Here is a 72,089-nt window from a genome sequence, read left to right as displayed (position 1 = left end):
ACACCCCGGTTTGATTCAGGGCAATCCTCCACCTACTGGTGTAGCAACTGCACCATTTCCAACACCAGTTTTCCCCTCTTTCCCTACAGTCACTACGTGCCTCTATTTTCTACTTTTTCTCCTCTCGCTCTTCACAAACTTGATTTGTTTCTATGACTTTAGGAGCGCTGGTGACTCAAATAAAGGAAAATTACTTTGAACCATTATTCTTCCTGAACAGCAGTGGCAGCAACAGTGAAAATGAGCAACTGTTTCTTCAGTAGCAGCATCACACTAAAAGCACTCAAAAGTACTCATATACAGCAGTGCCAGGATGACAAGCTTCCAAAACACAATTCTGACAGTCTATAAAGAGAACTAGCCTTTTCTAATTATTTATTTATTTTAAAGATAAACTAAATTGATTTAGACTATGTTAGTATACCCACTATGCAGGTCAGCTCAGATCATTAAACTGACTTGCAATACTCTACAAAACCAACCTGTCATTACTTACTCCTCCATGTTGTTACATTCCACAACTTTGTTTTTGAGCAGAATATTGACAAAGATGATGAAAAATTGTGGAAAAACTCTCAGTGAATCTTCTAATAACACCAACAACTAATATTGTCCTTATTTATAACATTTTGAGGTTAGTTTTAAAACTAATTTTCTGGGGACGCTGCATGATGCCAGGCTTTCAAAGAAGTGTTGAGAAACATCAATTCAGCCTCTGTACAGAAACAAACGCATGACAGCCCTCGTACAGACTGAGGCTGGAGTAACTCTGAGGAGTCTCAAGACAGTGTGAAGTAGGGCACAGCTCCACAGTATGACCTCTCAGGAGGCAGAGCCTGTGAGATAGAATCCCTCAAGGCGTTTGTCAAACCAGCTCCACTGCTGAACAAAAATCTAATGGTGAACTCCATCCTCACAGACACACACGGGTATCAGAAACCAGTTTTAGCATCAAACATGGAGTGACACACAGAGCTCCAATTCCAGGATGAGTATTCTTTAATCTACGTAGCATATCTAACTCAGACCAGAATGCTCCAATTTGCACAAGAACCTAAACTAAGAACAGTATTTAAAAATGTCAAAGTGAAACAAAATTAAATGGCATCTTTTAAATCTGTAATCTGATTGAAGGTGATTTAACCTTTAAAGGGAAACACGGGCTAGGGCTGAGAGACCGTAACTTTGGAAAACATTACACACCACCCCCGCTTTCCCAGCTGAAATTTAGAAACACAGATACCAACTTGGTTTTTACTCCCATTTCAAAGTGATTTTTTAAATGGCTTATTAAGTTTTCTACTGACCTACTTCCAGTTCTATTAATGTGTATATATTCTACAAAGATACAGTTTTTGTATTTGGTGAACCCTCCATTTCCTAAAGCAAAATTCTCCTGGTTTTACAGCAGTCTAGACTACCAGTTTCAAAAGGAACAAAGCTGAAATCTTATTTCCAGATTTCCCAATTTCCCTTCAGCTACAGTTATGCCTACTTTCATATTCTACATACATTTTCTAAGAAAAAAATATTACTAACAAGTCCCAAAGACCTACTAGACCTTCATTTAGTGACTTCACATGAGCAGAAATAGTACTTCTTGCCACTGATATTTTACTGGTAATAGCAGAGGAAGGAGCTTTTGAGACGGATTAGAATTTTTCAGGAGTAATGACACATGCCAACTACATTTATAAAGGATGACTGAATTAGGCATTTAAATAAACACACATTTTCAAGGAAAAAAGCTTTAAAACTGCCTTGCATTCTTCATTTGCCTTCTAGGTGAATGAGTGTTAATTCTGCAGCAGCTCACTGATGAGAAAGAAACACCTGTTAAAACCCACACATATAAGGCCACTTTTTCCACCTCTCGCAGATCACTGAGTTGCTTTCAACCATCACAAGTACTGAGTTTACCTGCTTTATTTTTACTACTGTAACAGCTTAAACTTCCTTTCACGTACTCCACAATACATTCTGCCATTGTGTAAACAAAGCAGGAAAATTTCTGAATTACTTCTCTTCACAAAGTTTCTACAAGAAAAATTTTTTCTTTTGTAACTGACAAGAATAAGGCCCAGAGAAAAGCCCTGCAGTCAGAGTTAAGTGAGTATCAGGTTTTACTCTCTTACATCACAAGAAAATAATAATTTTTATATTCTGCAGAATTTACTTTCAAGGAATTCCCTACTAAATTATGAATAGTTTGATTAAATTTCAGTAATGAGTTTATTACAGAGAATCATTACTGCATTTGGATAATTAAGTACATGCACATATTTTCAAATGGTACCAGAAAAAAAGCACACTTAAAACACAAAATTATATTAAAATAACAGGACTTACTATACTTTGACTGCCCTATGGACCAAAAGACAGAGTAAAAATTTTAAGGTGAAATATGCAACATTGTTCCTTACACTGAACTTGTAACAGAAGTCAATTAGCTTACTTTTTTTCAAGGAACAACTTATTATAACCAATTTCTTTTCATATCCACATCACTACTGTCATAATTTGTAACATTCATATCGCAAAACTTCTTCATGTTAAGCACTTCCTAAGTTTTAACAATAGTTTCAGTGCACACATTCTCCTTCAGCACTTGTACCATAACCCTGACTCTAAGTAGCCAGAAAAACCCAAAAAAAGGTAATTGCATAAAAAACTACTATACAAAACATCAATTAAAGAACTTACTGTTTGGCTTTTAAGATTTTAAATGACTTCTGAGTGATGTGGGTTTTGCTGGGTTTTTAGATTAGCTTTTTTTTATTGCTGCTTTATCCTTTCAGTGACACCATATTGTATAAGCAATTTTCATCAAGCTGATCACGGAATACAAGTCTCATATTCAGTTGTTAAAAACAATCACTTTTAAGTTTAAAAACTTGTAATACTTTTGAATACCATGAACCACCCGCCACCAGTTTGTGGGCAAAGAGAGTATTAAAAAGTTTTTGTGCTTTATTTTCCTCGTTTATCTCCTGTACTGCAGCTATTTGAAACTGATTTCATCACAGGCAGCAAAATTGCCACTGGCTGGTTTCTAATAGACTTCTTCCCCACCACTCTCCTCTCAGAGAGCTGCTGCATCCCCTTGCCTTGCTCTCATCCTCCTGCATTACCTGCCCACTTTCCTTTGGGTGCCCTGTCCAGAAAGCTGCAGAGGGGTCACCCTAAAACATCTGAAACACCCATGAAATAATTAGTTGAATTTATTCCAGCTAGCACATGGGCTGCTGCCTTTTGAAATGTTTAGCAGTGCTGGTCCATGTTTCCTTGTGTAAACAAAATTTGGATGTCTCTATTCTGTTCAGCAGCAGTTAGACAGGTGTTCCATCTCTGAAACCTCTGTCCAACTGCCAGCAAGTTTTGAACTAATGAAACTTGGGAAGATCAGTAACTAAGAAATTAGACTTATTTCATTAGAAAAGCGAGGTAAAAACATTTTCCCAGGCAAAGCTCTATCACATATACAAAGTAAACTGAGACACACAAATGTTTCCCTCCAGTTTTTGAGAGGCTGATTTTTGGGTACTTAAAACAACAGTAATAAGATTTCCACAATAAGCACAAGTTTAGAGCTGGTCTTTCAATGGGCTTTCATACTAGATGCACAGATAAAAACAGTTTTAAGATCAGTAAGTTACATAGTATTTTAAAAATATTGTAAAACTGCAGATGGTAAGCTATGTTCTCATGGTCAATCAGGCTATTTCCAGAGAGCCATAAGAAAGAAACAATGATTGTAGAGGGAGAGAAATTCTCTAATGACTGCAAGCAAATTCTAATACTGCTAACTACTAATCTAGCTACTTTATTTTTAAGCATGTGCATTTTTCAGGTGCTGTAGACACCAAAGAATAGTGTGTGGGCAAACTCCAGAAATATAAGACTACTCCAAAATCCTTTTTAAAAAATGTTCTTCGTCCTTCTCTTTCATCTTCAATATCTGTTCAAAAATTACTGGTAAATAGAAAACACATGTCTCTTTAATGCTTATGAATGTATTTTGCCAGTACAAAACCTTTTCTCTGTTTCAGTAGTTTGGAAAGTTTTGATAAATCTCATGGAGAGAGATGTCATAATTTCTAGCATTAGAAACTGAAGACACAAGGCCTAAAATGCTAATAACTACCAAACTGTATTCCAGCAAAACGTGACAGGTTGTACTCATGGAAGACAATAGAGGACCATTAAGATCAGGTAATGTAACTGAACAACTAGAAAGAAACAGGAACTCACTTGAGAGTAAGACATTAAAATAGCTGATCAGCCTTCACAGTAAATTTGAAAGCATTTTTCCCCTGCTGCAAAAGTGATCCTAACACTGAAGCTCTGACACCTCCATCAGCTAAGTATGTACCTTCAGTCTCACACAAGTAAAATGTAAGTTTAGAATATCCCCATGCTATCCAGGTACCAGAAAGTTTTCAATCTTCAATCCTGAGCAGCAACTACATTGTGCCAATTTTATCTTTGTTTCTCCTTAGCAGTATTTCGTCATGCTAAGAGATCTTCACAACGGCCAAATTCTGAAGTCAGCACAGCAGCAGGAATACAGTTCATTCATTTACTGCAGCTGCCAAGCCAGCAAAACACCCATTGCTTTGAGTTACACCAATAATAAGCACGTGTTTTAGATTTCTAGGTAACAATGGTGATTTACAAGATATGGGAGTCTGGGAAAAAAACCCTCAGATATAAACAATGTTTAACATAGACTGGGAACTACAGAAAAGTTTGGTTTCTTTAACTACCAAAATGGCTAAATGGCTACAGTATATTCTGTGAACCAAAGATCTGCTGATTATTGTGTCTGTTGTTTTTCTTTATCATAGCAGAAGATGCACATTGACATTAAGCAGACAAAATAGTATGAACTGATTCAAGTAGACAAGGTAGACAAGTAACCACATATGTATGTCTGATTTCCCTTTTTATCAATCATCTCTATATTAATGTCTGCAAGCCCAGGGCTAGTTTTTCTTTCACTTCATATCACTGGTAAGAGAGTAACACTTCCTTTATGAGTCTTTGACCACAGCTGAAGCTCCTGCTCTTCTGCAAACTTAGGCATGCAAACTTAGGCATACAAACTCCTCATACGAATGCAGTCTGTCACAGATTTTTTTTTATCCAAACTTTATTTAAAATATTTCAATTCACAAAAAGTCTCCCACATTGTACCATAAAAATACATACTGACTTGCATATCCACCTAAAGTGATTTATATGACTAAATCATGTCACTTACACTGAAGACAACATCAGTAGAGCTCTGGTCTGCCACAGGCTTCCAGTATGCCCCTAAGTAATATTTAGCATTCAATATTTCTTTTAATTTTAGAAGAAGGGGACAAACTCAGAAATTTGTAATTTATTATTATCACAACTCTCTTTTCCAAGGTAAATAATCCTGTACTTCTCAAACTTCTAGTCAGTCTTTGTAACACTAATGTTTAATATAGTACTTGTTAAGTGATTACACACACACAAAAGGAAAACACCACAATCAAAATCCTGAAGCCATAACTTGGTTCCACTCACATTAAAAAACTTGTTCTGGAGTTAATCAAGGTTATTTGGTAGAGAAATATTGCTCAAAGACCACCTTTCTTATTTATAAAACATGAATACTGTAAGTGAAGGGAAATACTTGAAGAAAATGAGTATTCTATACCACATTTCAAAATGGTAAAGTCTGAAGATTTACATGCCAGCCTCCCACCTATTACAAAGTTTCTATATAATGCCTGTAAAACAGCCTGTAACACAGCTTTCACAGAAAACATTAGTCATTTTCTGGGTTTTTTAGGAGAGATGATAAGGCCTGATTTACAGAAGCCCTGGGCACTCAGAAATGTAGCTGAAATCAAAAAAAACTTTCAGTCTGAACATATGAAGTGCAACAGAATGCACTTCACTTCAGAAGTCACAATTTAGAAATACCAAATCAGACATAAGAAGCCAGCTTGTCTTTCTGGTATTAGGGTTTGGTTTTTTCCTTTTCAGTAACTCTTCAGTTTATTTAACTGTGATTAACATCATGCCTCACAAACCTCAAGCATTAGCATAAGATTAAAAATTCTTTGAAGTTTATAGTAGAATAAATAAGAGCACAAAGACTTCTGAACTAGTCTGTCCATTTCAGCGGTCAGACATCAGAAATTATCATTTCTAATTCAGCTACCTTTGGGGTTCCCCCCCTTCAAATGGGGGCTTTTTTCCCTTTCACATTTATCTTAATGTTGCTGGGAAACCATTAGAATAATATTGTACATGTGAAATTGCCATTAATTACTGATGCACTTGTAACAAAACAAAATTATCAAACACAAAAATAAAAGGTGTCATCATCAATCAGTTTGAAATTCAGTAACATCTGGGTGAACTTGGTAAGCCCACGTGGTCTGTTCCTCTAAGGATTGGCAAAACTGGGACATTTACAAAGCAATTGGTTAATATGCCATTTGGAAAAAAAATCAGAACACAATTTCTTCTTCTCTGACTAGTGGCCTGTCCTAGTTAATGAAAAACTTGATTGTTACAAGACTCAAACTAATTAAAAAGATTAAACTACAAGCAAAATCAAATTAAAAATTTGGCTTTAGGCTTATGTGGCTAGCAATAGCTCAAGAACATTGCAACTGCAGTTTGCAGTTAAATACAATTAATGAAAGTTTAAAATTATTAGAATAATTAACTGTGGATCATTTCTGTAACCTGGCCGTATGACCTCCACAAAATTACTCATAATTCTTAAATACAAGCATGTAAATACATGCAAGTCACCCATGTCATCCAAGACTTGCCAGCAAAGAACATTTATTAGTTAATATACTACCCAACCCACTTACTATGTATATATACCTTTTTCTCTCAAACATACAAAATTCTTGTGGGTGACACAACAAATTTTCTTCTACCAGATGTTTTAATTTGTATTTTTTAGTATAGTTTAATAGAACTATCTAGGTAAAATCCAGGTCAGATCAAAGGTCCATCTAACTACAAAACCTCGGAGAGCAGCCATTAACTTATGCAGAAATACCAGGTTTAGTTGAGAGTAACTTTTTTCCTCTCACTACAGCCTTTTCCAAAACATCTAAGTAGCATCAAGCAACCTTTCACAATTTTAACATGATGTAACAGATGCCTAAAACTACCTGTGCACGATATAATAAATTGTTAGCATTACCTATTTCTAGCGGTACTGAAACACAAGAGGCCAAAGGGGCCAACACCTGATAACCAGAGGAACACGCAGAAAGACAACGGAAAGGAGGAGAGGGAGGGTGCTTGTCTCATTCTCCCACAAACACATACAATAACTAAGAAATGCCAAGGGACAAGATAGGCAACACTTCAAGGCACACCTGGAGTGCTAACTTCCCCAGATGATCACAAGCTAGGCCTTGCGGTGGGCATGCCAGGAGGAGAACTGGAGAGAAGCTGAAAGGGTGTGGGGGGCATTGAAATCAAATGCAATTCTCACAGCAATGCCTTGCCTTAACTGTCACCATGGAAAAAAGAACAAGACTATTGGACTGATTGAAAAACAAAAGGACACTCATTCCCCCAAAAAATCCAAACCCCCACAAAACAAAAACCAGAATCCAACCCAGCCATGATAAAGAACTATATCTCCCTCACCACAGTCTAACCTATAAAATTGAATTTCACAGAAACATATTTAAACGCTGCCTTTAACCTGTGATTAAAATATCCACGCTGAAATAACTTTATCGCTTCTTTTCCTTCGAAAAGTTTCAGAAACTTTTTTTTTACTTGTGTATATTTAGTGCCTGATTAAATGTGCATTTTACAAATTTCATGAATTTGTTGTTTACACTGATACCTCAAGGTAAAAGAAAATGCTGCACTGTAAGTATTTTCTTTTTGTCTACAGACTTGTCTTACTCTTTACCAGACAGTTTTTAGTACAAAGCTTTATCTGAACTCACCATCATGCATTCTTTCTTTTACATTAAAAACTCTAGCAGGCATGATGGTTTTCCAGAAACAATGCAAATGTCCCTCATCCCTATCTCAAAAGAAAACATTTGCTAATTTTCACATTCAAATAAACTCTGAGGCTCCTTCAATACTCTAAGGTAGGACTGCCAAAAAAAGAAGTTGGCTCTGCCCTGTGCCAGCCCAAGTATTTGTGAGTTTTCCTGATAAATTACACAAGAAAAGGGTTCAGGTTAAAATTAACTTAGTTGGAGAGGGGTGGGTGTTGTTGGTTGGCTGAAGTTTTTTTGCCCTGCTAAGTTTTAACCCGGTCAACCCTTCCATTTTGGCGTGCAGCAAAACAAAAAGCTTGTAAAGAAGGTACAGAACAGAGGTTGGGACAAGCACTCGAGAGCCCCACATATTTTGGTGGCAGTTCTGGCTTTGCCTACATGAGCTGTTTATGTCAGTCACTGAGAAAATCAGTCTCTATGCATTTTGGATTGATGGGGCTATTTGTAATGTATCTGACAATTAAGTACACTACTTAATCTTAATCATAAAGACTAAAAATGCTTTATATCAATGACGTTTTATTATTCTCTTGTGATCAAAGTTGTATCTGAGATTTAACAGTTTACTGACAACAATATACAAGTCTACAGTTTAACACAGCAGTAAAATACAGTCAATTTTGAAAAAAAATTAAATAGTCATAAAGAAGCTCTGCAGCAAAGCAGATGCCAAGATTCTAAAACTTCTTTCAACCCCCAACTATCTTATGGAAAGAAATATAATATTGCTAACACAATTGCTCTCAAGTTTTATTTAGGTTCTGGTTTGATCTTGGAACTGAAGGAGGGCTTCTTGGGTGCCTTAAAATTGTTGGCTTTCCCCTTCTATCACTTGGTTATGTCAAAGTTACCATCCCTCTTCATAAGCCCTACGCAAATTGTCAAGCATCTGACTGGCAGCTCTAAAATCAATCCCTATATAACTTGAACATCTGCCCTGTAAAGAGAAAGACTGACCTAAAAGAAAATTGTTTTGTAGTCAAAAGTACAGTAAACCTCAACACTCTGCTACGTGCTAGCTGCCTAGTTTGACTAAACTTAATTACATCTATTGAATGGACACTTTACCCCAGGCACAGCACACCCGTTAAAATCACTTCCTCAACAGCTGAAACTATACATCACATACTAAGAAGGCACCAAACCATCAACGCCATCTAACACTCCAGAAACTACCTTTGACTCCATTAAGCACCTGAACTTGTGTTTCATTTGCCAAAACTATACATCACATACTAAGAAGGCACCAAACCATCAATGCAATCTAACACTCCACACTCCAGAAACTACCTTTGACTCCACCTGAACTTGTGTTTCATTTGCCCTACATATGCAATCCTGAGGCATTCCTTTCTACATCCCTCAAAAGACGCATGTTCATTTTAAAATTCTCAATGTTTTCATTTTCAGGACAACGATAATGTTATCATACAGACATGTCAAAACACTTTGAAAGTATCTGGCCTACATTTGATTACCCACGACCCCAAGCAGAAGGAGGGAATGGATATAAAAACATTCTTTTTAAAGTCCTTGGCACAAAAGCTGCTGCTCAGGCACTCTGGGACAGGTGCCCAGAACGTCTCAAGTTCCAATAATAAGAAAAGCTTTCATCAGAAGAGGTCTGGACACAAAAATACAGATGCAATACCAGAAAACTTGCTAGAAAGGACACAAATTTGTAAGCAGTTAAGTTGACCATGACTTCCAACAAGCTAAAAGAACAAAAATTTGCAGGAACTGATTCACATCCTGGTGGCCAAAACACTAAGCTGCACATTTTCTGTAAGAAACACCTTCTGTAAGAGCATCTTTGGCTCATGCATGGCCAAGAAGACAATCTAGTTTCAAGAACTGATTCATGCCTGAGCTGGTACATTCTGTTGAAGCTGGCTTTTATCATTAAGTCACATTTAAAGTTCTGGAAAGTTATCTTTTGAAGAAAACTTGAAGAAATTTAACAAAACTTTTACAAGCATTTCTATCCCAAGCACAGCATCATCATAATAGTCCACATACCAAAATTAATTTGCTTTTGTAAACTGATATAAAGAAGCTCAGACTTCATAAAGAACATACACATTACACAAATGCATAAAGAAAAACATACGTGTTGGTTTAGTTCTAGAATATACAGTACTTCCCATTTTCTTGATGCTTCAGTAAAGCCCATACCTAACAAAAAAAATTCTTCTGACTCAGATTAAACAGTGCCAATACAGTAAGAAAATTCTTTGTCTGCCATTTCAGACAGAAAAATAATGTTAGTAGGTGCAGTAGCAAAGTTTATTTCTATTTGAAGTTACTCTCAAATTTTTTGGCTGTCTGAATTCTGTAACAATAATTTGTTAAAACACAAGAGGAAAAAAGTCTGCCCTTAGCCTGGAGATTATGTGTAATACACACACATGTGAATGCAGTAAAAGATGTATACATGATTTTCAAGTTCCATTATTCCTATTATATAGGAACGACATAGTTCCCCATAGCAGGTCCACCAACTGGGACAAAATAAAATACCTGTTTCAAGGATCAGCTCAAAACTGCATTCCTCTGCATTCCACAGACTGTAATCTGAGGTATCTGTCTCAACAGCCACAACTCTAGTATCTTCTCCTGGAACTGGCAATATTCCACTGCAGTTTTGAACATACTAGGCCAAACCTGCCCATTCAATAATTTTCAAAACTGTAAATGCACAACAAGACTCATTTTCAAAAAAAAAACACTGACAGGTGCCTTGCTGCTTGAAAAACAAAGCACAAAGCCATGTTCTCCTCACATTTATAGCCAAGAAACCTTTTCAATGTACCTACTGACCAGCCCAGACAATGATTTCTATTTTTCAGTCTTTGTGGAGTCACTGCTGTCGTAGGAAACAGATCCGTCAGATTTCGAATATTTCCCATCTCTAAAAATTATTACTCCACCCTGGGCACAGGACCAAATCCTAGGTTACAAAAACCTTTGGTCCAAAGACCATGGTGTTAACAAACGAGCTGTGTCAATATTTGATCAATGCTGAACCTAATTCTCTATTTTCAGAAAGGATTTAAGAAATAATCCTACTGTATCACAGTACCATTTAATTTTTTTTTCCAGTGGAAGAAGGGATTAATAAAATAAAAAAGAGGCAAGACTAGCACTCCCCCAGGATGCTGTCAAATAAGCAGAGAAGATGCTTTACTAACAATCCCTTTTCCTAAAGAAAATGTAACAATTTTGTCAATTATACTAAATAGGAAAAAACCAGTATGTATTACACTAAGTTAAAAAATCTGAGGGAGGTTTTACATCTGAAACTACTTCAAAATTCCATCCATAAAAACCAAATATTAAGCTTTGTTTTTTGCAAACACTGATCTTTTCAATCAAAAATACTCTTATGTAGGCTTGTTTCCTCCACTCAGCCATACTTTCTTCAAATGCTGGAACCCAAAACACACCTAGCTTGCCAAAAAATTTTGCTAGTATATCCTGTAATTATTACTTATGATTCCACTTCAGATCTCTCCTCTAAACTGTGGATATGTTTCATGTACAAATTAGCAGTTGATGTACCAACTCCAGCATTGAGAGAACTCACAAGAGAACTGTAATGAATTACAAAAAATGGGAAAAATGGATCCTCCACTTTCAAGGAAAAACAATGAAGTCATATTCCCTTAAAGGTCTGCAGGCAGGAAGGACAACAAAACTCTGGCAGTTCTCCATTCCAGGGATAAAATGTTTACCTTAGCAAGTAAAAGTTGCAGGGAGGGGGTGGTGGTCGGAAGTGCTCACCTTTAACCGTTTAACCACCTCATCGTTGGTAATTTTGTCCGTAATCTCCTTCACTCCAGGAGGATAGTAGATGATTTTACCGTCGGCAGCAGGTTTTGGTTGGGTAGCAGGGAAGTCCATCCTGGCGCTGCTGGTTATAAACTTTCCTTCTCCACAGTCCTCTACCGGCCTCTATCGGTCAGAAAACAAAAGTTCAGCAGAATAGAAACGACTTTCTAACCCTCTTTTTCCATTCCTCACCCTCAATTCGCTGAAGGCCCCGGCTATCGCCCCGCCGGCCGCGCCCCCCAGCGCTGCCCCCGCCGCATCCCGGCGGGAGCGAGGCCCGGCCCGCCGCCGCTCCCCGCGACTCGGGCCTCTCCGCTCCCCTCCGGCGCCTCCTTTCATTGCGGGGCTGCTCCAGCCCAACACTGTTAGTTCGCAGCCGACGGTTTTACAATGAAATTTGGGGCCCAATCGAGGGATACCCCGCGGCCGAGGGCCCCTTACGGCCCGAGGGGTGGGCCGGGGACGCCGTTCCGGCCCCAGGGGGTGGTTCAGAGCCGGCACACCGGCCCCGGAGCCGGGAGACGAGGCCTAAACAGTTAGGCCTCAAAACTATCGGGAGGCAGAGAAGCCAACAGGAGAGGGGGAGGGAGGGAGGAAGGGAGGGAGGCGGCGGCGAGCGCAAACAAAACCCCCCCGCGACCCCCCCATTCCCTCAGAGCCCTCCAGCCGCCCTCCCGCGCCTCCAGGAGCCCCCTCGGGGAGGGGGCCCGGCCACTCGCCACTTTCCATTTGTTCCCGCAACTTCATGTCCCATGGCTCCGCCCCGCCGCCCCGCATTCGGCCGGGCCCACAAAGAGCCCCCCGCAGCCCCGGCTCCGCGCACACACCCCCGCGGCCGTGGGGAGCGGGGAGCGAGCACGGGGGGAAGCGGGACCCGGAGCCGCCTTTACCTCATGCAGCTCCGGAAGGTGCAGCATTGAGCAGCCTCCGTGCCGGGTGGTGCTCGCCGCTCCGCCGCCACCCCGCCGGCCGCTGCCCTGGGCGCTCCCGCCGCCTCCTGCTCCGCGGCGCGGCAGCTCCTGCTCGGGAGCGCTGGCTGGGGGAGGGGGAGCGGCTCGGTGGCGGCAGCAGCGGCGGCGGCGGCGGCCGGGAGAGGAGGAGGCTCGGGCGGAGCGTGCGCCGCGGGGACCCAGCGCCGCTCTCCGCCCGCCCAGGGAAGCGCAGCCCGGGAGGAGCCTCCTCGCCGCCCCCGCCCCTTCCCCTTCCCCTGCCCGCCCGCGGCCGGCGGCGACGCCCCGCCAGGAGCCCCCAGCCCCCGCCCCGGGCAGAGGGCGAGGCCGCCCAGTAAGTCTGGCACCGCGCGGAGCCCGGCGCAGGGTGGGCAGTGCCCGGCGGCGGCGCAGCGCTGCCTCAGCTTGGCGCCTAAACCCTCTGAGCGGCCGGGCCGGGCAGGCTCCTCCGGGGCGGCGCGGGCACGGCTGGCGCCGAGCGGCGATGCCCGGCTGCCGGCAGTGTCAGCGAGCGAGCCAGCGGGTTCCTGGCTGCAGGGCGGGAAGGCGAGAGTTACTTTGCTGCTTCCTTAGAGAGCCCGGGCCGCTCGTGGCTGCGCGGGCTCGTCTGGCCGGTCCCTCAGGCATCTGGGGCCTGGTCAGCGCTAGAGAAGACAGTGTGCGGAAACGGTGTGTGGGGCGGCACGGAGAGTGCGGCGGCAGGCGAGAGTGAACAGTCCTTCTTCAGGCAGATGAGGGGAAAGGGCAGTATTTATAACCCTTTGGTTATAAATCGTAAGGAGAAACTTGAATATGCAGACCAAAGGAGCTCTCGCCAGCCAACTCAGGAAATCCTTCTATGCAAAATATCTTTGTAATTTAATATTCATATTGCCAAGGGATGGGGGATGTCTGGAAAGTCAATAGCAAAGTGGGATATATCTGTCTGTTTTGAATCTGCAGTATGTACCCTGTCTGAAGTGTAGGTGGCTATGAAATGTTTTCTAGATGCTTGTTCTGCTCAGAGGTGTGTGACAGCTGAAAGATGACTTCTAACTGATCAAGACTAATTTCGGGTCTTCAGTTGGTTATTTTTGTTATTCAAACCAGCTAAAAGTATTATTTTTCTTTATTTTGGAAATCTCTAATGAATTTTCTTTAGAGCAAATTGAAGGTAGGAGGTCAGGCCCAGTCTCCGTGGAGGGATATTTCTCTCCATGGGGGTTGCAAGGTACAACAGGAGGAGCAGCAGGGTGGTGGCTAGCATGGCCCAGCAGTGGCAAAGGAAAGATGCAGGAGGGTGAGGGGGTGGGATAGGGGTAAGTAAGTAAGATTATGGTGAAGTATGGCAAATTCCAGCTTTACAAGGTGCGGGTGGAAAATGTACAAAGACTGAGAAGCTTTTTGGAGCTTTAGGTGTAATAGCATGTGGGTAGGAAATTGCTCTCCTGCACTTGTGTTCCTTGTCTCCCTGCAGTGTTGTCCTAGGAGAGTTAAAGCCTTGAATGTCCACAGCCTCTATGAAACCAGCTTACAAGGGTTATAGTGAAAGTTGACTGAGAGTTGCAATGAACACTTGGAGGATCTCAGATTTTGACATTTAGAAGAGTGCCATCAGACCAGTCATTTAAATCTGGCTGTGAATCTAGACTTAGATGAAATTATTCTCTCCAAGCTTAAGGATCGATGGATTTGGGCATTCAAAATAGACAGGTGACCTAAAGTTGTACTGATTTTAGTAAATAAAAGCCAATTCAAAGCACGTAATCTTTTTTCTGAATCCAAACTAAAGGGGCCATTTAGATTTCCCTTAACGTTGAAGTACTCAGACTAGCTATCAACTTTAATTTGTTGTCAATCGAATAAGATGTACTGTCAGAACTTACTTACATTGAACATATTTGGGTCTTCTGTCCTTAAATCTGTTACATAAGGTATTTCCTTCTCCAATCAAATTACTAATATAAACAATTTGGTGTAGGTTTATTATTTTTAATGCACTTCTTTTACACAATAAATTAGAAACAAATCCTAGAAGATTATTCTGTAACTAAATAAAGTATATGTCAAAAACCTATATGAGCTCGTTTCAATTTAAATAGAAAAAGACAGAATCTAAGTCAGTTAAAAATGCAAGAAATAAATTAAAAGAGTCCGTTGCTAAGGTTTTTTTCATGAACCAAACAGAGCTAGAAAGATGTTAGGCAGACTTTTCTTTGGGCAGAATTGAAGTACTACAGGTTTTGCATTCCAGAAATTTCACCTAAGTCTCTGAACTTCATGGATTTTAATATTTGTTTTCAAATATTCTTCAGTTGTTATTGAAAAGCACTGCTTTATGTATATCATTAGCGTGATCTAAAATATTATAACTTCTTGTAATCCTGTAGTTACAAGATTTTTTTTTCACAAACTGACACCATCTTTACTTAGAATTGTTTATATACAATGAGTTGTGAAGTAGGACTAAAAACATAATGGTCAAGGGCTACTCTCCCACAACTTGCTTTTAGTCTAAGTTAAGGACAAACACAGTGCAAAGCCTCTAGTATGCACTTCTAATCACTTTTATTTTTCATCAAAGAATAAGATGAAGTCTTGCATTGTAAGGAATGTGTACATTGAAGGTAGAGTGTAGTTAGACAAGGTAATGCAAAGGCTTGACTTGAGAGTGCCAGGCAAGGTTTTCTCATTCAGTTAAAATTCTATTTTATCTTACACAAGTTCTTTGTGAATTCCCACACTGAAGTCCTCTTGGTGTGGACCAAGACCCCTCTGTCTTCTTCCAGATTTCAGATAAATAGTGAAGTTAGAATAACACAGAAAGTCTTGAAAGGCATCAGTAGAAGGTTGACTATCAGGGAGTTGACACAAGATTCCTGCTTTTATGGGTAATGAGTGATTAGTCAGCAGTATGTTAGCCAGATATGTAGTGTTTTGAGTGAGTCTTGAACAAATCATATCAGCAAAGTGGCTGAGAGGAGTAGGTGCAAATTCTGTAATCATGAGCTGATTAGGCGATGGTTCTATCTTTTCTCAGAAGAGAAGCAGTGGGATTTGTACTTCTGCACCATTTGAAATTCTAAAGGGCTAAAACAGAGCATGTAGTTCTGATATCACACCCAATTAAGGGATGTATGAATTAACACTTAACTGCCAATTAGCTTGAATATATGCATGGCATTTTCAGAATGTAAAAACATAAATGCTTCAGATAATCTGACCTGTGGTACTCCTTAATCTGAATAGTCCTGAAATCTGCTCTTATCAGATACAATTACAGCTGCTAGTGTCTGGTTTGTTGCTTTTGCTTGTTTGACCTTCACCCTTCTAATTTGAGCAAGCAGCTGAGATCTGACTTGGACTGTGCTTGTACAGCTGTAGCCAGGTTCACATGATCCCTTGGGTTTTGCTGGATGGCTCTGTCTAATAATACAACTGAGTCCTTTAGTCTTTACCCAGATTTTACTGTTTGCATCAGAATTTTATTACCTTCACTCACATTACTTTTATTGGAATGTATTTGCTCTGATCTGCTCTTGTTTGTTTTGATTGTAGTTTAGACTATGATTGCAAATGTTATTGATAAACAGACTGAAATAAAGGGTGCCAAACACCTGTGGGGCAGCCTTGTGAGGTGCTTCTTTCTTTGTGCTGTGATAGGACAAGTTCAAGCAAAGGATCAAGAAAGGAAAAATGTATTTTTACTGGTAGCAGAAATAATGCAGCACAGGGTTTTCAGAACAAAACACTTTTCGGGTGAAACAGAGTACGGAGTGATTACTTCAAGCACAGAAAATCCTTTAATTCATGTTGATTAAATTAAGCTATGCTCACATGTTTCCAGGAACTGCTTAGTAGTTCTCCACAGGTCTTTATTAATACAGTAAACACGGATAGTGGCAATGACTAAGAAGTAAACAGTGACATTAAGGCATGATACTGTGTTGTGAACTGCAATAAGTAATATCTGTCATTGCAGTATAACATATCTTGGATAACACCACCTAATTGTTTTAACTGCCTGTTTTTATTATTGATGTATTTTACATCTGCTGTAAATTGAGGTGGGTCAGAGGTGGGTTTCTTGACAATGTGCATTGCTATAATGAAAAAGCTCCAAAAGGTTTTCCATTCCAGGGGGTATTTACAGTGAAATTACTCTTAGAATAGCCCAGGAAGTGAGCTTTGTCAGAAAACCAGGGACTTGTGTATCTCCCATTTTCTACATTGACAAGATAAAATCTATAAAAGGGGGCAGGAGGACTTATGTGTATTATGTCATAAAGACAATCAGATGGAGACACAAAGTGCTTCTGTGGAAGAGTCCCACAGCTCTCTGAGTCTTCATTGAGTAGTACCAATTCTGAATAAAGGGAAGGACCACATGGATGATAAACTCTTTTAAAACTGATCCCTAGCCATGATTTGTCTAAATGTTATTTTTACTCTGGTTTTGGTAAGGAGGCCTTCTCCATGTGATGCCTAAAAATGACTGTATTCTGAATCATGCTTGGAAATAGGGCAGTTATAGAATTATAGAATAGTTAGGGTAGAAAGGGACTTTAAAGGTCATCTAGTCAGTGCAGCCCTCTTGCAGTAAGCAGGGACATCTCCAACGAGATCAGGTTGCTCCAAGCCCTGTCCAGCGTGACCTTGAATGTTACCACAGATGAGAGATTCATAACCTTTCTGAGCAACCTGTTCCAGTGTTTCAGCACCCTCCTGCTAAAAAATATTTTCCTTATATCTAGACTAAATCTACACTCTTTTGGTTTAAAACCATCACCCCTTGTCTTATCACAACAGGGTCTGCTAAAAAACCTGTCACCATCATTCCTGTAAGTCCCCTTTAGGTACTGGAAGGCTGTTACAAGGTCACCCTGGAGTCTTCTTGCAGGATGAATAACCCCAGCTGTCTCAGCCTTTCCTCACAGGAAAGATGCTCCAGCCATCATCACGGCCTTTCTCTGGACCAGTTCCAAGAGGTCTGTGTCCTTCCTGTGCTGGGACCCCAGCGCTGCTGCAGCCCTGCAGGTGGGGTTTTAGCAGCGCAGAGGGGCAGGATTGCCTGTCTCCCCTGCTGCCCACGCTGCTCTGGATGCAGCCCAGGACACGTTTGGCTCTCTGGGCTGGGAGTGCCCATGGCTGGGTCCTGTCCAGCCTCTCACCCACCAGCATCCCCAAATGGTTTTTGCACAGGGCTGCTCTTGATTCGTTAGTTCCCCAGCATATATACACACACATACACACTCACACACGCCTATATATATATACACATATATATATGTGAGATAGATATATTTTATATATATATATCAAGACTGTATATTCATTCAGAAATGGTGAAGATTGTCACTGTACATAACATTTAAGCCATTGTGAAAAAGTGTATATTTATTAATACATTTTTAATTTACAAACCACTCTATTGACAAGAATGATTGCGCTTCTTTCATTTGCTTGCAAGTGAAGTAAAATCAATTTATTGGCACCTGCAGATTGGTGATTTCACAGGAGAATTTTTAGAAGCCTCCATGATCTATTGCTAGTTTTGAACATTCAGAAACTGAAGTTACAGCAGCCTACTGCATGTCATCTATCCACCTCCTTTCTTGCTGCTCTCAATTATGATGACTTGTCACCATTCACTCCATAATTACATTCTCAAGGTTATTTCCATCTCTGCTCCTAATGTGTCCAAAGCACATACACTTACACCTATTCATTTCTGACAACCAAGTCTACTTTTCTCCGATAATATATTTAATATGTGCATTTATCATCCTTTCTGTCCAGAAGATACGTCTTTGCTTGCACCATATTACAAAAGCTTCAATTTTCTTTGTCACAGTCAATAATTTCTCAAAAGTCGCATTGATAAGTTGCTACAGCAAAAAAATTAGGCATTTCACCAGTCAAATCTTTCTACTTCCATGGTGAAAATTTTTTCCAGGCTTTTATAAGGGAAGCCATGGATAGATCAACTATTCTTCAAAATTTTCTAGTTTCTATTTGACAGGTTCTGATTGGGTAAATTTGATCCAAGGTAAACTGAATTTATGAACAGCCTCTATAGCTAGACCACTAATAATGAAGCTGGCTAATACACTATTTTTATTAAGTAAGATTATTTTATTTATGGCATACTCAGGAATACCCTGTGTTTTTCATTAGCATTTTATTGTCTCTCTAATACTCGGTGGACAGCAGATATGGTTGTGACAGAGTGCTATGTCATCAGCTGAAGGTCATTTCAAAGAAGTCCGTTTCAAACTCAACTTTTCCATTCTATGAAGTCTTTCTGAGATTTATTTTTTTTGTCCCAGCCAGGCTACATGGAAGTTTGCAGTAACCTTTGTTTTAATAGTAGCACATGATTCTTTCTATTCACTTTGTATTTTTTCAAATAACAGGGCAGATTTGGGGAAATTCTGAGTGTATGGGACTTAGAGGAAATACTACTGGGGAAATGGGGAAAGTTTTGCAGTATATTTAGCCAATGGCAGCTGTTTTCTGGAGGCTAAACAATGAGTTTCTCCCCCTGCCCCATTAAATAAGAACTGTCCTATGATCTATTAAAAAATGAGAACATGTGTGGTACTAACAAGTTCTGATTAAGTGATTGTGAAAATTTTGTGAAAAGTGATTTTGTAATTGTATTTACGATGCTGCTGTTGCTAATTCTTCCATCAGATATAACGTCTGCTGCTCACAGTAAAGAAAAGAATTGTATGAAATTTTACAAATTAGTATGAACTTGGAATTTACCATTATGGTCAAAGAAAGACATTTGATGAATGGATGTGCAGCCTCAGAGCTGTGCTCTAATGATGGGGTCATTTCACGTTGATGGATAGGTTGTGTGGTGTATTCAGAGGCTTAAAAAAGGGTTGCATTTGTCAAACACAGGGAATCATCAAAGTGTGCGTATATGACTGTGTGAGCAACAGAATCATTATAGTTTGCCTTTGAACAAAGTCAGAAAATATATTGATCATATAGGTTTATGCACTAGGGGAGCAACTAATGATGATCCAGTCAATGTGTTCTGTGAATGGCTCAAGGGGATAATCATTAAAACATTACACCACTATGCCATTTTGGAACCTGAATATGAAACCTGGAATTTCAAACCCACGGAAAGAACAATTTGCATTTGAATTTATGAAATAGAATTACTTTGGTTTGTGCTGCTCCAGTCACTTCATCCTTGCAATTCTACTTCATTTAATGGACTGGATGTTTTCATCCAGATCATCAGCCAGCATGACAGTAGCAACACACTGACAACATAGTGATCCAGCAGCAAGGAATACTGAGTATCAGTGGAAGAACATTTTCCTAAATTCAGGATATTTGGCAGCAGAGATGCTAAATAAGGTTATTTGAGCCAGTACTTGTGTGAGTGCTTGACAAAGCAGACATTGAATTGGTGTCTGAAGAGAGCATTGAATATCAAGTATTGAGGAGACAAAGCCAGAAGTAACCTAAACAAGGCGTGAGTAAATAGAGAAATGAGAAAAGTATAGTCTTGACAAAAGTGCTAAGTAATATAAAAACTGTGTTAATAACATACAGATTTTTAGCCAAAAATTCTTCATGAAGCAATATAAAAGTCCATGATGATGGAGTGATCAATGAAGGTGATACTAATGCTAGCAGAGGGATTACTGTTTGTAAAGTAGACTGGTATGTAGAATTTCACCAGCATCTAATACTACTATTTATAGGCTATCTGAATTTGGCAAGGCAGCTCATGTGTGCTCTGTGTAATATACTATAACTACACTGTATCAAGCACATAAACACTTACTTTCTTAAGTATATCTCTGTACCGTGCTTTTTATCTTCCAGACACTGCATACTTACACATAATCATTTATATTTTCAGGGAAGCACTTGCTAAAATTGTAAACTTCCTTTATCTAAATCCTTTAATAAGGCAGAAAAATACTTTAAGCCACCATGTGAACATTTAAGTCACTATTTTAGATGTAGCCAGCTTTTGTTTATGAAATGCTATTGACCTATATTTAATCAATTTTTAAACCTTCAAGATCTGCTCAGCAGTCACCTCTAATCCAGAAGAAAACTGGAGTGAACCATATTTTTCATCCATTTTCAGTAACATTTAGCTGCCTGGATGCACTGTTAGGCATGAATTTTTCTATTTAAATGAAAAAAAAAACATTTTGACAAGTCTATCAGATTCTGAATATAGTAACAACAAAATAATGTAATTTCTAGGGGAGGAAAGCAATAGCTCCTTAAATCCCCTAAGGAAGCTCCTTCATACAGCAGGTACAAAATAACATTAAAAGAAGTACACAAATGCTGACAAAATCTATGAGCAAAAAAACCCCCCAAAGGCTCTACAGTTTCCTGAATTTAAGCAAACTTGCAGTAATATTTTTTCTGTCTTACCAATGCCTTATTTTGGTGTTTGTCTCGCTGTTCCTTTCTAAGAGATTTGTCCATTGACCTGCTGCTGGGTGTGGGAAATGGGAACTCAGGAAAACGTGTAAATGAACAGGAGAAATGGAATGAGCAAAGATGAACACATACAGTAGAAAATCTGCAGCTGGCTGGGAAGTAGGAGTTTCATGTGAGCAAACAAAAAATGCAGGGATAGAAGGTGAAACAAATAGTGCTGAGTGAATTGTAAGTATCTTTTAAATATCCTTATTTTTAATCTATAAGTACAATTTTGCCAAATTCAAGATTAACTGGAGAAGCCAAATTCTGAGAACAATATAATTAAATGTTCTGTTACATATCTTAAAATGAGTTACACCTACAGTTCTATTTACCAAATATAAAGGCTCCTTTCAATTTTGATTTTGGCTTTCCATATTTAACAGCCACTATAATAATCTCTTTGGAAACTAGCTGAACAAACTTGCGAGAAGATTTTTAAAAACAGAGTATACTATTAAAATTTAAAATTAAAATGAAGATTGCTGTGGATTTCTTTTGCCCCCTGTTTACATATGAAGGAGAGTTTCAGGTCAACTAGAGAGCTACATCAAAATATATTGGGAGATTTTATTTCTGTATGCATATATCCTGCTTGCTGTTTTGATGCTGCATGGTTAGTCTTCTTGCTGAGACCTGGGAAGAACATATGTGTGATTGTGCCTGCAGTCACTAAAGCAGTGAACCTGACAGTGTAAAGTTTTGAAAAATAAATGAAACAAGCTTAAATTATGGAAATGTTTGTTTTCTATTTCATCCCATTGATGGGTTTAAACATAATTTAGATATGGATTTACTTGTATATGCCTTTTATAATTGCTGAATTTGAAAAGTACATGTATAACCAGAAACAACTAGGAAAGTCCAAAAACATGTGTCTTTAAGAGTCACAAACTGCATCATGCTGCTGAGGAAAATAATTACCAGCACATATACGGATGTTGTGGTGTAACTCCAGCCAGCAACCAAGTCCCACACAGCTGCTCAATCATTCTCTCGCAGTGGAAAGGGAAAGAGAATAGGAAGGGTAAAAGTGAGAAAACTCATGGGCTGAGATAAAGACAGTTTACCAGGTAAAGCAAAAGCCTCATGCACAAGCAAAAGAAACCAGGGAATCCATTTACCACGTCCCATGGCCAGGCAGGGGTTCAGCCATCCCTAGGAAATCAAGGCTTCATCACGTGTATTTGGAAGTACAAATGCCATCACTCAAAATGTCCCTCCCTTTCTTGTTCTTCCCCCAGCTTTAGATACTGAGGATGACACTGTATGGTCTGGAAAATCCCTTTGCTCAGTTGGGGTCAGCTGCTCCAGCTATGTCCCTTCCCAACACATTGTGCACCTTCAGCCTCCTCACAGAAGATATCTTGACACTGTGTAAGGGCTGCTCAGCAATAACAAAAACCAGCTCTGTTGTATTATCAACCTTGCTTTCAGCACAAATCCAAAACGCAGCCCCCTAGCCCACTGTAAAGAAAATTACCCCACCCAAACTCAGCAAAATGGATGAGGGGGAAATTGGCAATTTGTTCCACTGAATGTGTATACAGTATACCTTTTCCTCTTCTACTTTTCTACCATGTAGTATATTTATTTTTTTGTACATGGAAAATAGGCAAGTTCATAATAAAAACTGAGACAAACACAAAACTCTCACTGAAGTTTTAAAGTACACATTTTTGTCTCCTAACCATCACCACTGTACAGAAGAAGAAATACTCAACTCAGAAATTGAAGAACTACAAAGAAAATATGAACTACTCCTCTTTCAGTGTTCTTTTAAGTTAGCTTGTTCATTCTTCCAGGTCTTGGGGAATGTAATCAGAGGAATAAAGTGGTGGAAAGAGTTCAGTGTTTGATCATCTATTTGAAAAAATCTTAAACAAGTTTTCATGCTGGTTGTATCAATTGTTTTTGTTTGGGGTTGGTTTGTTTGTTTGTCCGGGTTGTTATTAAGTGGTCATTACAGATGGGCCCAGATCCAAATGACACCACCTCTGCTTCATGCTGAATTGTATGTATCAGGTTGCAGATACCAATCTGAATGTCATAAGCTAGAGCAGGGTGGAGCTTATCTTAAGATGTGATTCCCTCATTCTTTCCACTTGGAATTGTCATGAATTTGACAGGTACAAGCTAACTAATTTTTGCCTAGTCCTTAAATAAATTGGAAACTGTAGACTATCCTGTTAGAAGGAGCGACTGTCCTTTTATGTCGCTGAAACTGTAAGATGGCCTGGGGCTTTCTAAATTTGAGTTTCTTTTGTTGCTGGTGTTATTCACTGGGAAAGAATGTGGCCCCGTTTCCACTGAGAGAGGGTATGAAATGTTAAAAAATAGAAGTGATAGGTGGATTTTAAAGGGACTAAAAAAAACCCAAAGAGGTCAGAATTTACAGGAAAGCAAAAGAAGGCCTTGCCCATTCAGCAACAACCAAACAGCTATCTGTTAATTTCCTATCTAAATAATTAGATTCTATCATGTGACAGTTACAAAGAAGCACATAACAAACAAAGAATTTTCTTTAAAATGGTAGTCTACACAGCTGTTTTTAAATGCACATCTCTCGCTGCTCCCTTCCCCCATCTTCCTGGCTTCTTGTTTCAGCATAAGACATCTGGCATACAAGTTATTCAAGTTCACAAACTAGTTACTGAAATCTAATTAATAAATAAGTGCTAGTGGGTTTAGACCATAAGAAGTTCCCTAATTTATTTTTACAAGCAGTTGAAGTAATTCACAGATGTTTGTAACAGATGTCAAGCACAAGGACTGCTGTAACTAGCAGCTTTTGTGTAACAAATGGTGAGGTAAACTGACACTAAGCAGGATACCTGTGAGATATTTATATATTGTAGAATTTTGAATCCATTGAGTTGTGGTATCAGAAAATTTTGTAAAATATTCATGTCTCAATAGGACACGTATTGTACATATCTGTACTTGAGAATAAGGCCTCTATGAAGCTATTTTGGGAAAGAAATAAAATAGATTTTCATATTGTTTTAATTTTACATTAATTGAAGGTCGGTCACTGTGAGGAAGACAGGTCCATAAATCACTTGTGATTGGCAAGCAATTAACTTTGGTAAATTAATTGCATGGGCAATGGAGTACAGTCTGTCTTGACAGGTAAAAGCATTTTTTCATTAGAGTAACATTAATAAATGACTGGAACTTGCCTAAGATTCAGACTCGTACTTAATATTAGATCTACTCAGAAATTCCATCCTGCAACAAAGATTAACATTTAAAATTTCTGAATCAGAGCAAACAAGACATCTTGAAATTTCCAGCAGAATGAAAGTAATAGTTTTTATTTAGAATCACTGAAGAGTTTTAATGACTTTTTTCCCAGAATTTAGTAAAGTGAAATGGACTGATAACTTGATATCACAACACCCATAAAATACAAAAATACATCAACTAAATTTTACTTATAGTATTACATAGGTGAAAGAAAATAATAACTGATAGGGGTGTTTTTCTCCTTTTCTTTCAAATTGACATTTTAAAATAGTTTTTTTTCTGCATCTCAGGATGATGTGTACATTAAGTAAACTTGGAAATTAATATATTTGAGGAAATGCATCTCTTTTGCTCTAAAAAAATACTTAGTACCTTAAAGTGATAAAATCCTAATACGAACAAGGTGGTTTGTAGTTATTACATGCTATCTTGATGAAGGTAAACAGGTAGGAGCATAAGATTATTTTAAGCACCTAATACGTATAATGAGAGATTGTTCTAACTAAATGAAACAAACTTCCTTTCTGCCTCTACCCTAAGTTTTCCTTAGCGAAAAAAAAGTCCAACATGGAATTGTTTGGATTCAGTTGCTATCACTTATGCTAGGGATTTGGCTCTTAGTTAAGATATCCCAGGAGAAGCTCAGCTGCCCAAGAACATAAAATACTGAAGTGTCACTGCAAATTCTTGAATTATGTTAGTTCTGTCTTAATATAGATTATTTTAGCCCAGTTCAAAATCAGTGACATTTCTTCTGCAACTGTGCCTGTCCTCTTAACAACTGTGTGAAGGCAGATACCTTGCAGATTGGAAACCTGGAGATTTTCTGTCATGGGGCAGTTTTGGTCTTACAACTCTGGCTTTATAAATGAATGGAGGCCATTAAAGATACTGTTCCGTGGAAGTGTCCTCTATCTTAATCAGTAGAAAATAATCGTTTTGGAAAAAACTTTCACATCCCGGTCAAATTCCACTTTAGATAACAGCACCCTGCTGACAAAGTTCCTACAATTTCAGATGGACAGTAACTGCCTATTAACCTACTCTGTGTTATTGCATGGCATAGTTAAGCAGCTGTTGCATTTTGTTTGATGTAGATGTATTAAGTGAATCCCCCATGGTTTTGTCGTTTTGGTTTTTTTTACAAAACATTTTTGGAATGGTAGAAGTTGCAGAAGCATCAATGATTATTCTTTTTTTTTTCCTGTTAAGTCTAATTCCTGCAGCGATATACATGAAATAGTTTTTTTTTTAAAAAATAACACAGAAATGCAATTTTACTGCTAATCTTATTCTTAAGCCACTTAAATATGCAGATCTCTAAGATATCTGATATTAAATTTACCATAGGATAGGATCAATGCAGTTTTTAAAAATAAAGTGGTATTCAACAGATAAAAACATGACAGTTACAATCAAAGTCAGCTTATTACTTTTTAATGCTGTGCCAAGGTGGCATATTAAGGATTGTTTGTTCTCCATTTCTGCAGTTTAAACAGATTAGGGCAGATTTTTGGTATCTATTGAATTTGACATATCAGATTGATAAAAACAGCAGAGCAGAGAGCATCCAATACAGGAATCAGATTCACCACAAATCAAATCTGTAGTGTGAGCTTATTCCAAATTCAGAGGGTCCTTGTAGCAGTGAGGATTCTGTCAGCTATATAAGCATGACCTCATTCTCTATGCCTGCAGAGAAGATACAATTAAGTATAATCCTTCAGTTCTTGGATAATAGCATTTATTGTCATTATCTCTCTGTACCTCCTTTCCTAAAATCCAAGCATCTTTATAGTTCATATATTCTGGAGATGTTTAGCATAACAGGTATAATGAGCAAATTTTATTTCTGCTCTGCAATATATCTGGAGTACCTCATTAACATACAGGTACTTTAAATGAAGAGTAGTAATATGCTGCTTTAGTATGAGTTTAAACAAGAATTTGAAATTATGCAATTATTAACCTTCAGTGGTAATGTTATAAACTCCTTTGATAATTTACTGATAGATAGGTGAACCAAAGTACTGATTTGTTAAGTGACTTCTTTAGTATTCATTAGTAGTAATGCTGGAATAGGTGTGACCTGTTTACTTAAAAATGCAATTCTATTGATATCAGCAGAATTTTTGCTGTTGTCTTCAGTGGGGCAAAACTGCCTTAATGATCTAGATTTCTGCTGCTTCTAAATACTGTTTTCTCCTGTTTAAAATAGTAGGCTGAAGTAGAAGCCTGTATAGAAGGAATTGAGGCATTATTTCTATATAGCTATAATAAATCTGCACTATTTGGAATTAAAAAATGTGTGAAATAACTAACATTACTGCAGTGATACCTAGCTGTCCCTTCAGTTAACTATGCAATTGATCGCTATATGGAACAGAAGATCAATATCCTGCAAGTACAGAAGCCAGATATGGAGTTTCTTAATGGAGGTAAAACACCAGCATTCACTATGCATTTGACTTAAATTTAGAGATGGGTGGAGGAGAAGAGACAGGTATGTGAGGTACTCTGCACACATTGCTTTTTATAAAACTTCTCCCTCCCTTTTTTTTTCCTTAAGAAATTGAATTTCTACTTTGGAAATCGCATTCTGGCAGAGGGGAAGAGTTATCTTTTGTGGGAACACAAAATCTAAGATCATGGACAAAGTAATATTAACAGGAGACAGAGACATTGCAAGAAGCCAAGTTAAACATCTTAAATCAGCATTAAGGTAAATCGATTTTAAAAAATAGGGAAGGATAGCTAACACTCTTTCGTTTCTGCAATGGTACATGAAACCTAAAGCTGGCAATGGAATGTGGAAGGCTCCTTAGGGAGAAGATTACAGCATTGTGGGACTGGATCAACTTTTATGAAAATGGTTTCTGCAGGAACTAGATGAGAACTCTTTTCATCTCTCCTTTCTGAAGGAAGGAAAAACCTATGATAGTTCAGGGCTTTGATATATTAATGGTCCAAAGTAAAGTTCTGAAAAATGATAAAAACTGTACCTTAAGCTCCTGGAAAGATAACTTATTTCAAATTTACCACATTAACTTTTAATGCACACTTATTCCTCAGGCCTTTTCCTACAGTATTTTTATTGTATATTTAACATGTTACTGTAAGTAATAACAAGTCCTTAAAACTGGTAAAGTTAAACATGTCTTTCTTGCCACACCAGTACGCTCTTCAAGCGAAAAGTTTAGCTGCAAATTGTTCTTGCAAATCAAAACCTATTTTTTTTTCTAACTATAAAGACATTTTGAATGTAGAAGAAAGGAAATCACAATTTGCTGAGTAGATGTAGGCTGTATATAATCAGAAACATTATAAGGGACTGACATTTCCTTGTTCTATGGCTCCTCTCTGGTAATATTACTACTTTAGTGTGATTTGTAACAAAAGCAAAAAACATACTAAAGTATTTTTACTTTAAGAAGGCAGCACTAAAGAAACTAAAATGGAAATCTGTTGCTAAAGTATTCAGTGAAGACCAGACTGAACACTTTAGCCAAACAGCACAGATTACATGCTGTATGTTCAAGCCACTCCAAGTAAAAACAAGCCAAGTGTAGACATAAGGAGAGGCAAAGGAATGGGAGAAAAAAAAAAAAAACAAACCAACCCAAACCAGCAGCATATATAATAGGTGATTATGGTGTTGTTTGAAAAAGTTATGTGAAAATTTCAAGGACACAAATACTTGAAAGAGCCTCTATTACATGATTTGTAATTTTCTAATCAAATTCCTTCCTATTTAAATCAAATCCCTCCTATTTACAGTGTTAACTGTGACAGTGAGAAATCTGCCAGTGCCCAAATTAGTCTGGTATTTTCATGGTGTCAAATACTGTAATATGTACAACTGGCACAGAACAACATAGTTTCATGCATCAAGTGCCAGCAGCAACACCCCTCTAGCAGTGCAGTTTAATGGAGGCTATCAGACTAGAGCATACTGAAAACCTCTCTCTTCCTCTTTTTTTGGCAACCTTAAAAATATAAAGACACAGTCATTACACTGGAATTTACATGACCTATTTTTCCAAATGTATGATTAACACATTACCAGCATCACGCCCTTGAAGAAAAACGATTTTGTTTTCTGATACTTGTCCAGACACTGAACACATGAAGTAAGGAAACAGTTCCTGGGACATGCATGAAACTGTCACTTGACATGACACACACACACACAAATTCCAATCAAGGCAAATTTTCCTCCAGATTTTTTGACATGTACAATGGCAGTGTATTGAATAATTATTTATTTTGCTTTTGTGAGTCATGGCAAGAGACAGCCTTTTTGAAGCTTACGAGCACATCCCCTGGATGTATAGGCTAATATGTATTCTATTAGACATGTAAATGTTTGTCCTTGTTTATTTAAATATTGCACACTATGTTAATCTACAAGATAAGTACTGAAATGGCAAAGTCACAGGCAAACTAGCAATGCCTAAATCAATTTATTTCCCGAAACATTAAATATTTCGAATACAAATTTCAAACTTTTTAACCTTACTTTTATTGAGAAATATATACATTGAGAAATCCTAATTTGCCTCCTTGTTGTTGCACTACCAAATAGCCAGCACTTTGGGACTGTGATCCCTACCAGCTCTAGACAAATTACCCCAAGCAGCCCTCTGCAGTTTTCACAGGACAACTGTGCTGAGCTACCCACGCATACATAGTTCACCCTAAAACCAAGTATTATCTTTTGCAGTTGCTTATTCCTTATTTGCATTAAAATTAAAAGTTACATCTATAATGGAAACAGTTGGGTCCTGGTGGCAGAAGGAGGCTCTCCAGCAGGCCATTAAGGAACCAGAAGTGGGAGTACCTGTGGCTGAGACACAAAGCTGGCTGCGACTTCTTGGTCTTTCTTATGAAGCATCTAAGATTAGGTGCTAAATAAGCAGACTTTTAGTAGTTTTCTGAAGGCCACATCTTCCATGTTTCTGTCTTTGTTGTCCTTCCTTGGAAATGAAGGACAAATGAGGCTCAGGGATGCCACTTCCTTTGAATGGGATGAACCACACCATGAGGGATCTGCAGCTTGGGAGACAACCATACTCTCCTCGTGGAGAACCAAGCATAAGCATGTAAGCATGTTTTGTCTCAAACATTCTGACTGTGGTGACAGGAAAGTTGTGACTGTACAAGAGGGTCCTGAGGAGGTGGGGCAGTGCTGTGTGAAGCCAGCTTTCTTTGCTGCCTTGAGACTCATGCTCAGTGCGCCTGCATCAAGGCAGGGGTTGAGTCCCGCACTACAAGGCTCCTCACTACTAAGGTCACCACAGACCTCATTTCCTGGAGGGCTCTAAAGGGCTTAGTATTGCATGCATGAACAAGAGTGCAAAAATCTGTTTTATATAACACATATGCACCAGATAAACCGTAAAAGAAAGTGGATTGGTCTGTCTCTTCCTTCTCTCTTGCCCCCAATCCAGACCACCAGGGAACCTGAAATGTTGTTAGGATTGGGAGCATATTAAATTGTGAGCTTGTTAGCCAACACTTCTGAAACCTGCAGTTTGTTGTGTGAGTTGGGAGCTTGTTGAAGTTTGTTGTAAAAGTTAAGGGTTAGTCAACACTTTTGAGACTAAGTATCAGGCTATTTGCTGGAGTTAACATGATGATACACTATGACATAAAAGTTCCCTGACGCATGGACTGATGTGTTTGTTCAGCATCATGAGAAGTTATAAAGAACACCGAGCACCCTACCAAGTGGGTCATGACACCCCATTCTCTCCTTCCACACGTGTCCTGTTTCTGTTCCCTAGGTAGATCACAGTGGGATACCTCCAGCAAATGTCCTCCTGGACATTGTGCCCTGATGGGAGGTGGCAGATGGCAGGGAGGTATCACAGACAATGGGACACAGGAATCCATCTCCTGAGAACTGGATGTACAAGCACGAAGTAGTGGAGACCCTGCCTATAACCTTGCTGGGATAGGCAGGGAGACAGAGCCTATCCAACGAGGATGCCTACAGCAATATAATGAAGTCCTATTCTCAGACATCAGTAATGGGTAAACTTCATATGTAATTTTCCAACTATATTTTAAAGCCCGGTCAAATTTCTCAAATCAACAAACTTCTATAAAAACTACAGAAAAGTTCTCCCAGTAAAATCTTCTCATCTTGAGTGTTTTTTGGCTTTTTGCTTGTTTTGTTTTAAAAATATTTTTATTTTAGGAGCTCGGCCCCTAAAACCCTTTTGCACCTTGCGTATGAACATGTGTTGATAAATTCAAAACTCTTGTTCACTTAGTTCCTTTCCTGGTGACTTCACAATTTTGAAGTTCTAATTTAGGGCTACTTATCACCATTTCAGTCCATCAAGAGCACATATCTTTTCTTTCATCTTTCCATAATCTTCCACTGTCCATCTCCATCAAGTGTCCACTGCTTATTGTAGATAATGAAGCCCCCTCCTCCCAATCGGCTGTTCCTCTATTCTGTTGCAGCTGGTAACTTCCACAGCAATCACTGATACCTGACACTCCTCAGCTTCCTTAAAACTCATTCTCCCCCGCCGTTTACATGCCATTTCCGCTTCAGTATGAGCCTGCAGACCCACGGCGTCATTCCAGACTGTGGGACCTATCCTCAACGTTAAAAATTGCTTAGTAAAACTGGGCAGCAGCAGCAGCAGCAACTAAACACTCACGCTTTTTGTTACAAGTGTGTAACCTGTCACTACACGGCTGAGAGATGTCACCGCGCTAGCTGCCGGCGATCCCCCGCCGTTCCTGAACTCACCCCGGTAGTACCGTACGCAGCAGCGCGGCTCGCACCGCGCAGCTCTGCCGCGCGTCCCACGCAGGTTTCCAGCCGGCGGGCAGGCCGGAGCTGCCCTCAGCCCTCGGCCGGCCGGGGCGGCACCGCGGGCCCGGGCGGGCAAGGGAAGGGGCGGGGGCGGTGCGGCGCCTCCTCCCGGGCTGCGCTTCCCCGGGCGGCCGGGGAGCGGCGCTGTGTCCCCGCGCCGCACGCCCCGCCCGAGCCTCCCCTTCCCGCGGCCGCAGCCCCGCGCCCGCCGCCGTCGGCGGCAGCGAGTGAGCTGAGCTGAACTGAGCCGAGCCGAGAGAGGTAACGGCCGGCGGGGTCTGGCGGCGGGACCGGGGAGGAGCTTCGCCCTCCCCCCGCTCCCGATAGGGCGCGGAGTTGTTCGCCGCGGTCTCCCGGGGGCGGGAAGCGGGCGGCCCCCGCGACGCGTCCCGTATGGCGGCGGGCCCGGGGGACCCGTCCCTGGCGTCACTGCAGAGGAGTTGCCTGCGGGTGGGAGGGAAGGCAGCGGGGCGGGGGCGGCGCAGCTTGACCGCCCGCCCGCGGCCGCGCTGGGGGCGCGGGTCGTCGCTGGCGAGAAGCCGCCGCGGCAGTGTGGTCGCGGGCGGGCCCTTCTGCCGCCGGGCCGGGGCCGCCGCTCGGGCCTGCTCTCCCCGGGGCCTTCGTGTGGCCTCGACGCTCCCCGCCGCTGTGGTGAGCGCCGCGGTGCCGGCTGCCTGCCCCCATCCGCCCGTCACGGAATTGCCCGGCCTGCTGCAGCAATCGCACTGCTGCCCTGCCTGCAGCTGTGGCCGCTGAAGGAAGGGGTCAGGGCCAGGAAAGGCTTCGGCCGCCCGCCCCGCAGCAAGCAGTGCGGAGTGCTGGTGAACTTCGTCTCGCGAAGATAAATTCACCCCGTTCAAAACGAAATCAAGAGATTCTAAGTACTCTAAGGGCTTTTTCGTTCTTAATAGTCGAGAACCGCTGAGATGTGTTTATCGTGAGGTTGTTTGTGACCTTTGTAGCATAATATCTCTCCGTGCTTTGGACAGGATTTGCAGTTTTGCTGATCAAGTACCATAAGGTTACTGGGACTTTGGAGGAGCCTGGCTTCAAAAGCGAGGGAAAAAATACATATTTACCAATACTTTTCTTGACTTGTGTACTGAAAGACTGAGGACAGTGTGACTGTTAAGAGAACTTATATGCTGTTTTATACAGTGCATTGACAAAGTTTAGTCTGCATCTTAGTCTTGCAGGAGAGCCTTACAGTGAAAAGTTGAGAGTAACTCCTTTAGAACTGCAAAGAACTCCAAAAGTAGGGAAAGTTTCGGATAACCCATCTCTAGTTGTGATTTGAGAGCCAAAGGCTGAAATACAAATGGAGAAAATTACAGAAAGGCAGAAAAAGTTAACGTATGGTGTAAGTTTGTAAGGTTGAAAGTTTTAACCCTCATTCTTCCCAGCACAGTCACCCTGGCCGGGGCTGGGCTTGCTTGTGTCGCATGCTTGCAGCACCTTTGCAGTTTGGGTTCCTGTTGACTGTGTGAAGAACTGGTGAGGAAAATTTAACAGCATCAAAGCACATGTTAAAATCCTGTGTTTTGTTTTTCACTAAATACAGGCTTTTTCTTAATGTCTCGTGGTTTTTGTTTTGTTTTAGCTATGGAGTTGCTCTCTATTTCTTGTTGCCTTGTTTACACTTTTTTTAAATCCTCTTCCTCTGTTGTATTAACGTTAATGCATTTAATCTGGGGAAGCCACTGATATAGGGCGAATATAAGTGTTACATATGGGACTGGGGGATTTTAGGTCTGAGGTGTTGTGCTCTTGTCTGTGTTGTGCTCTTGTCTTTCACTCCTGCCTGTGTACTAATTTGTAATCTATGCTAAGTGGCTGACACAGTTGACTTACTATTTCAGGAATGTTTATAGAGCTAAATTTACATGCAGAAGAACTCCATTAAAAAATTATCCTTGAATTTTAAGAGGTTGCTGCCTTAGTTTTTTTCACAGAGGCTCTGCTGCTATAAAAATGCCAGTAGGGCATTAATTAGCTGTCAGTTATACTGCCTGTCAGGACTGAGTAGGGCTGAGTTTTGAATAGTCTCTGGAAGCATGATGTGGGCAAGTTGCAGCTCCAGGACTTCAGGAATTCTCTTTCCTCTTTCCAAATACCTCTTTGTGACTTGTAGTGGGGAGTTGGAATAAAATCTTAAGCAGTAGTACTGATGTCAGGTGTGGAATTGCAGAAGCACCAACATTACCACAAGATTCATCTTTGTTTCAGCCTGCAGTATTGCTTGGAGGCTGGGCATAAGTCACAGCTGGGCTGTGTGGAGTCTGCACTGGGGACAGCCCAGGTAGCACAAGAGCTCAGCATCCTGGAAGGTCTCCCCTCAAAGCCAAATTTGCCATGGAAAACCCTTTCTTCAGCATGCTTTAGAGGGCTGTGAGCTGTATGGGAGAAGGACCTAGAAGGCAAGCTATAAAAAGATCAAATACTCTAAACACTCCTAGAATTGGAAAGACATTTTGCAGATACTCTTACTATTTTCTGAAAAAAAAGAACTCCACAAACTCAAAACAACAACAACAACAACCAAAAACCAAAACAAACAAACAAACAAACAAAAAAAAAACCAAAAACCAAAACCCAAGCAACAACCTTCTCCACCTAAACAAGGAGAATAACTGGTTGTTTATTTTTTTTTTAGTTTGTCATGCTGCATAGCTGCACTCTTCATAATACTAAGGTCACTTGCATTTTTTTTTGCCAAAATCCAAGCTTTGTCCTTCAGTGCACAGTAAAAGGAGGTTCCTTTCAGGCAGACCTGATGGTGGTGAACACACTCCCACTTGCATTTTTTTTTGCCAAAATCCAAGCTTTGTCCTTCAGTGCACAGTAAAAGGAAGTTCCTTTCAGGCAGACCTGGTGATGGTGAACACACTCCCTGGTGGCTTTCCTTCTGCCACATCCCTGCTTTAATCATGTACATCCAGCAGATTTGACTGTCCCTTTCTGGGAGCTCTATGGAAGGGCTCTAGCAAGAGCAGCTTTGTGTTTTGGAAGGAAACTGCACAATGTGGAATTTCACAGCTTCTGTCACCTGTGAAACACTAGATGACTTCCACTGCAGGTTGACTTCTCATGACATGGCATGTGCAGAAGAGTTTTTGAGTCCTTCCTAAGAAACACGGCTCTGTTCTTCCTGCAGGCTGTGTTTGCTTCATAAGCATCTATTTCAGATGAGTTTGTGCTGGCTTTGTACTCTTGAACATTGTGTGTAGTTGGTTGAAGCTTTTGTTTTGTTCTCAAAGGAATACTTACTTTTTGCAGCAGCTTCAAAAGAATCTGTCTGACCTGGTACAGACTTAAGAATCACAAAAGTGGAAAAAAAATCCTAGCAGAATAGATTGCATAAAACAGGTATATGCAAGTTAGTTAGGAATTGGACCTATTTGTCAGTGTATTGCACTTTTGATAGAAATTGATATGACAAAGGAGGACCTTTGTTAAAACTGTTGAACACAACCTTGGAACAGCCAGTGAGAATAAAACGGAGTGGAAGAAGGAAAGAGTAGAAAAGATCCTTGACGTGTTTCCAGAAGCACTGTCTTTAGCTGGTATAGATTTTCACATTCAATAACAAAGTGGCCTATTCCCTTGCTGACTGCTGGCAGAAATGGCAGACAACAAAAGGCTCCCAGACTATCTCCTTTGCTACTCCTACACTTACTGAGAACAATCTGCTGGAAAGCATTTCCTGTTTTCCTGTTTTTTTCTTCCCTTTTTACCTTCTGGTTTTTAGAGGAGTGACTCAAACATTGTCCAAAAACCAAAAGTTTCTTATTTTATAAATAGTAGAAAGTAAAATGAATTGCTGTCAGTTTGATTTCATTGGCTGCTTTCCTCTTGTGCTTGTATTTAAATACTTAATAGCTTTTCTCCACTCAGAAAATCTCAAAGTGCAAATGAACAAATGTGGAAATTACCTTTGTTGAAAGGTTATTCTGTAAAATAATTGAATGGCTTTTCAGCTTTTCCTGGTATGGTTTTTCTGAAGCCACTTTGTTGAGGTGAATAACTTTCTATGTCTGCAACATGTCCTTTGTTTTGTAAATTTGGATTCTTATCAAGTTCATGCTTAAGTGAAGTGCTTTTTATGTTTTGATAGCAGTTTTTAATTATTTGGAGCAGTGGCATTAATTAGATGTAAAATGTGAGATGGGTATCTCCATTTCTTTTGAAGAATATTTAGGCCATCAACTTGTCGTGCTAGGAGTGTGACAGAATAGTTATTTCAAATTCTTTACCTAATTTAGGTGTACATGTTCAGTTTGGTTTTGTTGTTTTTTTGTGTATTTGGGGTTTTGGGTTTTTTTGTTGTTGATGTTTATTCTTTATTTTGTTTTGCATGGTGGTTTTATTGCTGTTTGGGTTTTTTTAAAGTTCGTTTGGAAGCACAGGACTTGTGAGGAGTAAGCTCCAGGCTAATATGTAAACTGGAATTGTCAGACTTTGAGTAGACCTAACATCTTTGGTATGTACACAATGAATTAGGAGTTGGCAGTCGCTTTGATGAACTGAAGTGCAGTTCTTTAGCATTAGTAGGACTTTACAAATAAGCTGTGTAAGTAACGTAATCTTATTTTGATGTGCCAGGTTTTATTTGCCTAATTTCCCACATGATGGAATGAATCTAGTCTTCACCAGCATGGATATGTAAGCCTTTTCAAGATGGTTAAGAACTGTGGCGAAGAACCAAGTGGAATGACAAGTGAGGAAACTTACATTTCTGGCTAATTCTTCTGCTAAGTTATTTCATTACCTGATGTAAGTCAGCTTTTTTAGGTAAGAAGTCATGTAAAAACTGAAATGAGGTAGATGTTCTTATCCTTAGGAAAACTTACAGTTGAGTTCAGCTTGAAATGTTGGGTACTTATTTAAGGTATTAGCTGTGCTTAATCTGCTCAAACCTATTAAGTGTGTTGCTCAGTGTTAAAACTGCTTAAAGTGAGCAAAATAAAAGTTTTAATTGGTATTCTGATTGTTCCTTTGTCAGGAGGAAGCAGCCACTTCTGCTGAGATCTGATTTGTATATTAGAAAGTATGGTTTCCTGACAGAAGAGTGCATTATAGTTTTTTACAGCAGATCATTATTAAATGTGCCGTCAGTGGTGGTTTTGGAAAGATGAGAAAGAACCCACTGTGGGACAACTCAGTGAAGCTAAAGATGTAAGTTCTGTGCCATTGCTACTATATATGTATTACAAATATAAATTTTTTTTCCAATTCCAGCTTGTAAGTATATATGTGCACGTGTTTATTTGTTTGTTTTTTTTTAAAGCCAGAAGGTTCACATAGACATAACATGATAAATATTTTATATAGTTTGAAATTAAGAAATTGTTCAAAAACTCCCAAAGTAAACCAGACTAAAAAGCTGTCACCACCACCACCCAACCAAAATCAAGCCAACCTCTTTTATATGTGTGGAGTTAACTACCTTAAAGTATTCAGAGAAATTTAAAAATATATACAAATTGGGCAGCTTTGCTCATATTGTTTGACTCTTGTGTCAAGGCTAGAGGCTTCCACTGTCCTTAAAAATGGAGTAATACTGATAAGTGATTTGCCATTTGAACTTGGTCACAGTTAAACCAGAAGTGTCTCATGCTGCTTAATGCTTTTAGTAAACATTCAGTAGTGGTTAGAATACTTCCCTGATCTGTTTGCTTAAAAAATAAGGCCTTGTAATGACCTTGAAAAACTTTATTTACTGCTGATGGTTTCCTAATACAATCTCTTTGATTCAAAGAGTTTTGTGAATACTTTTGGTATCAACTATAACTCAGAAAATGGCTTAGTATTTTTCTTCCTCTATTCTATATGTTCTGCCTTGAATACTACCTGTTTGCTTCTTTCCCTATACTTGAGATGTTATGTGTAATAGGAATTGCAGTCAGAGCATGTTTTTCAGCAGCATGTTCTTACAGGATTGATCATTGATCATCATAAGAGAACTGGATTCAAACACTGACAACACTTGAAGTGTTCTGCTTAAAGTCTGTTGCTGCACAGCAATGTCAAGGTGCATGAATAACTTTGTCCCTTGCAGGATCTTTCCTTTTTCAGTCGAACCTTTTTGACTGAGGAACAATCAGTCAAACATTTTTTATCACTGGCAACATTGTTTAAGTTAGGACAACCTTTTCTGCTAGCTAGAGGATGAATCAATTAGATGCAGAAGTTTGAAAAACAAGATCTGCTGTAACTTTTTTTGTGATGGTCGAATACTTCTTCCTGACAGTGAGGAATGGTGTAAGGATGGCTAATCAGAGAGGTGAACCAAAAAAAGTGTGATGAAAAAAACCTGCTGCAGTTGTTCCAGCTCAATCTGGCCAATTAGTATTTTCCACTAAGGTTTCTCCTTTATTTTTTGGAGGTCTGCTTCTTCCTTTTCCTGTGTATTGTTTTCCTTGTCATGCATTTCAGACTTCCTTGACCTTGTTATTGTTTCAGACATCCGTCTGGTTTGTCTGTCTAAAGTCCATACACACATAATAGAAACTCCTGGGATCCTAGGAGTTGTCTGTTTTGCTTTTGTAAATTTCTATGACTTGAGAACATTACAGTCAACATTCTGCTAAATGTTCAATATCTTGGTTGTTGGAAGAGATTGATAGAGGATAATGGAGAAGTGATATTTGAATCTGGCACTAATCTGGCATTGTCATTTGTGTGCCAGTGATCCAGGGAGGGAAGGACTAAGTGAAAATGGAAGTTTTGCCACTGGTTTATCTGCACATGTTGAATTGATCATCACTGGTAAAATACCTGTTTTATATAAAAACATTATTTTCTGGCCTACTCAGTAACTGTTATTGGTAAATAGTGACTCTGCTGTAATTTCAGATTTCTGAGCCTTACTAAGGTTTGCTTCTGAATAATTATTTGTAAAAAATGTACATTAGTTTATTATGATCGTCGCTCAACAGAGCTTTGACACCGATATAAAGAAAAAAGGGAGATGATGCTGTACTCCATCTTGTATTTCAATTAATAAATGCTTTCCTTTTCTGTACAAGATTAATGCAGTAATTGCAGATGCTGTAATGTAACAAGATGTGTTCAAAGCCTTCACAACAGAAGGGGGTGGACAGGAGCCTCTTCTTGCCTAATGGTTTATACAGTTGTAAAGTGTTTTTAACAATTAAAAAAAACTCCACACAGGCTGAGGCACTTCTGGATGTCACTTGGTTCAACCCAGCAATCAGGTCAAGCAGGAGTGCATGCAGCACGTTACCCAAGCCCTCAAACAGCCTGGTTCAAGCAGGGCTGTTTGGCCAGGTTTTGAGAATATGTGGGGCTGCAGACTCCGCAACCTCTCTGCCAGTGTTTGGCTACCTGGCATTGCAAACTTTACTTTTCTAGATTTCTCTTCTAAGCTACATTTTATTTGTTCTCTCTTCCAAATGCAGATTCAGTGTCTAGTAAACTGGAAAATAAGTTTAACTGCTCTAGTTGTCATAAATAAGGAATAAATAAAAAATGAGGAAACTGCTCTAGTTGTCAGCCATTTGAAAAGAAATAAGGCAGACATCCAGAAAATGCTTTCCTGTATGCTTATGTATATTTTTGATCTTTTAGCTGCTTAAATAGAAGACATGGAAATGTAATTATGTATTTTATTAATTTTTTTTTAATTTTTTTTTTTTTTAATTCCAGGTCTGCAATTTCTGTTTGGTCTATTCCAGTTAGGAGAGCTTTTTTTGTGATTTTTAAGCTTGGTGCTGTCAGCCCCGTGTGAACAAACCAGAACAAAAAGCACGCCGGGTATTAGAAAACAAAATGCCACGGAAGAGGAAAACTGGTGGGAGTCCTTCTCAGAGGAATGGCAATGCTGACAGAACTGCTGTTGCTGTATCCCAGGGGGACCCAAGCCACTTAGTGGCACAAGCAATGCATTATGTCAATAAGGAAGAGCTCTTCAACAGCATGTCAGAGATGTTTTCTGACCTAGATCCTAGTGTGGTTTATATGGTTCTGTCTGAATGTGATTTTAAAGGTAAATAATATGCAGCTGACACTACAGTTTTGTTTCATGTGCAGATGGCTCTTAACTGGTGCAAGTCAAGGAAAGTTGGTGTGGGTGTTGCAATCATATTTGTGAGTTTTAACTTTTTATAAGTAGGTGAGTAATAATGTTTTGAAATTTTACAACCATGTAAGATTCTCCAAATTTAACGATGTTTCTGTGAGCCTGATAAATGGAGCAGTGTGCTCCATAACTGAAGGTACTGTTTAAAGTTGATTGTTGTGTGACACAGAGCAGGCAGTAGTGGAGTTGTGAGGATAATCTAGTTTTTCCAGTTAAGTTTCTGTGCCATATCTGCAAGATGCCTAAGCTGTTTCTGCAGGAGGGGTATTTTATGTTCTGGATCACAATTTTTTGATGGTATGCCATATGTGGTCCTAGCAGCATTTGCTTTTCCTTAAATACTTGAACTGAGCTTTTGTTTTACATTTATTTTGTATTGTCATCTTGTCGTGTCCACTGAGGATTAGTTTCTGCAGGATAAATTCGGTTTGTCATGTTTAGTTCTCTGCAGCCTGGCTAGAACTAAAGCAAGGAACTGGTTTCTTTCCCTACACTCTGCCGACCTACATACCACTCTCCTGGCATACTATTTTCATATTTATGCCCAGTCCCTCCCATTCTTCTGTGGTTTTAAAATTCCTGTGTATGCAAGGTCATTTGCCTATGATAAAAGTATTGCGTGAGGTGCAGGGAAATAAGCCATATATGGAGCATTTTAATCAATTTGTATTCATATGAGCAGATGTGATTAACTGAGATTATTGTAAGAATATGTGCTAAGAAAGCAGATTTTGGCTTTTTTTTATATGTATGAAAGCTAGGTAAGCATTAAAAGGACATTTTTATTACCTAAATTGTACAGAGTGTATAATTTCAGAACAAATGGGAGAGTGCTGTTAAAATTTTTGTTAATTTTAAAATGGAATTTGATGGAATTACTGATTCATGCTTCTAACTCTTAATAAGATTCAACCTTTACCATAATAACAGTTTTATCTAAAGCTTATTTGGAGAATGCAGTAAACATGTAGAGTTCATAGCCTTGTACTGTAAACAGTAGTTTAAAAATGGAAAGGTTAGCATATTTGAGTGCTAATAAGTTGTTTTCATACAGTAGAGAAGCTGGAAGGATGAATAAGATTTTGTTTAGTGAGCGCAGACAGAGTCATACTTAAATGAGCTTAAAGTTTTTGCTACACTGTCTTTCAGGAAAACAGAAGCTTAGCTTTAGGGCTCAGATGTTTGTGCCTGCTTTTAATTTTGTCCATGTTGATCACTGGCACCCTCTACTCAATTTAATGGCTTTACAAAGAATTAATGCAGATACTGGATTTTTCAGGCTGTATTAGGTAGGACATTTTAAAGTGGACCATAGTGAACATACTTTGCATACTTCTATCTCTTTCATCCTTTGTAGAGTTTTTAGTTCATTTTACACTATTTCATCTATATGAGATAGATTAGAAATAAGTATCCATTTAAACATCCAGCTCTGATACTTTTCCAGTTGAAATTTGTAATTTTTAGACAGTATTTCCATAGTAATTTTTAAGTTTATTAGGTTGTTATTTTTCAATATGTCCAATTCTGCCTTTACTTCTAATGAGAAATGGATCAAGGGAGTTTCAGAAGCTATGTTTAAAGGTGAATTGCTGAACGTTCTTTTGATTGTTTCTTTAGTTGTAATAAATGCTTCCTCAAGTAAAAAAATGCATGTGCATCAGCTTGGGTTGGTTTAATTGACCAGGCTTTATTCTGTTTATCTTGCCCAACAGTAGAAAACGCTATGGATCATCTTCTAGAGCTGTCCACCCATGCCAAAGGAGCAGCATCTTCAAAAACCTTGGGTTTTGATTTAGCAGCATCATCATTACCTCATGTTAATCAGCAAAGATCTATTGCAAATGAAAGAATGGGGGAAGGTACTGCAGCACATAGTTATTCTGGAGCAGCAGTAGACAAGGTCCTGTCACCTGGTGTGCAGCTGACTGGAGAACTGGATTCCCTACTAGAAAATGCCTTTCAGAATTACAGCTTGAGTGAGGAATCATTGCCTAATTCTGCAAATGACCAAATAGTACATGAGCACCCTGTGGAACAGGATGGTTTTACCAAATTTCCTGAGTGGGAAAAACCTGATTCTGTTTGCGATGTCCTACTTTTTCCACAGCAAGCAGAGACAAATAATGAGGTTTTAGAAAACTTCTGCTGTTCCCAGCCACCAGTGAGTCAGCTGAGCATCCAGACAAGCCCACCATCTGCATCAGACAGTTTTGCAGAGATACTGGAAGATTCTGATATGTTGGAAACACATGTTCAACATGATGTGGCTTCAGAAGTATATAAACTATCAAATGGAGAAATATCATGTGAAAATTCTGATCAGACACAAGATACTGTTTTGGATCAAAGTAGTGTGACTGCTGCTTCTTGTGGGTCCTCCCAAAGACCTATGGCACTTGGAGTAGCTGTTTCTGGAGATCCTAATTCAAGGTGCCTGGAACAACAGGAAGATGCAGTGATTGCCTTTAGCAGCTACCAGAGTGCTTCTCTTCCAGAGGCGTATATCTCTCCTGAAACATCCAGTTTCAAAACACAAAAACCCGCAGATATTCAACAAATTCAGCAGGGTTATAACTTAAATTTTCCTACACCATCAGGTCAATCTCAACAACACTGGAATATCATGGCTCCTGTGTTTTATCCATCCAGTAGAAGTCACAGCTTTGTAATTCCTGTGGCTCCCAGTCCAGGGCAGTGGAGACCTGTTTCTGACTGTAGAGCTTCGGAAAAGGGACTTTTTCTTTCCTCCCCAGTGGTTTCAAATGCCTGGGATGGCAGCTCTTCTCTGAAGGTATGGGGAAATCAAGATAGAAACTCAAAATTGAGCCTCCCGCAAGCACAGCAACCACGTGTTTGTCACATGATGAGAAAAAAGATGCAACTAATAGGTCAAGTACTTGTTCTTCTCAGAGGTGTTCCAGGATCAGGAAAATCATATTTGGCAAGGTAGAACATTTATATTGTGAGCTTAAAAAAAAAATTGCTTAATCGTGTACAGGATTTGGCATAGGCAGAGACAGTTTTCTGACACTTGTAAATAGTAATGTGTAAACCCTAATTGCAAGCTACACAGTACATGCAGTGTGATGGGTAATAATAATTGCTGAGAGCAGAGCTGCTTGCAGGTCCTTTCCTAGTGGAAATTGACACAGGAATGATGAGCTTTAACTTCTGTCACTGAACAAAGGAGTTTGTCAGCAGAGCATCATTGCTGTAATGTTAGGTCTGCTGTATTCTTTCAGTCCCAGTTTATTTCGAGTGTTTTCTTGGAATTACACTGATGGAATATGCCAGCTCTTTACAGGCAGAAATTCCCCTTCCACTGTGTGACTTTATGGTTTAAGTAGTATATGTGAAGCTTCTTGGGGGGAATTTTTGATTCCTTTTCTTACTCTCTGAAAGCCTAGATTGACCTAAGACTCCTTTTGACTGACACCTGAAACATGTGATGCAATTAAGACAGGATATTTGTCAGTGTGAAAGTATGTCACTACGTGTAGATGGAAAAATACCTCCCTTGATGTTTTGAAATGAGAGACTTGTAGGGAACTATATCAGCTCTTTCCCCTAGATAATCCTTAGCCTTTGGAAAAAACAAAGGAGGGAAGTTATTATAGATCGTATTTGCTTGGAGGTTGAATTTTTTTTCCTCTTACCTACATTTGCTGCTTCCATTCCAAGTAATTTTAGTTTTGTGTAAGAAACTAAAAAAAAGTATGTATGGTAGTAGACATTGGAGCTTGGAGGAGAAGGGGAAAAAGCTGTTTAATTCTTGATCTTTCACAGGAATTTGCTTGAGGATAATCCAGGTGGAATCATTCTTAGTACTGATGATTACTTTTACAAACATGGACAATACCATTATGATCCTGATTGCTTAGGGGCAGCACATGACTGGAACAGGAAACGAGGTGAGATATAAATAAGGGATTAGCTTGCTCACTTACAGTTCAGTGCTTGTGTGCTATTTAAAAATCTGCCTGGCTTGTTACGTGACAAGCATTTATCCCATCATAGAGGTATTTTTTAATATGTGTGGATAAAGAATATGAGCACAAACTCAGAAGTCATCTGTTCATTGTGTGTTTTGCAATTAGAAATGCCACTGTCTTTGTCAAGAGTATGTTTTGTCCTCAGATTTTGTCATGGTATGTATTTTGGGTAGTGTCCCATTTCTAGAGTGGTTACTTACACCATCTCCCAGAAATATTTCTTCTGAGATGATGCATAATATGTATATGCAGTAAGTAATGAGGATACAAATAATACACAGATAATCTTCCTGCTCTTAGTTATCCTTTTTTTCCTCTTGTAGACAAAATCATTGTCAAATTTAAACAAAATTATAAGAGCAAGGCAGAATAAATTATTTTTCCCCATTTCATAATTGGGTGGGATTTTTCTGACAGTGATCTGTGCTAAGCTTACCATAGAAGAATTGTTTTAAAGCTTTTACATGCTAAATTTGAATCATGATCCCTTTTCTGTTGTCAAATTTCTACTAGTGGAGAAATGAAACAAATGTGGGCTTCAGCAAGAACTGTGATTGTTCAGACACATTGTAACATGGCTACAGAAACATGGTGTTGTGTCTCAAAGTTAGTGGTTCTATACATTTCATTAATGTGTACTTAAATTACAATAATTCTTTTGGTTTTTCATATTTTATACAGTTTACAGAGTGGACTAATCTTAAGACTGTTTAAAGCCAAGAATTTTGTATGCAACAAAGAAGTCCACTTTAAGGTGATCATGTAGTTTTTTTAGTTTAATTTACTGATTGATTAGTCATCTTGATGCATTTTACATCTGCATTTTCATTCCTTGATTATCATACATACGTTAATTCAAAAGCTAATGCCATATCTCAATAGCTTTACGTGTGAGGGGGGATTTCTGAAATAAAGGGCCTTGAAACAGATCAAGCTATGGCAAAGTACTTTACACAGTGGTTAATCATTATGGATTAACTAGGTAAATATAGAACAAATTTAGAGAATGAGTATTAATATGTTCACCCTACTGTAATGAAATTAACTGTATTACATTGTTTTGTACATGTGTATTTTTCAGCTAAAGAAGCATTTGAAATGCGAATCTCTCCTATAATAATTGACAACACAAACATACAAGCATGGGAGATGAAGCCTTATGTTGCTTTGGTTAGTATTACAATTTGACCAATGTGAAAACAGATTATTGTCTAGCATGGCAACAACGTGTTTTAAAATGGGCGTGTTTTTCACAGTCTAGCTGCTATTCCACAAGGAAGTCTGGGGTAAAAAAGCCAGTGTTGCATGGAGTCATATTGCCCAGTGTCATGTTGTGTTGATGTGACTCAGTGTCATGTGGTATATGAGCATTAACCCGGCCTAGTTACCAAAAGCCAAAGCTAAGTGCTTTGTTCTTGGGGCCAAAAGCAAATGTTGTTGAAGAAACTGGATTTTGTTCCTCTTTTATATGATCAGGAAAATTAGAAGCTGCTTTAAAAATGCAATCAACACTAATGGCCAAGTGATGTGTGAGGCTCTGTAAAACTTGAAAACTCAGTTCCATCCTAAATATAGCATAGAGGCAGATACCATTTGGAGGCTAGAGTCACCAAATATTTCTAGCTTGCTTGAAGTTACGCAGATTTACTTAATACTTTTTGTTGAAGTGATCCCACCTTTTCACGTAATAGTTTTTAAATGGACATCAACACTTTTAGAGTCTAGAGTGTATTTTGCTATTGATCATTGACCATATTGGTTGGTATTATTATAACAGCATTATTTTATGAAATTGATTCTGATTAACTGAAATAATACACTGTAAAAAGTATTATAATGTAGATCTGGGATTTCTCCTTGCCTGTTACAGAGACACAGCAGAGAGTGTAGTACATATAATTGACAGCTTTTGAGCAGATACCTTACATATGCTGGATGTGCTAATAGATTAATGAACAGTGAGACTTTGACACACACAATTTTTGCTAATAAAATGTTTATTTTATTATCCTTGCATTTATTAGCAACTGTCAGATTAGCAGTTCTTTTGTAATTTATGTCTTTCATTTTGCTGTATACTGAAATCAAGATGCAACAAGAGTTCTTGCAGAAGTGCAGAGTTTGGTACAGTGATAAGAATTTTTTCTGAGAACAAGAATGGGGAGAAACAGTACAGTACTTGCAGTGTTTCCCCTGATTAGACTTCAGGCTTCTTTTCTGTCATTATGAGACTGAACTATATAGAAACCATTTACTTGCAGCTTGGTCAAGTTTCCCATGTGGCAGGAAGGCTGTCCACAATAACTGTGCTAATGTAACTGAATTGCTTGTTTTGGAGCTGGTTTGCATCTGGTCAGCTCTGAATGTAAGCTGTGCACTTTACTCTGTCTTGGAGAGGCTGTGTAGACATGTGCATGCTGTATCTTGAAAGAGATGATGTTTTGCAGTATTGTCTCAGAGAAGACATGTCATGGCACACATTTAATTTTATGGTAAGAGATACATATACATTTTTTAAAAAATTTCAGTTTACGTAAACCAAAGTGCAACACTGAACAAAAATGTTTATTCCAAATGTTTTATTCCATAAGTATCAAAAATACAAAAATCAGCTTTGAAGAAGCAAGCTATGCGTATAGTGTGCTTTGTCATAGAAATAAGAAATGGGTGATGTGGCATGTTCTGTTCTATATTATATCTCTTTTATTCAGGCTCAGCAGTTCAAATACAAAGTAATGTTCCGAGAACCAGACACTTGGTGGAAGTTTAAACCAAAAGAACTTGAAAGGTAAGAATGTAAAGGAAAATAACATACTGGACATTACAAGCTATTATTTTTAAAAAGGTGTCATTTAGTACAATGGCTAGTGAAGTAGCAAGGTATCTGTCAAAATTTTTGTGATAATAAGTAGCTTTTTTATGATATTTTGTGGACTTTTTAATGTATTATGTATATATTATAAGATCTGTCACTTCAGTTACATGCAAAAGGTACTGTTAGCAGTAGACACTGTGGTGTTTTCACTATTAGAGTTCTTTGCATGGAAGGTATAGTGACTGTTCCTTTGGGTCACTGAGGTTGCAGAAATCACATCAGCTTGGGGCTGTTTTTTGCATCCTGGTTTGTTGCTTTAGTTGAAGTGTTTCTGCTGTCATTGAATTTAGGGCAGTCAGCACCTTGTGGCCTAAGAGGGACAGACCTCTGTGCATCTTCATTGTTGCTTACCTCTTCTTTAGCAGGACCTTCTATTACTTAGGGCTGAAGTCAGCAAGACATAAACCCTATGTATGTGAATAATAAAACATAAGAAAACATAATGAGAAAATTGGCTAGATGCCAGGTTCAAATGTTGTGTATCCAAAGTGAAGCCTTATGTCCCTCTGGGGAGGGACTACAGCTCTTTGATGTCCTTTTTATGACCTGGATGCTGGGACAGAGTGCACTCTTAGCAAATTCGCAGGTGATATGGGACTGAGCAAGAGTAGTTTATTCAGCCTTAAGCACAGATCATTGAAGAAGAATAATTTTGTTGTTTTTAGCCACCTTCTGAAACATTATAAAGACTAAAAAGTATTGTGCAGGGATAGGACAAGCTAAACATCATCAAATTGGAGCTCAAGATTACCTAAAAGAAAAAAGCCCAACATTTACTTTAAAGGTGGTTAGCTACTGAAAGAGTTCGCCCATAGAGTTCATAGACTTTCAGTCATTTTGGATATTCAAAATCAGACAAAAAGCTCTGGGCAACCTGATCTAGCTGTACTTCCTCTGAGTAGGAGACTGAACTTCCAGAGGTCCCTTCCAACAGAGGTTATTTTGTGATTTTTGTTATTTTGTGATTGTCATCTGAATTTGCATGTTTAGCTGAAGGTTGGCTGCTTTTTAAGTGAGGTACGGTAGATTATTTTCCTTCTTAAAATAAAAGTTAAACTTTTTCTTCTATTTTTTCAATTTCTCTTTTACTATCCTTGGCAAGATTCACTTGTTCTAGGTGGCACTGCAGCAGAACACAGTGCTAATTGGTGCTTAACAGAGTTAGGAAAATTTCTGACCAAAGGGTGCCCGGAATAATAGGTGAATAGGTTTTCTTCAAGGATCAGTGAGTTCTTCATTTAGCAAAACCAAGGAAAGACGACTGAATTCAGAAGTCTTCTGTACCTCACGTCAGGATCTGATATAGTGTGTTTTCTGAAACTTATTTGAGGAAGATGCATTATTAGAACAGTTTTAGGTTTAGTGTTATGCAAAGCATCCAACTGCAGTACAGAGACCACGTGGGGTGGAGAAGTGGAGCAGCAATCTGTCTGATGTGTCCTGTTTGCAACACCTTAGTGCACTGATATGGACAGAATTGCTGTTTCACAGCTTTTCATCTGGCTCCCTGAATTCTTTGGTTAGTCTTGCTGTAAATTTATTAAATTATTCTCCTTTGTCATTGTAATACAGAAATCTAAAATGGCTTTATTTTTGTTGGTTTTCAATTCATAGGAGAAACATTCATGGTGTATCTAAAGAAAAGATAAAAAGAATGCTGGAACGGTATGAACGCTGCCTTACTGTTAGATCAATATTGGACTCTTCAGTTCCAGACAAATCAGAAGTTGCTGGTTGGAGTGAAGATCCTTGTCAGGAGGAAAGCGAGAGGTTAGATTCTTTCACTAGCTTTGTAGCATCAAATAAAAGGCTGAAAATGTAGCCTTTTAGCTTCTTAGCAACAAAACCTGGGTAATAGTGTCAAACGGTGAATGCATTAAAAAAGACAGTTAAGTAACACAAAAAATCCCTACATAGTTTTTTAATTTTTAAGAATTTCAGGATTTTCAGAAATGAGTAGTCAAGGGATCTAGTCAACTTTCCAATGTTTTGAAAGCCTCCCATTATGGCAGTGTTACTTTTCAAGAAGCCAATCTTGACTGACTTTCTGTTATCTTAGAAATGTGTTGTTGGATGTATGCTATAGATACAAAGAACTTAAAATCTAAAAATTGTTTTTTAGAAGAATGTTGTCCCAAATAAGAACAAATTACTATTTCCAAGTTTGTATGTTGATATTAGATTATATCTTCGTGGTAGAAGGTGGATTCTTTGTGCAGTAGTAACAGGTTGTACTTGCTCTTCAGTATACTTGATTTAGATTTGCCTAGGTTTCTGTTGGCTGTATCCAGGACTGTTCTGTAGTTGCCAGTCTGGATCGTGCTGTTTGTTATAGTGCACAGTGTCCTGCTCAGGAATGGCACTCCCCAGTTCAGTGCCCCCACTGAGACTCCCAAACCATGCACTGCTCATTTGCTCCCCCTTCCTTTTCCTGTTCCTGCTCCAGCAGCCACGTGAGGTGGTATAGAATAATCTCTGTGTTCTGGCCAAAATTAGGACACATAGGAAATCAGATTTGATTTCAGTTATTATTTCACTAGGGTTTTGCATGTGTGATGTATTTGAAATGATAATTAATGGAATGTAGTTGATTGTGAAAAATGGTTTGACAAGAAAAAGCACATTCTCTCCTAGTTAGACTGCCTTTAGGATTAAGCCAACAGGAGAGAGCAACAGTCATTAGATAAAAGTATACATACCAGACTTGCTGATCTGAATGTCTGTCAGCAAAGTGCTTTGATACAAAACTGAATGCTGGAAATGGGATGGGGGGAGATTGACTCCTGAGCAAGTGTTCTTAGCCCTGTGCTCTAGTAAGAAGGGGATACTTACTAAAGAAAGTTTGTCTTTTCTTAGCTCCTTTTTTGTTGAAGAGTGTTGGAGTTACAGCTAGTTATAAATTTGGTTTGCTTCCACTAGAAGTCTAACTAGGTTAAACTCTCTGTCTCTAACTGGAGTTAAAAATGTGGACAAATGCTTTAAGAAGGTTTGAAATGGATTTATATTTCATTCCAATTTGTCTTTCAGAAAGAGAGAAGCACATTCTGACGTAAAGGAAGAAGGTTTTGCTTCTGAGGTGGAGCCTATTGAATTAGCTGAAGCTGATAAAACTTCTCCCGGTATTTCTCTAACATTAGAAAGTAGTTGTGACCCTGAGCATTTTCATAAAGAGGAAAAAGAAATTGAAAATATGTCAGTGGAACACAATTCTGAGAACAGCACTGTTCAAGATGACTTGGAAATTAATTTATCGGATTGCACCGAAAGAGAGCTGCCCTTGGAGAAGAAAGAAGAAAAGGAATTAAAAACAGAAGAAAATACTGAAGCAGAAATGGATGAGGTTGATGTGATTCCAGCTGAAGAGGCTGTGAACTTACACACAGGTGGAGCTGAGGAACACAGTGATGACAACAGTCTCAAAGTTCAAACTGTAGTTGAACAATTGGGCAAAATATGTATGGAACCAAAATCAACACAAATGAGTAACACGGTGGAACCAAGCAGTTTGGCTTTTGACGCATCAGGAAAACCAGAACTACTAAACTTTCTGGGTGACTGGCCCATGGAACAAACAATGGGACAGAGAGTCAAAAGATCTAGAAGATTAGAAAAATCTCCTCTGAAGAGTGATAAGGAAGGTGAAACTCCCAGTCAGCAGCATTCTGAGATAGGCAAAGAGCAGGGCCTGCCTGAGACATGTACTGTTGAGAAAGGACACGAGGACGAAAAGCTACCCTGTAGCTGTTACTCTGTTAGTTCAGATAAAGTTACACCAGAATTGCAAATGTTAGGATATTGGCCTGTCTCAGCCTCATTAGAACAGAGACAGCAAAAGTCAAGGAGAATGAGAAAGACAAATTTAAATCAGTGTGATGAAGATAGAAATATTGAAGATGACACTAATATGAATGCTCTTGAAACTGTACATGTAATTCATGGGTCACCTGTGAACACTGAAGAACAACCAGATACAAGGAGTTTGCCTGTGCACCAAGATGAAATAGTAGCTAGTGAAACAGTAAGTGAGGAAAAATCCCAGGAAAGTAAGAGAGTAAGGAAACATCACAAATTAGCCCTCACTTTTACAAACAGCAGCGTGCCACATCCCAGAGAAGAGGACCATTTGTCTAAACTTAACCTGGCAGAAGAGAAACAGAAAACAAACTCATGTAGGCAAAAAAGTAGCCATTCACAGACTGAATCACAGGACTTTGCTCTCCTGTGGAGATTAGAAAAGAAAATACTTTTTCCTGAGATGACAAAAATATTGCATGGCAGGTTAGATGGCTTCAAACCCAAAGACATAGGTAATGTCTCAGATTCTCAGGAAAAAATACCCTATCGAGTTACATATGATAAAAGTACTTTTGTGGAGGAAAGTGAGCTTGTCAATATTGATGAGTCTGAAAAACTAGATACACTCTGTAAGCTCTTTGAGTCTGTTTCATTTGAAGCTCTGAAAGATCTGTATGAAAGATGTAACAAAGACATAGACTGGGCCACAGGTCTGCTGTTAGACTCTGATGAAAAGTTACGTAAAGCTGTTGATACTGAAAGCTTTCAGGTAACCGAAGCTGGGCCAGTGGTCGCAGACCTTGATTTAAAGGCAAATATAAACTATGATGAGAATCTCAAAGACTGCAAACAAACCCCACAAGTACTTGGGGCTGGTGATACCTTTGAGACTTTAGAAGGCAAGGACTCATCACTCAGCATTGCAGAAAGTAGGGCTGCCAAGACAGCTGTGACAAGTGCTGGTGTTTCTGACTCGTTCACTGCTACCTCATTGGATAATTCAGTGGAACTGAAAAATTCTGTGGATTCAGCCCCTAGAACTAACACAAGCAACTCAGCAGCAGGTGTCATTGAGCTGTCTGTTTCAGGAAAGCAGAAGGGAGGGAGTGACAGTCCTCTTAAAGAAACTGTAAATAAGCCATCACTTTTACAACTTGATGCAGGTTTGCCTCATGATCTTAGCACAACTTCTACCAATTTGAAATCTGAATTAAACAAAGAAAGTGACAGTAACCTTTCAGAAAGCAATGACGAATATTCCCAAGGGGCTGGTTTGTTACTGGAAATAGATCGTGCACCTCTTCTTGGTCCTCGGAGCAATAAAGAACTGGAGATGGATAAAGAAACTCAGGAGAATTCTGGGGAGATAGGTGGTAAAGAGGAATTTGACACGCCAAGCTGGGCTGCAACTAAAGCCAAGAGACAAAGCCCTATACCAGCATCACATGCAGCCTTCAGTATAGATTGCCTAGAACTAACATTGCCTCCTGAACTGGCACTCCAGCTGAAAGAGATATTTGGACCTGTTGGCATTGATGCAGGTATGATGTAATTATATACATGTTTTTATGAAAAAAAATTTTAGTAGGAAACCTTTCTTTTCTTTCTTTGCCTGTGCTTTTTTTCCCCTTCATGCTTGATTTTTAGGGAATAGATTCCTGTAATTCTTCATGATAGTGGTGGTTGATATTGTTCATGCAGAAATGAAACTGTACTAAGCATGGCATAAAATACAAGTGCAGTAGTGATACCTTATGCCTTTGTCTTTTTGTACATGCATATACTTCAAAGTAAAAGGAAAATATCTCAGCTTACTTGCATTCTGAGCAACAGGCCTTTGAGCTTATATTCAAACTCTGAAGAGATACTCAGATGATAAGGAATATGCAAATTGTGGCTGATTAGGAAAGAAGGGAAAAAAACCTTTTGGCATCACTTAAATTGGGGAACAAGAAGATGGATGGTTAAGGAAGACGAAGTGTGGCCGTGTACTTAAAAGATGACAACAGACCCGTCTTCTGGCAGATTATGGTTAAGGAAGCCATAACCAGCTTGAACATGCATCTCAAAAGTTAGAGTGATAGAAAAAGGAGAAAAGAAAATAGGAGGAATATACAGCTTGATGTTTTTCTCTCTTTTTTCCCCACACTTTTTCCCTTTTTTTTGTTGTTTCCATCTTTCATCCTGAAGATTGCTTTATGTGAAACCCTGGATACCTGATTTATTGGTGGGTTTGACTGCTGGCCTCTTTGCCTTGCATGACTACCTCCTTAAAAAAAAATTTGTTCTTTATAGCAGAAAAGTGTTTTATTGTGCCTGAAGTATGCCCAGAATTTTCATTTGACGCATATATACTTCTTGTGTTTCTTATTTTTGAAAGGGTGAGAAATACCCTTTTAGGAAAAAGAGCTTTTGTTATAATGCCATGATAATTTCTGCTGTTTCCTTTAGAGTTTGGGGGGGATGCTTGGAGTTTGTTTCTCTGAGTTTGTGTGTTGGAAAGGAGGGATGTGACTGCTCTTGGGCTGTGGTGGGTGTGTTGTACAGAAAAGCAGTTGTCATGTGGATTGCAGTGGAACAGGGAATCACAGTTTTGTGGATGAAGCTGTTGTTTACAATTAACAATGGCTTTGTAAAAGAAGGGTCTGCTAGAAAAACTGAAAACAGGAGGAAAAATATTGTTGTCCAGGTAGTCATATTTCAACAACATGTAGTTAATGTTAACTTGTTTCTTTCCTACCCTTTTAGAGTTTTTGGACACCTGAAAACAATTTCTGTGGAATGAATTTTTTTGTTTAGAAGTTTTTCTCAGGCATGACCAGTTTATGTAGAATCTCTAAAGTTAAAATTCATAAGTCTAGGATACTGTACTTTAAGTGCTTACATAAGTTTTTATAGAATGCTTTAAATGAATATATTCTCTTTGTTCCCCCAGGATCACTAACTGTTGAGGATTGTGTGGTTCATATTGATCTGAATTTGGCAAAAGTGATTCATGAAAAATGGAAAGAATCTATTCTGGTCAGTAGATTTCTTGCTTATGATACATTGTGGCATGCCTGTATTTTTTCAGACCATTTGTCTGCATATGTCTTGGTCTAAAGTGTTATATTTGCAAGAACAGTGATAAAATGTAATAGTAGTTTGTAAAATGTGTGGAGTGTATCAGTATGCCGTAATCATTGGAGCTATTGAAAGATGTTTTAAGGATGTCATGAGTGCCTCATCATGAAAACAAGATTCTTAAAAAAGAAGAATCATAGTGCACAATTTCACTATGAGATTGATGAGGAATTCCACTGGCCAAAAATCCTTATCCTTTTTTTGACCTGTAAAAACAATTCTTTTATGAATTATTCTCTACACAAAACATCTCCACATGCAATAATTGAGATGAGCTCTCTAACCTGTGTTCCTTTACAGCTCTGTGAAACTTGGAATGCCTTTTGGCAAAATTTTCGTTTGGTTTATATAATTAAGGCTGTGAAGTCTTAGCAGTGGGGCATGGTTCTCTGGTTTGATGGGTTTTTAGAAAGATAATTCTAGCTTACAAATTTCACTTCAGAATTATTTTTCCTAACTATATTTCTTTTAAAATACTTAATCTTTGAGAAATATTGTGAGACCTTATTTTGAAACTGCTTAAATTAGAAGCTAATACTTGCAAAGTTTTCCTGCAAAATTAATAACTTATAACATTCATGATTTTACTATTTTTATTTAGAAGCGTCAGAGGAGAGATGAATCATGTAAGTTGTCTGCAGAAGGTATGTCATGTATTTCTTTTAATTGTAAAAATACTTAATGTTCATTATAAAAGTATTTAATTATTTGAAACTTAAGGTTGCAAATACTCCATCCGTTGAAAAATGATGACTTTGTTAGGCTAAATTTCACTGCCTTTGGATCCATTTACCAGTCTCTTATTATGGTGTGGGGGAGGGGAGAGGAGTTAATTATAAGCAGAAGCACTAGTTCCAGATAAAGCCTATAATTTTGTGTCGTTCAGAACACTTTGAGAAGCTCTGGGTGAAGCAGACAGCTGTTTGGTAGGAATTCTCTGTGGCAAGAAAAGGAACAGCCAGAGAATTACTAGCAGAGTAAGATTTCTGCAGGTGAGGAAAGGAGGTCAGGAATACAGCACAAACATGTTGTTTGTCAGAGCTGTTTTTAGCAGGAAGATGGATGCCTTGTTCAAAAAGTGTTAACATCTCTTGCAACCCAGTTTTCATTCTGGTCCCAGAAGAAATGTCCCTCTATGGCAGAACCCCACTGCAGACTTGAACTGCAATGTGGGTGCAAACTAGTGACCAATCCGTGCTGTTGCCATTAACTTGTAGAAGTAGAAAACCAGATTGTTAAGCATCTGTCCTTAAGTTGTAGAAGAAAGGCAGGTAAACATACTAGTTAATAATTCCTTTGTAAAAGCAAACAACCCCCCATTTAATGTATGTGCAGGGTGATTTATAGCTGTAAGATACATCTTAGCACTTGAAAATTTGGTGAGGAAGTCTGATGGTTTTCTTTTGTTTCACAAAATAAATAATGATCAGTCTTTGGAAAATGGAAGTGAAGAAGGTGAAAGCAATGTGATGGTTTCTGTTTTAGCATTAATAATCTTGTTTTAACAAAACTCAAGCTGTATAGGTTGAAAAACTTGTCAATTATTTTGGCATTGCATGTATATGTAACCTAATAAGTGTTTTGTCACCCTACTTTTACTGCTTTTGAATGTCCTACAGTGTTTCAGCAGATAGATGCAGATGACTCAGAAGTGCTGTTACCTCAGAATGAAGACAGCAAAACACAGAAGAAAAAATCGAGCTCGGCTGCAGACACATCTAATGATATACAGACAAAAACCCCAGCAACATCAGACGTTTTTCCATTTATGGATCACTGGAATGCTCAGATTCAGAAAGTTTCTCTCAGGCAAATAATTTCTGAAGAAATAGCGATGCAGGAGAGAGAGGACCTGGTATGGATAGCACCATTTTTTTAATGTAGTTTGGATTCATTACTGTTAGTGAAATAGAGTATGTCTTATTTGGTGACTCATCCCTGTGCTGCTGATTACAGCTTGAATTTCTGAGACAAATGCATGCCAGTTAGTATTTTTGATAACTGTGACACAGGAGTTTGCTTGAGGTAGATGGTTCTGTTTGAAAAATACAGTCTCATTTAGAATATAATATTTTGGTTGTTTCATAAACAGATCATGTTGCATGTCACTATTCAGGTTAGCATTTGTGTTTGGTTGAATTGTTTTTTTGGTTGCTCAGCTAAAACCAAAGATCAGTGTGATCTTCCATGCTTTTTATTGTGACAGCAATATGAAAAAAACTTCTTAGTTGGCTCCATGCCTTGTTTAGAAGTGTACTGAATTGGTTGTAATAATGTAAACATTCCTAACAGATGAGACATTAAAATAAGTACTTGAGGTTAATCTTAAACAAGTTTCTGTACCCATTTCTAAAGTAACTCTTTAATAGATTTTTACTAGTTCTTGGTTTTCCACACAGAATTCCTGTACCCTGCCTGTTTGGCTTGTGCCTGATACTGCCCTCTACTGCCTCACTGATGTTCAGGACAGGCGTTCTTATTTGTAATAGTCTCTGATCAGCAGCTGTCCTAAAGTATAGGAGCTCTGAACTGGTGTAGAAAGTTGTATGAGTTACCCTGTACTTGGAAAACGGCTTGTGGATTCTTTCTTTGAACTGCATGTATGTGGCCTACTGATAACAGCAAGTGTCATGTCCACAGCTCTACTTTCAGTTTGAATTCATGGAGCTTGGCTTTATTTTGACCACTTTTTTCCTTTTTTTTTTTTTTTTTTTTATCTGATTATTGGAACAATCGGTCCAATTGATTCTAAGCTATAATTATGTCAACTTCTCAGATGACTTCACAAGAATATTTATTACAGACATCTTCAGATACATCAAACCAAAATTTTTTATGCTGCTTAATAATAAAGTGTTGTTTGTTTCAACCCCAGGCCCTCAGTACAGAGAAAAGAGGTGGACTTTGCACAAGCTTAGCACTGGACTGAGTGGACTGGCAGGGAATAAATTCCAAAACCTAAATCCCTTCTAAAAATCCTCATTTTACTTTGTCCAAATTATGAGTGAGCTCCAGCTGCATTACCTCAAAAGACTGCAGAGTTACTGCAGTAGTGTATGATACAGTTCACCTGTCCTTACTTTATGCTGATCAGTGTGGCAGGCTGATATGGCACATTGTCATTGCTGTGGGTGCATACTAACTGGCACATTGTCATTGCTCTGGGTGCATACCAACTGAGTAGATACTTTTTAAATCATAACAAATAATGGTAAAGTTGGATTGGCTCCACCTTTACTGTATTTTTTCCTAATGAAGAACTTGTAATATATTTCTTTTGTCTTCTTGGTAGAATCGTGTTCCTTCTACAGCTAGAAAAGACTGTGCTGCTAAACTGAAGGAGAAGCAACTTTTTGAGATGTTTCCAACTATTAATCAAAATTTCTTAATGGATGTCTTCAGGGACAACAAGTAAGAAATCTTTTTACTTCTTTGTAAAAATGGTACTCAGTTACAGTCATAAATATTGAGAGGTTAGATACTGCTAAAGAATGGCTTTTTCCAAAGTAGCACTTTTTGTTAATCTAAATAAAACCTAGCTAGTCTTAAAGGCAAAAAGGGTATAAAAACTCTCAGTTTAGACACGTTTCTTTTTAGGGCAGAATAGACAGTTTCTTTCACTGGGAGAAGAATGTCTCTTGCTATTGACCACTGCCTGACTGTCAGTAGAACTGCATATTTTCTCGAGAGCTGGGCTTTAAATCTAGTGGGAGAAATCAGTGGGTGTGGTAATAGTAGGATTGCAGGAAATGGCATCTGCCCAAGGGGAAAACATGACCATCACCTGTTGTTACTTGTGAGTACTTTCCTGGTTACTACATCTGCTCTGAGGGAATGAGCCATCTCTCTGCCTTCCTGCTGACATTCTCTTTCTCTCTTCTGCATTGTGTTTCTGGGATATATGTCTACCTTCTTAAATCCAAGTTTCTGAGAAGTAAACTTTTTTTCAAGAGAAACATGTTTTTTCATCCTTGGCCGTTTGAATGTCTGTCTCTACATATGGGTTTGCATACCTACTTGTCAGTCATGCTGCTTGTCCAGGTTGTTATAAAAATCTTTCCTGTTTAGAATATATCCTTCATCCATTTTTATAATTCAAACATTTCACCATCTCATTTTTCACATTCGAAATTGTCCTCATAGTGTTGCTTTTTCTAAAATCTGTCTTTACTTTTGATCAGTCTGCTCTTGTTAGCTTACTAAAGAGCAAGAATAAAGAAGAAAAAGGGCCTATTAGAAAGCTGTTGGCAACTGATGACTTACTTAATTAAATTTGATAACAAAGTTTGACTAAAAATACAAGGATTTTCCCTCATTAGGGTTTCAGAAAACTCAGCTAGTATTAAATTAGTTTGAACTATCTAACCCTGACCAGAGAAGATTTAAGATGAACTACCTTACTCAGCCCAAAGAGCAGCATTTATTAATATATCTTTGATTAAGGTAGGATGCAATTTATTTCAGTTCTGTCATTTTCCTTTTAATGTTCAAGTGCCCCTCAGTTAATTTTCAGCTGACCAAGACTGCATGTGTGTGGATGCCAGTAATGCCCTACAAGGAGTCTGCAAGCCTTTCTTTAATAAGCTGGAATATTCCATTCCAGTGTTTATTTTAATTGTGATCTAGTAATGTAACAATATCAATGTTTGCTATAATGCATTTAGGTAAATATAGCAGCTATTAATATATATTTATAAAGTCACAGATTTTATTCATCCTTTTCAGCTACTCTTTAGAACAAACTGAACAGTTTCTGAACTGTGTTCTGGAGGCAGATCCTGTACAAACAGTTATAGCTCAAGAAACTGCTCAGCAAAATGAAGTTGTTTCTTCCTACAGTGCTGCAAAGAACCGTGAGAAGAAGGTATTTATATTTTTTTTAACCATAGTTGCAAACAGCCAAAACTCTGCTAATGAAAACACCCTACAATGCACCCCTAACTTCAACAATGCGAATTCCTACAGGCAAAAAAAAGTAAGGAAGAGGATGATCCTTTATGTGAAATGTTTCAAGACTTTGAGTATCCACAATATGATGATTTAAGAGCAGAAGCTTTTTGTCACCAGCAAAAGAGACAGGAATGTTTGAAAAAGGCTGGAGAAGCCTATCGCATGGGTATGAAACCTGTGGCGGCATTTTATGCACATCAGGTAAACAAAGATGTTGTGCTTTTTGTCTGAACTTAGGGAGGTATTTAAACCCTGAGTTGGAAGTGATAAGGAAAACATTGTGCCTGCTAGAGTTGATGAATTTGGTCACTGTTCCCTGTGTGTTATATTGACAATCACAAGTAAATTTGCTTCCACTGGTAATGATACTGGCACAGGAAGCTAACGTAACCAAATCTGGTGTGAGACCTCATGAAAGGTGATACCTAGTGTTTAGTCACTCATGCTCCTTTGTCTTTGATCTCTCTCACATCATATCACATCCTTGGAAACACCAAGATTTGTGTCCAAGTGGTCTGGCTAGGTTCACTGGAGTGTGACATGGACTGCAACAAACAAAATTTTTTGAATCATCTGTGTATGTTGGTGCTGAACTGTTCTTAGACACATCTTCTGTACTTTATAGGAGTCAGACAGGTGTTAAGATGTCATCTTTTGCCACAGAATCTTGTTTGCTTCATCCTCCATAAATCTTGGGCAAGATTGCTGCCTGCTGTCTTCGCTTCCTCATTCTGACTATCTTTATGGCTACAGTCTGTCTTGGGTTGGGATAAATGAGGTGTGTATGTCATGCTTTTCACGATGCATCTGGTTATGGACTGTAGATCTGCTGCTGATCAGTCTTGCATGCTCTGGTGTTGGGTACAAGCTCTTTGGTCTTGATTCAGGCACATTTTGTAGTATGTACCAGTTGGAGTACTGCTGATCAGTGCTGTTGATCATACTCTTGCTTTTAAGTCTCTTCTTTTCTTGTAATAAAGTTCCTCTACACTGACTTATTGGTGCCTTCACAGGAGACCCCTCCCTTGACATCATGCTTAAAAAATGTGTTACAAAGAGCTTCAAAGACTATAGTTTTCCCCTGATCTAATAGTATATAAAAATTGGGTAAGATTCACATTATAGAAGCATTTAATTCTAAACTTTGAATTGTATTATAACAGAACAAAAATGTAATAATAAATCACTTGAATTTGCTTATTCAAAAGGCTTTCATGCAAGTGGTATAACTCTAAATGTTTAGATTGTTACTGTGCATGTAGGAAGTACAGATTATTATCAATTTTTATAATGAACTTTTTATGGTTTTTATGTGTTGAAGTTTTTGAGACAAAGACTTACAGGATTTTAAATAGAAATGTAATTTCAAGTACTGTCTTACTTTTGTTCTTATCCATAAGAACAAATACAATCTATTGTAAATCTATTGAAATGTGAAATTTATTATTAGATAATAAAAAGGCAAACTAAGCTACCTTTATTAATAAAAAATACTTGCTGCTTGGTGGCCTTTGTCTTGGGAATCCTTTGCAAGTGGGTTACAGAGCTGCTGTCTTGGGTCTGACACTAACACACTTCAGGTGATCCATTTTAAGAAAGTGTAAGACAGATTTTCACTTTTGTTCTCTTGAGCCTTTGTCAGTCCAATACCTGGAGGTCCTTCTTTCCTTTTTAGACTGTGCCTTACAGATCTTCAAGGACAAAATTTGTTGCTTTGATCTCTCGGATATTACCATTGCAAGGTTCATGGGAAGGAGTTGGTACTTGTTCACTCTGTAGTAAGGTGACTAACTGTACTGCTCCTTGCCCTCATTCCAGAAGAGACTTACTGACCTTGTCAGTCATAAAAGATGTCAAAAAGTATTAGGAGAGATGATAGACATTATGATGATGATGATGATGATTATTATTATTATCATTACTATTATTGTTTACCCTTGGCTTGTCTGAAATTTTGGGAATGCATTTGGAAGACTTTAACCTCCAATAACAACAGTCAGCAGTCTTTTCCTAATCTGTTAGGCAGTTTCTCTGACACTGTTTCATTATAATTTTAGCAAAATACTTGCAGGAAATAAAAAATCTCTTGTTAGGAAAATAAATCTGCAACTCACTATGGAATGTAACTTTTTAGCTTATGTACAGACCTTATGACTTTGTGCCTTTTCTGCCTTTTTTTTTTCTCCTTGTAAGGCTTTTGTTATAATGTCTTCTTTGTGCCAGCTTTGAGTAGTTTCTCACAAACAGATTTAATAAAATCTTCTTGTGAGTTGGTCTCACTGAGCATCTTGCAGAAGTTCTGTTAGAATTATAAATTTTACTAGTTCAAACTTGAACTAAAAGCACCCTGCCAGTGCTGTCATTTTGAAACCACTGACCAGTGTGGAGCTTAAATTATTTCTCGGTGTGTAATAGTCACTGTGCTTATGAATAAAGGGTCGCCTTCATGAGCAGAAGATGAAAGAAGCTAACCATGCTGCTGCTGTGCAAATCTTTGAGAGAGTAAATACTTCCTTGCTGCCTATGAATGTGTTGGATTTGCATGGTCTCCATGTGGATGAAGCTGTGAATCAGTTGTCCAGAGTACTGCAGGAAAAAAGTGAAGGTAGGGTTTAGGTAATAATTCTTACCCCTAAAAATGATTCTCATTTTCTGTTAAGAAATCATGATACATGGCAATATTAGAGGGAAATGAATGTGCTTTGATAACACGTATGTTAAAAACAACTAGGCTTTGTGTTGTCTTGTTTTCAAAGTACCCCAGTGGAATTGTTTTTCTCTGACATGACAATGATTCTTGTTGCTTTCTGTCTCATCCCCCTCCCCCTGCTTCTTTGTAAATCTTCTTCCTTGTGTTTTATCCCTTTTTATTACTACTATTGGATATTTGGTCTGTCCTTCATGACATTTTTTACTGCGGTGATGATGCAAACATATGTATCCCTATTGCATTGCTTTGTCACAACTATGTGGCTTTTATAATCTTAAAAGAAAAATTACTACATTGGAATTCTAACAACAGTGATTATGTTGTCTTTAACTTGATTTTATTGTCTTTAACTTCTACATTAAATTGTGAGATTGGAGTTACCTTTCAGAAACTTCTGTATCAGTTTGTTGGCAGCACAGCTTGAGATCAGAATACTGCTGCTTCCAGAAATGTCATTTTATGCAGTTTTGCTTGAGAGCTCATGTTTTCTCGTAGTGGAGAGTTCAAGTACTTCATGAGCATCCATGCTGAAAAAAGATATATTTTCTGCATTGCTAGTTTACCCTCTAAGTTTAAGCACACTGGGAATACTTCTGCAAGGTACTGCCACACAAACCTGATTTTTTGAAGCAGCTACACCACAGAGAATAAATAAAAGTATTCAGTGGGGCTTTAGATAACGCTTGTCTTTCAATATGCATCAGAGATAATTAAATTCCATTATCTTGTGCAATTCCTGCAATGACATTTGTGTAATTTGAACTCTAACCTAATGCTTTTTAGAACTAAATTTCCAGAACTGTACTTAAATCAGGAATGCTGAAATTGTTAGTAGGGGCTCTCTGTTCAATCTATTCACCTAAATCTGAAAAAAAAAAAGAAGTTAATTTCACTGTATATACATGGGAAAAGGATCTACACTGGGAACTTTTATAAAATAAATAAATAAATAAATATAAACCTTAATATATAAAATATAATGCCTAAATGAAGTTACGGTGTGGGGGAGAGTAGTTGAAAAAACACGTCATGTGAACTGATAATTCCAAACTGGCAAATCTTGACTAGTTGTGAGAATCCAGTTTAATTTTTTTTTCCTCTTTTTCAAACTCTTCATCAATTTAGGTTGCTGTTATCTCTGGGAAGAGAACAATTTCTTTTTTTATGAGGGCTAAGTGCCCTAATAAAACTCACGGAATGTGTTGATCTGTTTATTTCCATGCTCCAACATAGCAGAAGATAGTCCAAATAATGTGGCATAAATGTCAAAAGCTGGATTTATATTTTCTTTCTTCTTAATTTCTTTATTCAATTAAATGTTATTTCTTTATTCACATTAATTTAAGATAAACCATGAAACAACACAGAAGCACCACTTAAAAATTCAGTGAATGACACCCACTCCTTTTAATTTTGCAATTTAAATTTATATCACAGAATGTAAATTCCAATTGAATATTAGATGACAGAAACAGTAACGCTTCTATGAAATTGGAAGGATTTTTGTGACGATCACAATATGTATTTTGCAAGCAATCTAGATTTCAAAAGTTTGACTTTTTCAAAATGGGGGGAAATTGCTATTTGTATCTAAAATATGCATATCATCTTGGGAAAACAAAGCTCTAAATGAGTAGTGAGAGTTTTCAGAAGAATGCATGGAAGGCTTATACTGCATGCCAAGTGTCTGCTGAGAAGACTTTAACCGTTGCAATTCCTGCTGTGCAGAGCACCAGCAGAGTGGTGGTAAACCATATCTCACTGTTATCACGGGAAGAGGAAGCCATAGTCAGGGAGGAGTTGCTCGCATCAGACCAGCAGCCATCCGATACCTCACAAGCCACAACTTCAGGTGAGTTTAGATTTTTGTTACTGATAATTTTTTTTTTCTTAACCCACATTTAAATAACTGAAATTTGAAGTTTAGTTTTAGAATGCTGTTAAACTACTACACAGATTAGGACAGGTCTGCTGTTTCAGATTAAATTAAGTCAATTGTTTCACAAATCTGATGCAGTTGTGTAGCACCTATTAAATGTTAGATCCTTTCCTCTGAGATAGTTTAATTCCATATTTCCATTCAAGATTACTAGCTTTACTGTGAAAAGCTGTTAATCCTGCTTTTTATTTGTTCCCAATACTTGCATTTGTGTTCAGTTTAACAGGAATAGCAATTTAGTAAGTCTGGGCTGGCACCAGTGTGTTTGCTGCTTTTTATATAGAGTAGTGTAGGAAGGTGAGACTCAAAAACAGCAATGACTTCCCATTTCCTTCTTGGCTTCTACAAAATAGAAGGAGGAAAATCCATTTTGAAAGAAGAGGGAATGAAAGGGGAACAGGAATAGAGGAACAGAATTAATATAACCAGGAATATTGGGCAGTTTTTGAAAAAACTGCCCAATATGAGAAAATATCTTCATCTTAGTTTCTGCTTTTTCCAGGTCTTCATATCTCCAGACACTGAAAAATCCTCCTTCAGTGTCACATCTGAGGGCATAATACTGATTTCCTGACTCTCACATACACATATACTTCACTGAGGACTTTAGCACTTTCCATATGGTTGATGAGAATTGAAGGTGCTGGCATGGCATATAGTTTACATGTTGAAGCTTCGTTTTTTCTTGTTTCATAGGTTCACAGAAATAAAACCAGGCTGCCTGAAAGTCATGCTGAATTGAGGAGTTGTGGAAAGAGGAATATAGAAACTGAGGTGTCAGATGACCACTGGGTAACAGAAAAAATCCCCCATGTTTTGAACAACTGCACTGGTATTTTTTAGTCTGTTTTAAAGGATGATATTTTATAAGAACTGGTCTCAATTTACAGCAAGTGGATTTGTCAATATGTTTCCAATAAATTTTTGCGTGGAATAGAACCTTTTTTGAACCTGCAAAAGGAAGATACTTAAAAGGATTTGAAGTCTCAGAAATGCAGATTAAGATTTTTGCTGAGAAATAAATGATGTTTTTAACGGAAGTTAAGGTACAGTTTTTAATATAACTGTCTTCTTAGCATACCTAGTCTGCCTTTTGACCCTTGTACATCTTGATTGCTGTGGCTTCTGTACTTCTAAAACATTTTATCTTGTACAAAATTATTTTGTAATTCAGAACTTTGTGCTAAACCCTTCAGAAGAGCAGAAGAGAGGCTGAAACTGAACAACTGCTGGTATTTCAAATCCAGTTACATATGAGTGCTGAGTATTTCCAGATTTCTTTAAAAATCTTGTGTCTTTTTAGTGGCTGTGTTATAATGAGTTGACCAGTTCTGTTATCCTTACTTCATTCTAAACTTCTCCAAATACTGAAGGAAGTTGCATATAAGGCTTGTGCATTAAGGCCAGCTGTGTGTTTGGTAATTTGACAGATTTAGTGTGATCTCTTAAAGGAAAACCACAATGCTGTTATTCAATTTCTTTTGGAGATCCACCTACTGGATTAAAATAGTTTCTTTCTTTGTGGCTTTTTAAGTGCAGCAAATGTTGTTTTACTTTACAAGTGTCTAATAATGGTGTCTTCATTCTCTGTGTATTGTTTGGTGATTTCCTTGTAGAAAATATGATTATGAGACATTTAAAATGTATTTTTAACATCAAAGTGAATGCTAATATTGCAGAAGTAATTGCCTAACTGGAAAATCTGGGAGTACAAAAGTTACTCTGATTTTGGTGGTGTTGCATCAGCATCTAGAAATATCTCTGTAAAAAAACCAAAACAACATAAAAAGATCCCAAACAAAACCCTTCAAAAATTAAATATAAACATCTCCACTTACGCAAGTGTTTCCAGTAAACAATCAGAACACTTTTTTAATAGAAGTATCTTCTAGAATACATCACTATTTTTATTTATATCTTTGCCTCCTGAAAGGTATATGAATTTTTGTTCTACGGCTTTTTCAGAACAGGTGTGAGTTGTGTATTAGGAAGAATATTAATAGATTAAGGATTCATGCGAGGAATTTTTAACCACTTTGCAGTAAATTTTATTGAGGAACTACATGCACATAGAGTTTGTATATGAATCCATATGTGTGTGCAGGTTCTGCAATTTGCATGCATGAGTACTAATAAACGAAGAACTTCTGTGAGAAAAGCTGTCCACAGAAATGGGTTTCACTTGAAAACGTGTCTGTCTAAGTTGCTGACAGGCTGAAAGACATGATGTTTCCTGAATATATCTGTATTTACTCTAATACATACACAGTGACTGATGCACGGTAGACTTAAAAATGAGTTTGTCGTGCTTCAACAGATACAGTAATCTTTTCCTGGTGATTTCAAGTGGAAGAACAGCTTGAGTAATACTTAATCAAAGGGACTCTTTCTATAATAATAGACTGCCATAATAAGTTTTATATTTTTTGTGGGTACTTAGTTCATCTGAATTGTGTCCTTTCTCTGTTTCCTTCTCTCTGCACTGCTCTGGAAATCAGTGAGTGAAACACAAAAGATCTGTTTGGTCCCCAAACAGCACTAACAGAGCTGTTTCTGCCACTGCATGATGTCCTGTGTGAAGCCCACACTCCATCCTCTGTGAGAGTGCCAAAAATGGACTGAGATGCTGTTTAGGCACTCGGCCTCAAGACACTTAATTCAGACTGTCAGCTGTACAGGGTTGCAAATGCTAGAATTCTCTCAGCAGAGCCAAAATCTTGGTTTTGGACCAAGGGACTTTATTCTGTTCCTGAACAGGTTTTTCTTAGTGCTGCTGTTTATAACAAATGGAGTTGCAGGTCTGTGGGACAGCTCTTTGCAGTATAGTCCCTGTTGGTTGGCCGGGGTGGCTGTTGTGTGTTGAGCTGCTTGGGTGCTCAAGCCCTACAAAGATGTGCCTGTAAACAAGGAAGTGCCAACACTTCTGGTTGTTTTGGGAGGCAGCCTGATTCACTCAGCATATTCACACCATTCCTGACATGGACAAAGACAGCTTAGATTTTAGTTCAAAAGACAAGCAGAAAAAGTTGTTGTCTTGCCCATCTGTTCATCATAATCTAGTTGACAACTTTACCCTAGAGATGAGAAACACAGCTTTTTGCCTTCTTCTGGCTTAGCAAGTGGATGATAATGAGTGCACTCGACTCTCACTTCCCCAGAAAATGCTCTGACCGATGTGCTCAGGAATATTTTTGAAGTTGCCACTTCTGAGCCTCTTTCAAAATTACCACTGCACGCTAAAGATGCAAGCTTAAGGGGACAAAAGAGATTAAAGCATTAAAAGTGCATAAACAGTCTCTGGGAGTGGACTAAGACTTTTCAGAAAGAATCTGTTCCTGGTGAGCTTCAGTGTCCTTTCATACTATTTTTTTCATCCTTTAGTCCTATTTGGATAAATACATTAAAAATGTTCAGGGTAAAATCAGCTCTACCCAGTGCTAGAAGAATTTTTCTTCAGTCTGTCAGTCAGCAGAGAAATACACAGCTCAAGAGCAGTTTGGAATACTTTTCTATCTTCACTGGCTTTCATTGGGGTGCAGGCTGAGGTTCATGAACATACTCTGAATGCCCTGCCTGGGGTAGATTGGTCATTTGCCTAGCCTGCGTTGTTTGACTACCAGCTAAACTTCCATGGAGATGATGGCTTAAAATCATAACACTGGCAGAACCAATCTTGCCTCTGTCAGCTTCAGCTGCTCAAAATGAGGCATTGCAGTTCTGACTCAGAGAAAATGTAATGATCCTCTGAAAGATCTCAAGCATTGCTTAAAAGCTGTGCTGAGCTGGATACAGAATAGGTCCGAAGATCAGTGCACAGAGTAATAATGAGTAAAGTTTTATCAGTAAGGATCTCCATGCCTTCAACTACTTGCCAGTATTCCAGAAAAGCAACACTGAAGTTCCTGTATTTCACTGAATGATTTTATAATGTATTCTGGGATTAATTCTTTGAAATATAATTATTTCAAAATGGTATTTCAAAGTAGGATATATTGTAGAAGTTCCAGCTATTCAGATGTCTCTTGCAGTGAGAATCCATCAGAAACCTGAGGTATCGTGTAAATTCTGTATCATCTTAAAATTGAAATAGCAGTATTGCCACCAGCACTCTGAAATAATGTACAGCTGTTTGTGTAGCACTTTCTATTCTATTCTTCAACAGCATGTGATGGTGATGAATGGTAGCCTTTAATATGTGACTTTTTGTGTCTTCTTTTTCAAAACTTTTTCATAGCTATCCCAAGTTTTAATTTAGGAAAATTACCATTTTTAATATACAAAATTAATACTTGTGCTAACATTGATGAGTGATCTTAGAGTAAAAAAAAAAAAAAAAACCAAACAAAAAGGCCAGAGGTGCAATGAGGAAAGTTGTCTGAAGTAATGTGACAGTTGAAAACCATTTCAGTTGAATGTAAAAGTAGTAGGGCAAACATTTATTTTTTTAAAATATTTCAGGATACCTTGACAATACTTAATGACTTTGGATTTTGCTTTTAATATCATGTGGTGCATCCCCCCTCAAAACCCAACCAAAGCCCAACTGTTCATGCTATTTCAGCTAAATAAACTCTGCAGAGGATTAAATGAGTATATGTGAATATGCATGTGAAAACACCTAGTACTGCAGCTACCAATTGTAAAAGCTGTTAGGACCAGTACATTGGAAGATACAAATTTCTATTTTTAAATTAAAATAAAAAATGATTTTTTTATTTGTATAAAGTTGTACTTTTGCTGTTAACTATAATTTTGTTTTTTACTGAAATAGTTTTATAATTTGCATTTAGAATTTCTAATATTAAATGGAATTTACAGAATCTAGTTTAATAAAGGATTTTTGTCACAAGTATAGCCTTCTGTCTTTCCTTGGAAAACTATGTTACAGCTTGTATCAAATTTTTTCAAATAGTAGTCTTGGAGTTCTTCACGAAAGCCACTTGCTTGGCTTCAGGATACCATCTGTAAGGAGATGAAGCAACCATCTGCAAGCATAAAAAGGAACAGATTTGCGGCCTGAATTTCAGCGTTGTGAGTGCGAGCTGAATGCTCAAATTACTGAAAACGAGGGTCATGGCTTCAGATTTTTTTTTTTGGCCTGAAGTAGCTGAAGAGATGCTATTCCAGGCTGGCTTACTCATGGCAGAGTGAGAGCTGTAGTGTCCAGCAAGGGGAGAGGTGGTCTGACCGCTGCAACAATGTGGGTTTGGGGGAGGGAAATGTTCTGCAGGGGCCTCATTTAGCAGGAGCCCGTAGGTCAAGGGCAGTGAGAGGCTGATCCTGAAGGAGCCCAATGCTGTACCGTGGTGGATACAGAGCTAGGAAGCCTGGCTTTTCCCAAGCCTGCCCTGTTCTGGTCAGGTGCAGGTATTTTCCTGTGTATTGTGCTGGAAGTGTGGAATGACAACACAGACAAAAGTGCTGACTGGAGTCTAACCTATTTTATTAGCTCAATTTGAGGACAACTTGCTGTGACCCAAGATGACTCCTGCAGAATCGTTCCCATGGCTTCATTTCCTTGCAGCTTGGGTTGACTGCAGAAACAAGTCAGGCTTGTGCATTTCCACAGCAAAACCCTAACTCATAAGCTGATCAAGAGAGCAGGGAAAACAGGTTTGGGAAGCCGTGGAAGCTTGGCAGATGCTGGTTTAAATGTGACGTGGCTGATCCTGAGCCTAGACCACAGCATTGGTAAATGTCTCGTTGGTTGTGTGCTCCTTACTTTCAGAACTCTGTGCTCTAGCAGTGTGGTTGAAGGTCCAGCTTGGGCATTAGTCTCTCAAATTGGTGTTTTAAAGTGGAGGTACCACTGCTGGACATGCCCTCTGTCTTGAGGCAGCTTAACTCCTACCCTTGCTAAAACATTCCATCCTGACTCCCCAGTTTCTGTTTCAGTTCATGCCTTCTTTTTTGTTCCCTGGGCGCTGGGATAGTCTTGAGCACCTCTGCTTCCAGATGGGAGTTTGTTCTTCCAAAGCAACCCTATGCACTTCTGAGAGTCTGTCTCCCTATTTAAATAAGAGTAATAGGGTATTGTAGTCTGTCCTTACTTAGGAAAATTATTCGAACTTTAGGACTGAAAGCTGTACTGTGGTAAAATAAAAATTTTGGTTGAGATAAACAGTTTGTCAGCTCAAACTATTAAAGCATAATTAAGTGTCTGCTGGTGGAACGTGTCAGGTAGCCTGACAATAGGTGGTGCCCTTGCCAATGGCATGGAGTGATGGTGGCAGCAGTTCTTGCTGTGCCCCTACTAGAGCAGAGTTGTTTCTCTGTATGACAGGTGCTAAAGGATGTTATTACACAATCACGTGCTGTTCATTTGTTCCTCAGAGGGAGATACTGTATTTGGAGTATTATTTTGGTGAATTTTTTTCTTCTTTACAGATGGGTGGGGTAGAGTTGGTTTTCAAAATACACTTGCTGCTCTGGGGCAGAGATGCGCAAGACGAGTTCATTTTTGCACACAGGTTTGAAGATGGTAGTGTCAAGGTTTCTCCATCAGCTACCCTGGGTTAGTTTTTGCAGGTTGGATGCTTGGACACATCAGTCTGCTTGGAAACTGACATAAAGGGATTGTGCTGTTGGTGAAGTTCTGTGCCACTGTGGATATTACTGGTGGCACAATCTTCTTGAAAACCATGATGGGGAAGGTCCCCCTTAATGTTTCTTGATTTTGCATCTTGGGGCCTGGCTGGGCTAGCAGTGGCTTCTCATTAGTTGCCACTTATTGGTAAGCAGCTGCAAGGATCAGTGTTATATTTTTATTATCTTGAGAAACAGCACTCTCCTTCATAGACATCTGTGGCTAGTCATGCACACTGACCAGGAGAGCAAGCAGTGGAAATTCTCTGCCAGAGCCACAGATTTAATCAGTTTGGTCTGCAAATGGGGAAGTGGTAGCCCAGTGAAGTTGGTGTGTGGGAGCTCTCCATAATAGTGTTTGCTCCATGTCAGCTAACTCACAAGGCATTGCCTTGGATTCGTGTCTTGAAATCAGAGTAAAAGTAGGCTTTTTCACCTTCTTGCCTTTCCAGATTATCTCCTTTTACTGTCTTGCAGTGCCATATAGACAGGTTTGGGCATTTATCAAGATAAACATGTAAAGTAGCTACTCTGATAGGCTGTAGACAGCAGAACATCTTTGGAGGTGATGCCCTCTGGCTGGCAGGGGGCTTCCCTTTGGGAGCAGGTCAGGGCACCTATGTCAGGCTTCTGTTCTGAGTCTTCTTTTGGGGTAACATCTCCATGTTAATGGACTAGAAAGGAGAAACTACCTGGGGAACCAGAGCCTGAGACTGAGCAGTGGAACTCCCTGTCTCCTTCGAAGCAGGAGCAAATGGCAAAAGCACGTTCAAAAGTAAACCAGCTGCTGCCTTCAGATTGCTGAATTTCCCAAGGGGAACCTCCGTGGCCTCTCCCATAGCTGGGACAGGAGGCCTGGTTTGCTTTCTTTCCTGACAAGATGAATGTAGTCAGCAGCACCAACGGGGCAGGGCAAGGCCGCGGGTGTGGGCCTGGGGCTGGAGCAGGCACTGGGGAGCAAGGAGCAGGGCGTCTGCTCCCTCTGTGGGTGCCGGGGCAGTGCGTGCTTTGCGATTCCGCCACCGGCACCGCGCGGGGGCTGCGGGAGCAGGGAAGGGGGAGCCCCGGGGCGGCTGCAGCGAGGCTGCTGAGGGAAGAAGCTCCCTCCACCACCTCCCTGCTGGGACACAGCCAAGCTCGGCGTCTCCCGGGCAGAGCCAAAGGAGGAGCCAGCTTTTCCCTCGGCGTTGGCTCCCGGCGGCGCCGGGAGCACCTTGGCGGCTCGGAGCCCTGGGCCGGGCCGCGGGCTCGCCCCGCAGCCTCAGGTGGGGGGTGGTTTCACGGAGAAAACAACTAGCGCCTCCTTCACGCTTACAGCAAAGCCACTGGCGTTAGTTTTGCATTAGATCCACGTGGGGGAAAGAAGTGTGAATGTCCCCCCGGGAGAGAGAAAATGGCAAAAGTCAGAGAGTTTAGAGAAACAGATGTGGGTTTGCACGTTCTGCACGTTGTCCCTTTGAAAATATAAGGAAAAAAAAATTAATTAGACTCTTTTAAAACGGAATAAGCACACATTTTATGTGTTGTTTATATCTCTAGTGCTAGACATAAGCAGCTATTAGCTTTTTTTAAATGATGATCATCTAGGACAGGAGAAAGGCTTGTAGCGTTAAATACAGTCAGTATCAAGATTTACTTCCAGAGCATTCACACACCATACCCTCTGAGCCAGACCAGAGCTGAGCAAATCTGAGAACAAAAAGGAAATCAGACAGGGGGGACAGGAGCAGCTTCTGACAGTCACAGAGGTCTGCTCTTAGCCCCACATCTGCTCCATGAGGTAGCAAATGTCCTCCCAGAGTGCCAACAAAAAAAAAAAATGTAACCAGGCAAACACAGAAAGAATATTTTTCCTTCAGTAGGGCAGATGGGTATTTTGGAAATAGTACCTGATTTGGGGGAAAAAGATTGAGTTAGTTATTAGACACTGGAACATGTTGCCAGGGAGGCTGTTGGACACCCCAAGACTGGCATTGTTCAAAGCCAGGTTGGATAAGGCCTGGAGCAGGCTGGTCTAGTGGGAAGTGTCCCTGCCTATGGCCTGGGAGGCTGGGACTGGATGATCTTTAAGGTCCATTCTAACCCTTAAACATTCCATGATTATATGACGTGACTGCTTTTATGCTAGGCTTTCTCAGAATGAGAGGTGGGGGAGTTAAGTAACCCTCAGTTCCTAAGCACGCTTCGCTTTCAAGAAAAACATTCCATGATTATATGACGTGACTGCTTTTATGCTAGGCTTTCTCAGAATGAGAGATGGGGGAGTTAAGTAACCCTCAATGCAGTTCCTAAGCATGCTTCGCTTTCAAGAAAGGGGATGTAGGTTTTCATGTCACTCTGGAGGAAATCACTTCCCGTATATTGTCCACCAGTTCCGTGCTGACGTCACAGGAGGAATTGTGTTAGGAAGTTAGGACACCAGAGTCTGTCTATCAGATTCCAAGAAAACACTCAGTATGTAAATGTTAGTTTTGTCATATAGCCCATGTTGCTGACAACCTGATCTCAAGAGAACTATCCCAGAGAAATAACTAATTAGTAACCTCTACACAGTGGGGAAACATGAAAGTAATAAAGAATAGTTGAGATAGCAGAAAACTGTGGTCTCAGAAAGTGGGGAAATCTCTGCCTGCCTTCCCTCAGAAGTGTATGGGTTTA

The 72,089-nt window shown here is 38.9% G+C and overlaps 2 protein-coding genes across 7 annotated transcripts in view; one reads left to right on the top strand and one right to left on the bottom strand.

Moving 5' to 3' along the window:
- The window catches only part of PDS5A (PDS5 cohesin associated factor A), a 77,974-nt gene extending 64,946 nt beyond the window's left edge, over positions 1–13,028 (bottom strand). The window contains exons 1-2 of one of the 2 annotated variants that reach the window (XM_041402688.1): positions 12,758–13,028; positions 11,820–11,990 (exon numbers count right to left, since the gene is read on the bottom strand). In XM_041402688.1, coding sequence (XP_041258622.1) covers positions 11,820–11,990; positions 12,758–12,784 — 198 coding nt within the window. In that variant the 5' untranslated portion in view covers positions 12,785–13,028. The remainder of the gene's footprint in view (positions 1–11,819; positions 11,991–12,757) is intronic. The other variant, XM_041402689.1, reaches the window with a different exon arrangement.
- Positions 13,029–29,097: 16,069 nt separating this feature from the next.
- N4BP2 (NEDD4 binding protein 2) lies at positions 29,098–67,320 on the top strand. Of its 5 annotated transcripts, none has more exons than XM_041402504.1 (19): positions 29,098–31,619; positions 35,961–36,075; positions 36,361–36,533; positions 39,027–39,366; positions 41,175–42,408; positions 43,249–43,373; positions 44,536–44,624; positions 46,166–46,242; positions 47,944–48,099; positions 49,357–51,665; positions 53,060–53,145; positions 53,849–53,891; positions 54,867–55,102; positions 56,540–56,658; positions 57,973–58,111; positions 58,213–58,398; positions 60,634–60,802; positions 62,636–62,759; positions 63,543–67,320. In XM_041402504.1, exons 4-19 carry the CDS (start codon positions 39,150–39,152, stop codon positions 63,586–63,588), a joined length of 5,355 nt encoding a protein of 1,784 aa, XP_041258438.1. In that variant the 5' UTR covers positions 29,098–31,619; positions 35,961–36,075; positions 36,361–36,533; positions 39,027–39,149; the 3' UTR covers positions 63,589–67,320. The 5 variants fall into 5 exon arrangements, with proteins under 5 accessions (XP_041258438.1, XP_041258441.1, XP_041258437.1 ...); XM_041402507.1 differs by having other exon boundaries at positions 35,961–36,131; positions 41,178–42,408; XM_041402503.1 differs by having other exon boundaries at positions 35,961–36,131.
- Positions 67,321–72,089: the final 4,769 nt, after the last annotated feature.

This window comes from Onychostruthus taczanowskii, unplaced genomic scaffold (genome assembly GCF_017590055.1).
Source record: "Onychostruthus taczanowskii isolate IOZ18803 unplaced genomic scaffold, ASM1759005v1 scaffold2, whole genome shotgun sequence".
Classification (NCBI taxonomy): Eukaryota; Metazoa; Chordata; class Aves; order Passeriformes; family Passeridae; genus Onychostruthus; species Onychostruthus taczanowskii.
Note: the sequence above shows the minus strand (reverse complement) of the source record. Positions and strands in the feature narration are given on the sequence as shown.

Bases quoted from the DNA above. Each gene is read 5' to 3' on its own strand.
- N4BP2 (XM_041402504.1), top strand. From the start codon at position 39,150: ATGCCACGGAAGAGGAAAACTGGTGGGAGTCCTTCTCAGAGGAATGGC. The intron at 55,103-56,539 runs GTATGGATAGCA...TCTTCTTGGTAG, and splicing joins TGCAGGAGAGAGAGGACCTG to AATCGTGTTCCTTCTACAGC. The intron at 58,112-58,212 runs GTATTTATATTT...GAATTCCTACAG, and splicing joins CAAAGAACCGTGAGAAGAAG to GCAAAAAAAAGTAAGGAAGA.